Source organism: Ixodes scapularis, unplaced genomic scaffold (assembly GCF_016920785.2).
Source record: "Ixodes scapularis isolate PalLabHiFi unplaced genomic scaffold, ASM1692078v2 PGA_scaffold9__187_contigs__length_104089568, whole genome shotgun sequence".
Taxonomy (NCBI): domain Eukaryota; kingdom Metazoa; phylum Arthropoda; class Arachnida; order Ixodida; family Ixodidae; genus Ixodes; species Ixodes scapularis.
The window spans coordinates 100,773,427-100,845,515 of NW_024609884.1; the positions used below are offsets into that span (position 1 = coordinate 100,773,427).

Sequence of the window (72,089 nt, forward strand, 5' to 3'; positions counted from 1 at the left end):
CGGCGCTCTCTTGTCGTGCGCTCTTCAGTCGCGGCGCTCTCCTGTCGCGCGCTTTGCCCTCGGCGCTCTCTTGTCGTGCGCTCTTCAGTCGTGGCGCTCTCCTGTAGCGCGCTTTGCCCTCGGCGCTCTCTTGTCGTGCGCTCTTCAGTCGCGGCGCTCTCCTGTCGCGCGCTTTGCCCTCGGCGCTCTCTTGTCGTGCGCTCTTCAGTCGTGGCGCTCTCCTGTAGCGCGCTTTGCCCTCGGCGCTCTCTTGTCGTGCGCTCTTCAGTCGCGGCGCTCTCCTGTCGCGCGCTTTGCCCTCGGCGCTCTCTTGTCGTGCGCTCTTCAGTCGTGGCGCTCTCCTGTCGCGCGCTTTGCCTCGGCGCTCTCTTGCCGTGCGCTCTTCAGTCGCGGCGCTCTCCTGTCGCGCGCTTTGCCCTCGGCGCTCTCTTGTCGTGCGCTCTTCAGTCGTGGCGCTCTCCTGTAGCGCGCTTTGCCCTCGGCGCTCTCTTGTCGTGCGCTCTTCAGTCGCGGCGCTCTCCTGTCGCGCGCTTTGCCCTCGGCGCTCTCCTCTCGCGCGCTTCAACTTTGGCGCTCTGTTGTCGTGCGCTCTGCGGTCGTGGCGCTCTCCTGTAGCGCGCTTTGCCCTCGGCGCTCTCTTGTCGTGCGCTCTTCAGTCGCGGCGCTCTCCTGTCGCGCGCTTTGCCCTCGGCGCTCTCTTGTCGTGCGCTCTTCAGTCGCGGCGCTCTCCTGTCGCGCGCTTTGCCCTCGGCACTCTCTTGTCGTGCGCTCTTCAGTCGCGGCGCTCTCCTGTAGCGCGCTTTGCCCTCGGCGCTCTCTTGTCGTGCGCTCTTCAGTCGCGGCGCTCTCCTGTAGCGCGCTTTGCCCTCGGCGCTCTCCTCTCGCGCGCTTCAACTTTGGCGCTCTGTTGTCGTGCGCTCTGCGGTCGTGGCGCTCTCCTGTAGCGCGCTTTGCCCTCGGCGCTCTCTTGTCGTGCGCTCTTCAGTCGCGGCGCTCTCCTGTCGCGCGCTTTGCCCTCGGCGCTCTCCTGTCGTGCGCTCTTCAGTCGCGGCGCTCTCCTGTAGCGCGCTTTGCCCTCGGCGCTCTCTTGTCGTGCGCTCTTCAGTCGTGGCGCTCTCCTGTAGCGCGCTTTGCCCTCGGCGCTCTCTTGTCGTGCGCTCTTCAGTCGCGGCGCTCTCCTGTCGCGCGCTTTGCCCTCGGCGCTCTCTTGTCGTGCGCTCTTCAGTCGCGGCGCTCTCCTGTCGCGCGCTTTGCCCTCGGCGCTCTCTTGTCGTGCGCTCTTCAGTCGTGGCGCTCTCCTATAGCGCGCTTTGCCCTCGGCGCTCCCTTGTCGTGCGCTCTTCAGTCGCGGCGCTCTCCTGTCGCGCGCTTTGCCCTCGGCGCTCTCTTGTCGTGCGCTCTTCAGTCGCGGCGCTCTCCTGTCGCGCGCTTTGCCCTCGGCGCTCTCTTGTCGTGCGCTCTTCAGTCGTGGCGCTCTCCTGTAGCGCGCTTTGCCCTCGGCGCTCTCTTGTCGTGCGCTCTTCAGTCGTGGCGCTCTCCTGTAGCGCGCTTTGCCCTCGGCGCTCTCTTGTCGTGCGCTCTTCAGTCGCGGCGCTCTCCTGTCGCGCGCTTTGCCCTCGGCGCTCTCCTCTCGCGCGCTTCAACTTTGGCGCTCTGTTGTCGTGCGCTCTGCGGTCGTGGCGCTCTCCTGTAGCGCGCTTTGCCCTCGGCGCTCTCTTGTCGTGCGCTCTTCAGTCGCGGCGCTCTCCTGTCGCGCGCTTTGCCCTCGGCGCTCTCTTGTCGTGCGCTCTTCAGTCGCGGCGCTCTCCTGTCGCGCGCTTTGCCCTCGGCACTCTCTTGTCGTGCGCTCTTCAGTCGCGGCGCTCTCCTGTAGCGCGCTTTGCCCTCGGCGCTCTCTTGTCGTGCGCTCTTCAGTCGCGGCGCTCTCCTGTCGCGCGCTTTGCCCTCGGCGCTCTCTTGTCGTGCGCTCTTCAGTCGCGGCGCTCTCCTGTCGCGCGCTTTGCCCTCGGCGCTCTCTTGTCGTGCGCTCTTCAGTCGCGGCGCTCTCCTGTAGCGCGCTTTGCCCTCGGCGCTCTCTTGTCGTGCGCTCTTCAGTCGCGGCGCTCTCCTGTCGCGCGCTTTGCCCTCGGCGCTCTCTTGTCGTGCGCTCTTCAGTCGCGGCGCTCTCCTGTCGCGCGCTTTGCCCTCGGCGCTCTCTTGTCGTGCGCTCTTCAGTCGCGGCGCTCTCCTGTAGCGCGCTTTGCCCTCGGCGCTCTCTTGTCGTGCGCTCTTCAGTCGCGGCGCTCTCCTGTAGCGCGCTTTGCCCTCGGCGCTCTCTTGTCGTGCGCTCTTCAGTCGCGGCGCTCTCCTGTAGCGCGCTTTGCCCTCGGCGCTCTCTTGTCGTGCGCTCTTCAGTCGCGGCGCTCTCCTGTAGCGCGCTTTGCCCTCGGCGCTCTCTTGTCGTGCGCTCTTCAGTCGCGGCGCTCTCCTGTAGCGCGCTTTGCCCTCGGCGCTCTCTTGTCGTGCGCTCTTCAGTCGCGGCGCTCTCCTGTAGCGCGCTTTGCCCTCGGCGCTCTCTTGTCGTGCGCTCTTCAGTCGCGGCGCTCTCCTGTAGCGCGCTTTGCCCTCGGCGCTCTCTTGTCGTGCGCTCTTCAGTCGAGGCGCTCTCCTGTAGCGCGCTTTGCCCTCGGCGCTCTCTTGTCGTGCGCTCTTCAGTCGCGGCGCTCTCCTGTCGCGCGCTTTGCCCTCGGCGCTCTCTTGTCGTGCGCTCTTCAGTCGCGGCGCTCTCCTGTAGCGCGCTTTGCCCTCGGCGCTCTCTTGTCGTGCGCTCTTCAGTCGCGGCGCTCTCCTGTAGCGCGCTTTGCCCTCGGCGCTCTCTTGTCGTGCGCTCTTCAGTCGCGGCGCTCTCCTGTAGCGCGCTTAGCCCTCGGCGCTCTCTTGTCGTGCGCTCTTCAGTCGCGGCGCTCTCCTGTAGCGCGCTTTGCCCTCGGCGCTCTCTTGTCGTGCGCTCTTCAGTCGCGGCGCTCTCCTGTAGCGCGCTTTGCCCTCGGCGCTCTCTTGTCGTGCGCTCTTCAGTCGCGGCGCTCTCCTGTCGCGCGCTTTGCCCTCGGCGCTCTCTTGTCGTGCGCTCTTCAGTCGCGGCGCTCTCCTGTCGCGCGCTTTGCCCTCGGCGCTCTCTTGTCGTGCGCTCTTCAGTCGCGGCGCTCTCCTGTAGCGCGCTTTGCCCTCGGCGCTCTCTTGTCGTGCGCTCTTCAGTCGCGGCGCTCTCCTGTCGCGCGCTTTGCCCTCGGCGCTCTCTTGTCGTGCGCTCTTCAGTCGCGGCGCTCTCCTGTCGCGCGCTTTGCCCTCGGCGCTCTCTTGCCGCGCGCTCTTCAGTCGCGGCGCTCTCCTGTCGCGCGCTTTGCCCTCGGCGCTCTCTTGTCGTGCGCTCTTCAGTCGCGGCGCTCTCCTGTCGCGCGCTTTGCCCTCGGCGCTCTCTTGTCGTGCGCTCTTCAGTCGCGGCGCTCTCCTGTCGCGCGCTTTGCCCTCGGCGCTCTCTTGTCGTGCGCTCTTCAGTCGCGGCGCTCTCCTGTCGCGCGCTTTGCCCTCGGCGCTCTCTTGTCGTGCGCTCTTCAGTCGCGGCGCTCTCCTGTTGCGCGCTTTGCCCTCGGCGCTCTCTTGTCGTGCGCTCTTCAGTCGCGGCGCTCTCCTGTCGCGCGCTTTGCCCTCGGCGCTCTCCTCTCGCGCGCTTCAACTTTGGCGCTCTGTTGTCGTGCCCTCTGCGGTCGTGGCGCTCTCCTGTAGCGCGCTTTGCCCTCGGCGCTCTCTTGTCGTGCGCTCTTCAGTCGCGGCGCTCTCCTGTCGCGCGCTTTGCCCTCGGCGCTCTCTTGTCGTGCGCTCTTCAGTCGCGGCGCTCTCCTGTCGCGCGCTTTGCCCTCGGCGCTCTCTTGTCGTGCGCTCTTCAGTCGCGGCGCTCTCCTGTCGCGCGCTTTGCCCTCGGCGCTCTCTTGTCGTGCGCTCTTCAGTCGCGGCGCTCTCCTGTCGCGCGCTTTGCCCTCGGCGCTCTCTTGTCGTGCGCTCTTCAGTCGCGGCGCTCTCCTGTTGCGCGCTTTGCCCTCGGCGCTCTCTTGTCGTGCGCTCTTCAGTCGCGGCGCTCTCCTGTCGCGCGCTTTGCCCTCGGCGCTCTCTTGTCGTGCGCTCTTCAGTCGCGGCGCTCTCCTGTCGCACGCTTTGCCCTCGGCGCTCTCTTGTCGTGCGCTCTTCAGTCGCGGCGCTCTCCTGTCGCGCGCTTTGCCCTCGGCGCTCTCTTGTCGTGCGCTCTTCAGTCGCGGCGCTCTCCTGTCGCGCGATTGGCCCTCGGCGCTCTCTTGTCGTGCGCTCTTCAGTCGCGGCGCTCTCCTGTTGCGCGCTTTGCCCTCGGCGCTCTCTTGTCGTGCGCTCTTCAGTCGCGGCGCTCTCCTGTCGCGCGCTTTGCCCTCGGCGCTCTCTTGTCGTGCGCTCTTCAGTCGCGGCGCTCTCCTTTCGCGCGCTTTGCCCTCGGCGCTCTCTTGTCGTGCGCTCTTCAGTCGCGGCGCTCTCCTGTCGCGCGCTTTGCCCTCGGCGCTCTCTTGTCGTGCGCTCTTCAGTCGCGGCGCTCTCCTGTCGCGCGCTTTGCCCTCGGCGCTCTCTTGTCGTGCGCTCTTCAGTCGCGGCGCTCTCCTGTCGCGCGCTTTGCCCTCGGCGCTCTCTTGTCGAGCGCTCTGCGGTCGCGGTGGTCTCCTGTTGCGCGTTCTGCCCTCGGCGCTCTCTTGTCGTGCGCTCTGCGGTCGTGGCGCTCTCCTGTTGCGCGCTATGCCCTCGGCGCTCTCTTGTCGTTCGCTCTGCAGTCGCGGTGGTCTCCTGTCGCGCGCTTTGCCCTCGGCGCTCTCTTGTCGAGCGCTCTGCGGTCGCGGTGGTCTCCTGTTGCGCGTTCTGCCCTCGGCGCTCTCTTGTTGTGCGCTCTGCGGTCGTGGCGCTCTCCTGTCTCGCGCTCAGCCCTCGGCGCTCTCTTGTCGTGCGCTCTGCGGTCGCGGTGGTCTCCTCTCGCGCGCTCTGCCCTCGGCGCTCTCTTGTCGTGCGCTCTGCTGTCGCGGCGCTCTTCCGTCGCGCGCATTGCCCTCGGCGCTCTCTTGTCGAGCGCTCTGCGGTCGCGGTGGTCTCGTGTTGCGCGCTCTGCCCTCGGCGCTCTCTTGTGCGTTCTGCTATCGCGGAGCTCTTCCGTCGCGCGCTCTGCCATCGGCGCTCTCTTGTCGTGCGCTCTGCGGTCGCGGTGGTCTCCTGTCGCACGCTCTACCGTCCGCGCTCTCTTGTCGTGCGCTCTGCAGTCGCGGTGGTCTCCTGTCGCGCGCTTTGCCCTCGGCGCTCTCTTGTCGAGCGCTCTGCGGTCGCGGAGGTCTCCTGTTGCACGCTCTGCCCCCGGCGCTCTCTTGTGCGTTCTGCTATCGCGGAGCTCTTCTGTCGCGCGCTCGACCGACGGCGCTCTCTTGTCGAGCGCTCTGCGGTCGCGGAGGTCTCCTGTTGCGCGATCTACCATCAGCGCTCTCTTGTAGTGCGCTCTGCGGTCGTGGCGCTCTCCTGTTGCGCGCTCTGCCGTCGGCGCTCTCTTGTCGTGCGCTCTGCGGTCGCGGTGGTCTCCTGTCTCGCGCTCTGCCCTCGGCGCTCTCTTGTCGTGCGCTCTGCGGTCGCGGTGGTCTCCTCTCGCGCGCTCTGCCCTCGGCGCTCTCTTGTCGTGTGCTCTGCAGTCGCGGTGGTCTCCTGTCGCGCGCTTTGCCCTCGGCGCTCTCTTGTCGAGCGCTCTGCGGTCGCGGTGGTCTCCTCTCGCGCGCTCTGCCCTCGGCGCTCTCTTGTCGTGTGCTCTGCAGTCGCGGTGGTCTCCTGTCGCGCGCTTTGCCCTCGGCGCTCTCTTGTGTGTTCTGCTATCGCGGAGCTCTTCTGTCGCGCGCTCGACCGACGGCGCCCTCTTGTTGTGCGCTCTGCTGTTGCGGCTCTCTCCTGTTGCGCGATCTACCATCAGCGCTCTCTTGTAGTGCGCTCTGCGGTCGTGGCGCTCTCCTGTTGCGCGCTCTGCCCTCGGCGCTTTCTTGTCGTGCGCTCTGCGGTCGTGGCGCTCTCCTGTCGCGCGCTCTGCCGTCGGCGCTCTCTTGTCGTGCGCTCTGCAGTCGCGGTGGTCTCCTGTCGCGCGCTTTGCCCTCGGCGCTCTCTTGTCGTGCGCTCTGCGGTCGTGGCGCTCTCCTGTCTCGCGCTCTGCCCTCGGCGCTTTCTTGTCGTGCGCTCTGCGGTCGTGGCGCTCTCCTGTCGCGCGCTCTGCCCTCGGCGCTCTCTTGTCATGCGCTCTGCGGTCACGGCGCTCTCCTGTCGCACGCTTTACCGTCCGCGCTCTCTTGTCGTGCGCTCTGCGGTCGCGGTGGTCTCCTCTCGCGCGCTCTGCCCTCGGCGCTCTCTTGTCGTGTGCTCTGCAGTCGCGGTGGTCTCCTGTCGCGCGCTTTGCCCTCGGCGCTCTCTTGTCGAGCGCTCTGCGGTCGCGGTGGTCTCCTGTTGCGCGCTCTGCCCTCGGCGCTCTCTTGTGTGTTCTGCTATCGCGGAGCTCTTCTGTCGCGCGCTCGACCGACGGCGCCCTCTTGTTGTGCGCTCTGCTGTTGCGGCTCTCTCCTGTTGCGCGATCTACCATCAGCGCTCTCTTGTAGTGCGCTCTGCGGTCGTGGCGCTCTCCTGTTGCGCGCTCTGCCCTCGGCGCTTTCTTGTCGTGCGCTCTGCGGTCGTGGCGCTCTCCTGTCGCGCGCTCTGCCGTCGGCGCTCTCTTGTCGTGCGCTCTGCAGTCGCGGTGGTCTCCTGTCGCGCGCTCTGCCCTCGGCGCTCTCTTGTCGAGCGCTCTGCGGTCGCGGTGGTCTCCTGTTGCGCGCTCTGCCCTCGGCGCTCTCTTGTGTGTTCTGCTATCGCGGAGCTCTTCTGTCGCGCGCTCGACCGACGGCGCCCTCTTGTTGTGCGCTCTGCTGTTGCGGCTCTCTCCTGTTGCGCGATCTACCATCAGCGCTCTCTTGTAGTGCGCTCTGCGGTCGTGGCGCTCTCCTGTTGCGCGCTCTGCCCTCGGCGCTTTCTTGTCGTGCGCTCTGCGGTCGTGGCGCTCTCCTGTCGCGCGCTCTGCCGTCGGCGCTCTCTTGTCGTGCGCTCTGCAGTCGCGGTGGTCTCCTGTCGCGCGCTTTGCCCTCGGCGCTCTCTTGTCGTGCGCTCTGCGGTCGTGGCGCTCTCCTGTCTCGCGCTCTGCCCTCGGCGCTTTCTTGTCGTGCGCTCTGCGGTCGTGGCGCTCTCCTGTCGCGCGCTCTGCCCTCGGCGCTCTCTTGTCATGCGCTCTGCGGTCACGGCGCTCTCCTGTCGCACGCTTTACCGTCCGCGCTCTCTTGTCGTGCGCTCTGCGGTCGCGGTGGTCTCCTCTCGCGCGCTCTGCCCTCGGCGCTCTCTTGTCGTGTGCTCTGCAGTCGCGGTGGTCTCCTGTCGCGCGCTTTGCCCTCGGCGCTCTCTTGTCGAGCGCTCTGCGGTCGCGGTGGTCTCCTGTTGCGCGCTCTGCCCTCGGCGCTCTCTTGTGTGTTCTGCTATCGCGGAGCTCTTCTGTTGCGCGCTCGACCGACGGCGCCCTCTTGTTGTGCGCTCTGCTGTTGCGGCTCTCTCCTGTTGCGCGATCTACCATCAGCGCTCTCTTGTAGTGCGCTCTGCGGTCGTGGCGCTCTCCTGTTGCGCGCTCTGCCCTCGGCGCTTTCTTGTCGTGCGCTCTGCGGTCGTGGCGCTCTCCTGTCGCGCGCTCTGCCGTCGGCGCTCTCTTGTCGTGCGCTCTGCAGTCGCGGTGGTCTCCTGTCGCGCGCTTTGCCCTCGGCGCTCTCTTGTCGTGCGCTCTGCGGTCGTGGCGCTCTCCTGTCTCGCGCTCTGCCCTCGGCGCTTTCTTGTCGTGCGCTCTGCGGTCGTGGCGCTCTCCTGTCGCGCGCTCTGCCCTCGGCGCTCTCTTGTCATGCGCTCTGCGGTCACGGCGCTCTCCTGTCGCACGCTTTACCGTCCGCGCTCTCTTGTCGTGCGCTCTGCTGCCGCGGCGCTCTTCCGTCACGCGCTCTACCATCGGCGCTCTCTTGTCGTGCGCTCTGCGGTCGCGGTGGTCTCCTCTCGCGCGCTCTGTCCTCGGCGCTCTGTTGTCGTGCGCTCTGCGGTCGTGGCGTTCTTCTGTTGCGCGCTCTGCCCTCGCCGCTCTCTTGTCGTACGCTCTGCAGTCGCGGCGCTCTCCAGTCGCGCGCTTTGCCCTCGGCGCTCTCTTGTCGTGCGCACTGCGGTCGCCTCGCTCTCCTGTCTCGCGCTCTGCCCTCGGCGCTATCTTATCCTGCGCTCTGCTGTCGCGGCGCTCTCCTGTTGCGCGCTCTCCCGTCGGCGCTCTCTTGTCGTGCGCTCTGCTGTCGCGGCGCTCTCCTATCATGCGCTCTCCCGTCGGCGCTCTCTTGTCGTGCGCTCTGCTGTCGCGGCGCTCTCCTATCATGCGCTCTACCATTGGCGCTCTCTTGTCGTGCGCTCTGCGGTCGCGGCGCTCTCCTGTCGCGCGCTCTGCCATCGGCGCTGTCTTGTCGTGCGCTCTGCGGTCGCGGCGATCTCCTGTCGCGTACTCTGCCCTCGGTTCTCTCTTGTCGTGCGCTCTGGAGTCGCGGCGCTCTCCTGTCGGGTGCTTTGCCCTCGGCGCTCTCTTGTCGTGCGCTCTGCCGTCGGCGCTCTCTTGTCGTGCGCGCTCCTGTCACGGCTCTGTGCTCTCTGCACTCTCATGTCGCGGCGCTCTCCACTCGTGCGCTCTGCCGTGGCCGCTCTGTGCGCTCTGCTGCTGCGGCACTCGGCTGTCGTGCACTCCCTTGTCGCGCGTTCTACCGTCGGCACTTTCTTGTCATGCGCTCTGCTGTCGCGGCGCTCTCCTGTCGCGCGCTCTGCCCTCGGCGCTCTCCTGTCGTGCGCTGTGCTGTCGCTGCGCTCTCCTGTCACGCGCTCTGCCGTCAGCGCTCTCCTGTCGCGCGCTCTGCCCTCGGCGCTCTCCTGTCGTGCGCTGTGCTGTCGCTGCGCTCTCCTGTCACGCGCTCTGCCGTCAGCGCTCTCCTGTCGCGCGCGCTCCTGTCGCGGCTTTTTTTTTGTCGTGCGCTCTCATGTCGCGGTGCTCTCCTCTCGTGTGCTCGGCCGTGGCCGCTCTGCGCTCTGCTGCTGCGGCACTCAGCTCTCGTGCGAACGGAAGCAGACGGAATGCTGGAGAGGAGAGGAGGAAGCCTCCTCCTCTCTTCAGCATTTTTTCTGCTTCCTCTTCCTCAGCCATAAAACTTTTTTTAACCTATCACTGACTATAGTAACCGATCTTTATGGAAATGTTCATTCATTTGAGCAGACTGATATAATATTTTCAAACCTCTTCAAAGCCTTTGACTGTCTGGCCACAAGCCATTAATACATAAACTTGAATGTCTTAATATTGACCAGTCACGGTCCACGAGGCTCTGTGTCAGGACCTCTTATTTTTTTATATATATAAATAACCTCCCCGCGAATATTTTTTCTTCGATGAAACTCTTCGCAGATGATTGCGCGTTGTATAGAAAGATAGCTAAAACTGACGACATTCGTACTTTGCAAGACGATTTTAACTCTATTTTTTATGGTGTAACAAGTGGCAGATGCGTATCAACATAGATCAAACCAAATTTATGACTATCTCAACAAAGAAAACTATAATCAATTACCACTACACAATCAATCGTGTCACTATCGTAAACGTAAATAAATATAAGTACCTGGGCTTTTCTATTTTCCATATTCTTTCTTGGCAGGATCATATTAACTATGTTATGGGCAAGGCAAGTCGTTTCTTGCGGTTTATTAGACGCGAACTGTTTTAGCACCTTCTCAAACTCGTCTGCTATCTTTTAAGCAACTGGAGTATGTTAGCATCATATGGGTTGCTCAACAGGGATGGTCTAAAAACTAAATTTGAGAGAATTCAAAAGAAAGGGACGCGCTTCATATTCCATTACTGTTCACCTAACACGAGCTTTTTAGAACTAAAAGAAGGATCACATTTACCTCTATTAGAAACCAGGCGTAGGGTCTCCCGTCGCAGGCTTCTCCACGACATTTATTACTATTGAAGTTAAAGCAAGTAGGCAGGTGAGCTGGTTAAAGGTTGTGCCCCCGCTCCAGGGTTACTATATCCATGTACTACCATGTTTCTCTCAAAGAACGTGTATTACTTTCAGTCCATTGCATTTTGATACACATGATCATGCTCACAAACTTCACTCACCTTATTGTAGTACTAACGAATTTCGCACAACTCGTTAAATTTTGCCATTTCAGAGTGGAATTCTTTGCTTCGGTGTATAGTTGAAATCGCAGATAGAGGAAATTTCAGATCTTCCTGTGAAATATTATTCCACATTGTCCTGAAATGATTATTTTGTGCGAAGTATTTTTTTTATTTATTTATTTTATTTATTTCTTATTTGGTGATACTGCTAGCATTCTGTAGAACGCCCAGGCAGGAGGTGTAAAAAAACAATATTCAAGAACAAACGAAAGCAGTACAAACAAACAGACAGAGCCACTACTCAACAAAGTGCGAAAGTAGGGCTTCACTAAAAGTATCCAATGATCTCAAATTTACAACGCTTTTAGGAAGCTTTTCCGCTCACACGTGGTTTTAGGAAAAAAGGATGCTTTAAACAAAGTGGTTCGACACAACGGTTAGACAAGTGTTAATTGGTGTTTGCCTCTCGTGGGCCTTGTTTCGTTAAATGAAGTGTAATCAGAGAGACGCAGTTGCAAATTACCTTGTATCATATTATAAAGAAAATTCAGCCGTTCTGTTTTTCTCCGGGTTGCTAAATCACTCAATCCCGATCTTACATACAAATCTGAAACGGATGACATAAAACCATAACGGTTGTACACAAACCACAAGGCCTTTTTTTTTCTTTTTTTTTTTTTGCACAGTCTCTAACATATTAATTGACAGCTTTGTATGAGGGTTCCATAGAATACATGCATAATCTAGCATTGGTCTTATAAACAGTCAGTTTAGCTTCAGGTGAACAGAGGTTAATATTTCGTTTCTAAAATCAGAGCTTCCACATTGCTTTACGAGCTATAAACTCAATGTGTGCACTCCATGACCAATCAGAGGTAATTAAAACTCCGAGGTATTGATATTGTTTAACAGTCTCGAGCGGTACTCCATTGTTTGTTGTTTTTTTTGTGTGTTTTTTATCCCTAGACATGTTTATACTATTGTAATAATTATTCAAGGTATATTTTTGTTGATTTCTTACGACTTAGGTATCATACGTCATTTTGTATTGCATTGTCTCCACCTTTGTAACCCCCCTTCCATGCAATGCCTGAAAGGGCACTTTCAGGTTTATTTAATAATAAATATATAAATAAATAAATTGATGGCGATTAGAGAGATGTTCACTCTTGACCGCCGCCGTGGAAGTGCCGCTCGTGCTCAGTTCTTTCGCACGGACTTTTGGTCTCGGGTTTTGGTCACTTCTTGTCTTCTTCTCTTGGCTGCTACTTCGAAAATTACCTTTAGGGCGTCGTCTGACAGGGGTATAAGGCGCGAGACAAGGTGGGCCAACCGCCACAGCTACCAGTATACGGATGGCACCCGCGTGTTCACCTTCATTTGCGTCGCGAATTTACAGCGCTGTCAAAGTTCCTGGAGCGGAATGTGGCTTTATCTTGTCTTTCATTTGCACGAGCTCTTGGGCACTGTGAGATAAAAATGCCATGCTCTCGCACCTGTAGCTTTGGCAGTGTTATATGCTATGTATGAAACGGAGTATATTCATCAAGCATACGGTAGAATAAGTCAAGCCGTTGTAAATAATGAATTCTCGAGTTATCGGTCTCACTTCTCATTGCTTGGAGCCGGGATATCCAATGACCTCACAGACCAGGAGGAGCATCTATGACGACGGTCTTTTTGCAATTGTATTTTGCATAGGTGGCCGCCGCATGGTTCTTTTCTTTTGATATAAACTGCGTTTAAATTTACGATGAACCAGAGAGACCTCTGCGATACATCGGAGCCAATCCAATGCAATGTGAGTGTCTCACGCACTTACAAAAAACGCTGCGACGAAATCAGCGTGAGGTACCGTTCTACGTGTACAACGCTCAATTAACTCATGACATCAACCGTGAGGTGAAAAGGACTTCAATAGCGTAACCAAGACTATGGCGTATAAAGAACGCGCTAATAAAATATTTACGGAGTATTATTTTACGTTATGTCTTATAATTCCATATGGACATGCGTATATAGTATAAAAAAACGAACCCTAATATTGGATGTCTCGAATATTTTGAGCATTATTTCGTCTTAAACCTACTGCCTAAGTAGCAAAATACGTACTGTCACAAGAGCCCTACACGACTTTTGCGGCCCTGAACGGTAAAAGGAGAAAGTTTATAACTTGAAGATTGCTTTAAAAAAAAAGGAACACGGAGGAACAACAGCCGTTTCTTGTTGAGATGTAACCACATTTCGTTACACATAATCGCGTTCAGCTGCCTTCCTTTGATCGTCGTTTACATTAACTTGGGAATATGTTGTATGTTTTTGTTTTTGTTTTTTAAATATAGCAATGAAGTACCACGTTTTATGAATAAAACGAAAACGCAAGTTTTTCTCCAGGAGAAATCTCTCACCGGCGACGATGTTTTGCAACTCACGCTAAGTTTGTGTTTACATAATAGTGAGCATGAACTTTTAGAGCGCAGCTCTTAGGGGTCCGTTCCCGGCTTGAGCGGCGTCGGCGTCGGCGTCGGCGTCGCCGTCGGCGTAACCGCAACCCTCGTAACCCTCGTGAGGGTTACGAGGGTTAATCTCATGAGGGTTACCCTCACGAGGATCACGAGGGCCACGAGGGTTACTTACCCTCGTAACCCTCACGAGGGTTACGAGGGTTAGTTACCCTCAAAAGGGTTACCTTCACGACGGTTACCCTCACGAGGGTCACAAGGATTATGAGAGTTACCCTCACGAGGGTCACGAGAGTTGCCCTCACGAGGGTTACTAGGGTTACCCTCACGAGGGTCACGATGGTTACCCAGGTCACGTGACCCCCCGTTGACGTCATAGCCACTGATGACGTCATCAGTGACGTCACTGATGACGTCACCGGCATCCGCATCGTCATCGTCATCATCACTGATGACGTCATCAGTGACGTCACTGATGGCGTCACCGGCATCCGCATCGTCATCAACATCATCACTGAATGCGTCGTCAGTGACGTCACTGATGACGTCATCGGCATCGTCACGTGCCCCGACGTCACGTGACGCCCCAAGGTCACGTGACTCCCACAAGGTCACGTGACCCCCAAGGTCACGTGACCCCCCGCCCCCCGAGGTCACTTGACCCACCCCCCCAGTACCCTTCCCTCCTCCTCCTCAAGAGCTGCGCTCTAATTCGGCGTTACAGGGAGTTGTAAACGGCTTTCATTTTTTCTTTCTGACGTCAAGCACATCTGCGGGAATATTACGAGAACCCGTTCAATTTCAGCCATTCTGCATACCAATAGTACTACGGGCATGGACGACTAGAAGTGTTTTTGATATGTTTACGGTAAGTAGAAAACAGTTCAATTTGATTCTCAATCCCCCCCCCCCCCAAAAAAAAAAAAAATCAACTAAGAAAAGGGACAAAAACTCGGTGATTCAATTCCCAACCTCGCAAAGGGGCATTTCAAAGCGGCGATGGGACGGTGCTAGCTCCTTCACCGCTGTTCCTTGGAGGTCGTCGCGGAACTCGTTTTGAAGTGTTTGTCGCATTGGTCGAGCACGTCTTGGCCCGCTGGCCCAACAGATAGATCTGAGCAATCGTTTTTCTAGAAAAATCTAAATTCAAGTAGTCTCTGCGCTTTGCCACGTTTAATATTTTTGCTCGGAACGAGAAAGCGGATTACGACTGCGGTACGACCCTCAGCTGGAACGATGGCGAACACAAAACAGGGAATACGGCTGCCCCTAAGTTAATTTGGCTTCCTTCTTTTGGGCAGCTCCAAGTAAAAGAAAAAAAGGGGACGAAGTGCGAAAGCAACGTGGGAAACGTCAACAAAAAGAAGGAAATACAGAAAAAAACAGTGTGAGAAGAGGAAAGAGGGAAAGAGCCAAGTGTAACCAACGTGGAAATGAGATCAGGAATGCAAGTCTCGACGGCACGATGGAAAAGGCCGGTGCCTTGGGGTAATTGTCGGTCCTTCCGGATTTTATACCTGTCCAAAGGACTTCTGCCATAAACGTGGCCTAAGCTCGCTCCGGCTCTTGCACAGCGGGCCGTGAGGAAGACTGCGCGCGTATTTTAGGGAGGCTGGAAAAGACCAGAGAAGGGCCGACTTATTCAGCTCGTGTATAACGCTACGAAGGTTTAGACCCTCTGGCGAGATGAACGCCGCCACGCCCAAGCCATTGCGCCCTTTTAAAGTGGGGAGTCGTGTCAAGAATCGTCCAGTTAAAGATTGGCGATTGGATTTTGTCGGACTCGTTTCAGCTGTGATATTTGTGTACGTCGCCATACGAAGGTTGCATCGTTAGATAACATGGGTGTTGCCGGACCGAGCGCAGGCGAGCGCAGGGCAGGACCGAGCGCAGGCGAGACTTTCCTGTACGGCGCGGGGTAGTTTGTTTCAAGCCTTCCCTGGGCACCTAGAATGTTGTTCCTGGATGCTTCTCGAACTATACATTCTGAACATGAAAGGCCTAGACGGTTCTCCAACCTTCTTGAATATTCTACTTGCAAACAGAAAGGTAACGGTCATTCAGTGCCGTGAATTGAACCCGAGCCACCTGCGTGTGAGCCCAGCGTGCTGCCGACTCGGCTACATAAGCTCGCTGCATTACTCCGCCCTTTAAAAAGCGGATCGCAACCATGCCACAGGAAACAAAACAAGGCAAATTCATAAAACTATAAATTAACAAGTCTTCTGGAACAGAAGAAATCCACAGTCCTAACGAGTGTAGAATGGCTTCAGTCAAACGCCGTGAACCACCTCAGGTCGTGGTCGGCGTCGTGATGACGCTTCCATTCCGACAGGCACCACTTTGTAGTTGTGTTCCCCAAGGCGACGAAGTAGCTTGTACGTTCCGAAGTACCTTTTCAACAGTTTCTCGCTGAGGCAACGGTGACAAATGGGTTACACCGACACCTGCCTCCGGGCTAAAAATGAACGTCCAAACGACGCAGGCTATAGTGGCCAGCTTCGACACGTTGCTGGTCTTGAAATCGGAGTCGGGAGAGCTGGCGGACTTCTTCGGTTCGTTGAGCGACCACCGGGGCATCGTCGCTCTTATCGTAAGATGGTTCGCGTGGCAGTATCGCGTCGAGCATCGCCGTTACCTTCCAACCATGTACCATGTGGAAATGTGCAGTTCCAGTGGTCTCTTGAACCGCAGTGTTGTAGGTGAATGTGACGTAGGGCAACACCTCGTCCCACGTCTTGTGCTCTACGTCGACGTAGATGGAGATCATGTCGGCGATTGTCTTGTTAAGTCGCTCCGTCAGCCAGTTGGTCTGCGGGTGGCACGACGTGGTACGCCGATGGCTGGTGTAGTTGGTTTTAAGAATTTCTTGTGTCAGCTGCGCCATAAACGACGGCCCGCGATATGTAATTAGCAGGTCGGGAGCGCCGCGCCTGAGGACGATGAACTCGAAGAAAAACTTGGCGACTTCAACCGCAGTTCCCGAAGGAAGGGCATTGATTGATGATTGACACCGCTGTAGTACGTGAGTCAAAGAGCCGTTGGGTGTTTCCTGTGGTCCTCGCTCCGAAAAAAATATAGAACAGCCAGACTTTGTGTAGACTACAGCCGCCGTAACGACCTGTCTGCACGGGACGGTTACATGTTTTCCCTAGTATTTTCTCTGTAATCTACGCGTTTGGCAGCGCGACCTTGTTCACAACGCTCGACTCCAGCCGCGGGTTCCTTCAGATGAAGGTTCACTCGATGGACGTGTAGAATGGCGTTCATCTGTCACTGAGGACTATTTGAGTTCACGCCCTTGCCATTCGGTTTGTCAAACTCGCCAGCGAACTTTCAACGTTTGATGGACGTTGCACTTGGCGAGCAAAGTACAATTTTGCGATGGAATACATAAATGACGTGGTTGTCTTCTCGCACAAGTTTGAATAACACTTTGAGCACTTGAACATAATACTCAAGCGAATGCGTAGTGCGAATCTGACAGTTCACCCTGGAAAAGTTCTTTTGGCCGCGCCATATATCTTACTTGGTTTCGTGGTTGGCAATGGCATACTCCTTACTAACGAAGAGCAGGTGCGCGCTCTAACGAAGTATCCGTGCCCTTATGACGTAAAAAGCCTGCAGAGGTATCTTTGCGTGATTGCATACTACTGGGATTTTAGTCCCTACTGTTCCGAAATTTCTCAATCACTCTTTTAAAAGGGCAACAAGTGGCATTAGAATATTGAACAACTGATTGCATTCATTGTCCTCTCGAAGATAGTGACCGAAAATGATTTCTCCATCTGCCATATTTAAACCAATCTTTCATTTTGCAGACAGACACAAGCGATTGCGGCGTGGGTACCGTTCTACTGCAGGAGCGTGACTGTGTGCTTTGGCCAATTGCCTTCGCAAGTCAGAAACTTACCCCTGCACAGCGTAACTACACTGTTGCGAAAAGGGAATGTTTGTCTCTAGTTCAGTCGTTAAAGCGGTTTGATATGTACCTAGATGACACAGCATTCCAGATTCAGTGTGACCACTTAGCACTTTCAAGGCTGAAAAGATTTCAGAACCCTGCCGGTCGGCTTGCTCGTTGGGCGCTTGCGCTAGAAAAATACGACTCCACTATAGTGTACACGCCTGGTGCAACAAACAAAAATTACACCATCTTCCCGAGGGGAACCATGGGGTGATGCGGAGCATCGCGGATCGTTATTAACGGCGTTATTAACGGTGTTAGTAACGTTGTTAGTAACGTTGTTAACTTGCGTGTTATTACGTTGTTAACTTGCGTTGGTTACCACACATCGCGTGAACGTTGTTGGAAACTCCGCGATGCTCCGCATCACCCCATGGTTCCCCTCGGGAACATGGTGTAATTTTTTTGCTTCCATCACACTTCATCGGGAGAACGGAGTGAAGTGGAGTCAACAGCGGTGAACTGAACGCGCGCAGCGCGCCTACCGCTGCTTATATTCACACTTGAAGGAGAGGAGACTAGAGGAGGAGAGTTGCGCATGAGCGCGCGGTGTGAGTAGAAGCGAACGCACGCGAAGTGCACGCAGCTGGTAGACAGAGAGAGCGGAGAAAGTAACGCGCAGCTGTTGGAGAGAGGGAAGGAGGAGAGTTGCGCATGCGTAGTGTGATTGCGGACTACGACGCCGACGCCGCGGGACATAGACTCGAGCAAGAGATGCTCCGCATCAAAAATTGCTGATGCGCTTTCCCACGGCTCTTCCACGAGGAGCACACGCAAAGAGGTCCACACGTGGTCGCTGTCGTCAATAGAACGCAGGGGTCACCTGAATCATGGTAGGGAGCATGAATCACAAGAGAATAACTTCTCAAGGCCCAGCAGGACGACGGGCTGTGTCCGCAAGTGACCACCTGGCTGGCAGTAATGGGCCCTATTGATTCCGAGAGTGACGAGAAGTTCACCTCCTACTTGCTGTGCAGCGACGGGCTCTTGCTGCCCTACATCCTTCAGGCCCGTGACGACTCGAGCAGTTCGGCGTTTTGAACCAAAATTTCTCGAAAGCTACGCAGGTTTTTCACCACATACATGCACAACTCTGCCCTAGCAGGACACAGCAGTAAGAGCAAAACTTATGACAAGCTGTCCCAGGCTTTAACCTGTCCGGGTATGCGGCAAGATGTTCTTAGGCATGCACGTAGTTGCTCAGAGCATATTAGTATCCAGGTGGTGTTGCATCGAGCGCCTCATACGCTTGCCGTTCGTGGGCTCGCCTGAAAGACTGTGGATGCCGTTGGCACTGGGCTTTTATTGATGCAATTGTATCAATTGAGATCCAATATGCCGTCCGTCTTTATCGTTCTGATACCCTACGGGCCGCTCACATTTATTTCCTAGAAGTGGGGGCTACCCATAAGGCATCACGAATGGCAGTGAGGTGTAAAACTGCCGCACCCACCTCAGCCCTACCAAAAATGATCTGCTGAAATTGCGAGACAAGAACGCCGCAGCAAGATGCAATGACCCTCAAAACTCTAGATGCCCAGCCAGCAGGTGCTCAAGCTGGTACACCCAGGAAAATTACTTCAGCTTACTCAGTACTTTAACCTAAACCAATCAATCTCCAAAGCGCCATGAGCAGGGCTTCTGCGGCTGGTTCTTGTAAACCGCAGACGAATCTGAGGGAGACCTCGGCCGCGGCAGAGTCGTCAACAGTGAATATTTCCGAGCTCTCCAACATCTCGTCGAGCCTGACATCTGTCGGACGTTTTTGTCAACTTAAAACGTCTTATCTCTCCTAGGCGCCGAGGTTTCGGAGGAAGATGTAGACGTATGGCATCGAGTGCAGTAAAAGGAGAAAGCGAAGCCGAATGTGGTGGTAAAGTTTTCCTCGCGCACAGTACGTGAAAAGTTGCTGTGTGCGGCCAGGAAGACGAAACTCAACATCTGTCTTCTAGGCTTCGAGGCAAACGAACCACTGTACGTAAATGAGAACCGTTGTATTGAGAATAAGATTTTGCTAAGTAAGGCTCGCCAGGAAAGGCGAGAAAAGAACTGGAAATTTGTTTGGGTAAGACAGTGCAAGATTTTCATCCGGAAGTGTGAAAACTCGCCCGTGCTACATGTGACGTATGAAGGGGACCTCGCGAGAGTTGTGTAATCGTTATAATGCTAGCGCCTTGGTCTGTGATGTCAACCTGTTGGACTTTCCAACAGGTTGACAATTTAATGCTGAACCATGATTCTTTTTCTTTGTTTCATAGCAATGTACACAGTATAAGAAAAAATATAAATCAACAGCTTCATGTATTTTACGGCACCAAGAAGCATATGATATAATCAGAGGTCGGCATTTTAAGTCGCCCTCACTCACCCTCACCCTCACAGCCACACTAACTTAAGCCCCTCACTCACCCTCACCCTCACAGCTACACTCACCTTCAGCCCCTCACTCACCCTCACCCTCACAGTCACACTCACCTTCAGCCCTTCACTCACCCTCACTGAACCTCACGGCCCTCACGCACTCACCGCCCTCACGGCCCTCACGGCCCTCACGGCCCTCACGCCCCTCACGGCCCTCACGGTCCTCACGCCCCTCACTCACTCATGGCCCTCACGCCACTCACCGCCCTCACGCCACTCACCGCCCACACCGCCCTCACGGCCCTCACCGCCCTCACGCACTCATAGCCCTCACGCCACTCACCGCCCTCACGGCCCTCACCGCCCTCACGGCCCTCACGCCACTCACCGCCCTCACGCCACTCACTGCCCTTACGCCACTCACCGCCCTCACGCCCTTCACCGCCCTTGCGGCCCTCACACCCCTCACGCCCCTCACGCACTCATGGCCCTCACGCCACTCAGGCCAGCTTCAGATGGGGCAATTTCGCCCAGAAACTTTGCGTCGCAACACCATGGCAACACGGGCCGCCCGCGATCACACGCAGCAACCAATTGCTGCAATTTGCCATCGTCATCATAAAATTTTATTTTTATTTTTCTTGCACTATTTAGACACAATTACGCGTTATAAACGAGTTTTTATGCATTTAAATCTCGTTAAGAGTACTAATGCACCTTTCTGAAACAGTTTATTTCCAAAAAACGATCGATTTCAAACCAGAACCAAGTCTTTCGGTGTCATCATCACCGGCACGAGGTATCACGTGAAAATTTTGCGTCCCTGATTGGATGCAGCCACTTCAAACGTATTCGAATTGCTCCGAGTTGCTTGCTTATTTCGAGCCGGACCCGATCTCAGCAATTCGTGTCGATCTAGGGAAAGCTAGAGGACAACCCGCCATTAACACCAAAATTGCTGAGAAAGATGCTCGATCTGAAGGGGGCCTCACGCACTCACCGCCCTCATGCACTCATGGCCCTCACACATCTCACGCACTCACCGCCGTCACGGCCCTCACAGCCCTCACGCCTCTCATGCCACTCACTGCCCTCACGCACTCATGGCCCTCATACCCCTTACCGTTCTCACCGCCCTCATGGCCCTCATGGCCCTCATGGCCCTCACGGCCCTCACCGCCCTCACGGCCCTCGTGGCCCTCACCGCTCTCTCAGCCCTCACCGCCCTCCCAGCCCTCACGGCCCTCACCACCCTCACAGCCCTCACGGCCCTCACCGCCCTCACAGCCCTCACGGCCCTCACTCACCCTCACACTCATGAATTTTCCTGGTTCAGAAACTCACTCACCCTCACCTCACCTGTGAAGATGAGGGTGAGTGAGGGTGAGTGAGGGCCCTCATGAGTGAGGTTTGCCGAGGTATGGATATAATAGCTGTAAGTGAAACATGACGTCAAAATAATAAAACGGCTCTTATTACTTAGGTACACATTTTCCTCCCTTCCAAGGGTTACACGTACAAGAAAAGGTGGCGTTGCATTCTTAGTGAAAGGGGACATAGTCTTTGAAGTTGTACATACTGCCTCTATCAGTGATGAACATATTGAAACACTTTTTATTAAATTTCCTTGTAGTCTAATAATTGGAGTGGTGTACCGTCCTCCAAGCACCACAATGACATCTTTCTGAGAGAAATTTGAATCGTTTCTTGTAAAAATATCTCATAAGCATACCGGCCGCATTGTAATCCTTGGAGATCGTAATATTGACTTGGCATGGGATACAGGCAATGATTATGCTCTACTGCTTCAGCTTACACAATATTAAACTGAAATCATTCGCATTACCAGTACTTCGAGTACGCTGATTTATCACGCGCTTTGTAACATCGATAGCGGTGTGTGCCGGAGTTTACTCTGATTCAATAGCGGACCATCTGCCTATTTTTGTTGTCTTGCAAAACAAGTTGTCTCTAAATGCTAATCTTTGTCCTAAAATACGCACCAAGGTAAACTATGTCGCACTACGAAGTATATTAGAACAAACAAATTTTCATGATACGTATAATCATGACGTCAACAAAGAATATCAAAACTTTGTTCATACTCTTAAAAACGCAGCAGAGCAGAGGGCTGAAAGTAGGGCAAACAACAGAAATGGAGAGCCGGTCTGCCCTTGGATGACGAGTCAAATTTTAGGCGTAGTGAAAGACAAAGACAGCTGGTATCGTAAATGGAAGAAAAAAAAGAAACAATTATTATTTACACCAATTTAAGCGATTAAGAAACGTATTTGTTTCTCTTATGCGGAAAAAAAAAACGGGAATATTACTCCTCGCTTCTCGAACAAGCCGACGGGAATGCACAGAAGATTTGGGATATAGTTAATCACACAACCGGCCTTCGCTCAAATCGACATGTGCAACCCAAACTAGCCGACCAGGAAATGGTAGACAATTTTAATGACTACTTCACAAACATAGGTCTCTTTCTAGTAGCACAGTTGCCACATGTGATTGATTCAACGAGGTTAATGGCTTCGGTTGCTTATACCTTTTTCATACAGTAAATTCAGATAGCTGAAATTATGTCACCAATTAGAAGTCTTCGAGTAAACCAATCGGCCGGGCTCAATACCGTTCCAGTAAAATTAATAAAAGATAAAATAGACATTTTAGGCATTCATTTTCTAGACTTGTTTATTCATTCATTGGAAAGCGCAGTATACCCTGATGAGCTCAAAATAGCAAAGGTTGTGCCATTTTTAAAGAGGGAGGTACTTCCGAGCCGTTTAGTTATCGACCAATATCAGTATTAAGTGTAATTAATAAAAGTTTTGAAAAAATGCTTTGTAAACACGTTCAGGAATTTATAAGTACAATATTCTCTGACCTAGTCAGCACGGATTTAGGCCGAACAGATCTACCTCTTTCTCTGTACTTGTGTTAACCCAGCTTCCTAACAAGGCTCTTCATGACAATAAAATTGTTGTGGTTGTTTATTTGGATATAAGCAAGGCTTTCAATGCAGTTAATCACACTATATTATAGAACAAGCTTCATGAGTACGGTTTTAGGGGAACGAGATCAGAGTTATTTAAAAGTTGTTTTTCTTAATGAACGCAATGTGTAATGCTTAACCATTTTATTTCTACACCACAAGCAGTGCTCACAGGGGTACCGCAAGGCTCTGTTTTGGGGCCCATTCTTTTGTCTCTCTACGTCAATGATTTTCCTTCTGTTGTATGTCACTCTGAAGCACTCATGTATGCCTATGATACAGCATTATCTTTTGTAGGGGAGAAAATGAGTGAACTCCAAGGTAAAGTAAATGAAGAACTTACTATGGTCTTAACGTGGTTCACCAGTAACAAATTCACACTTAACATTAAAAAAAAACTAAGTAGACTTGGTTTCACTCTAGGAGAAAGCAAAGGAATTCTGAAGAACTAGCTATATACTTAGATAACGCGCAGTTGCTGCATGTTTCCTGTTACAAATATGTAGGTGTCTTGCTTGAAACGAACATGCACTGGAAGAATCAAATTAAAAACATTGGTACAAAACTTGCACACGGTTGCTACACACTGCCAAAGGCTCGAGAGTTCTTTAATTCGTCTATACTGCGCATTCTATACTTTGCATTTCTACATAGTAATTTGAGCTACTGCATAGAGTCATGGGGCGGAACATATGCCACGTATCTAGAGCCACTCAATCGATTTCAGAAAAGGGCTCTGAGACTCCTTACTTATTCTAGGTGTACTTAACCAAGTAGTCCTCTATTTCGATCAGTTGACGTGCTGCCACGAAACTTTCTATACAAATTGAAAATAGCTGGAACAGTCTTTAAAATAATAAAACTGACAACCCACTTCCATTACATCTATTTAAATTTCCATTATGGAATACGAGGGCTGCAACAAATAATCTGTTTAATTTGCCACCTTGTAGAAATGTTTATCGAGAAAGGTTTATTGGGGGAACTCAACGGTGCCCTAGAGTGTAATGATATCCCTACCGACATCAAATGTAAACCAAATTTTTTTCCATGCTTAAGGAAGTATCTAATTAATTTGCGAGCCAATGAATAAGTTCAATTTCATATGTCCTGCCGATAATTTTCAATTTGTATGTATATTGATTTGTATATACTTTGAAATGTGCGTACATTTGTTTTGTTTGCCTGCCGCAATGTAAAGGTTATTTCTAATGCTGGACCCACGACTAGCCTTCGCGGCTATGGGTCCAAGCAAAAATTGGGTATTTAAATAGAATAACAAAGAAAAAATGAAGAAAAGAAAGAAAGAATACCGTCCCCGAGCGGGAGTTAGTCGACACCGCAGCGACAAACTCATTTGTTCACCCCACAGTCTTCAATAAGTTACATCTTTTAATCAGGCCATTTGGGTCTGATTCTAACCTTTAAAGTTCCAAAGGCTTAAAGGAATACTGAACCGAAATCTGGACTCCAGAAAACAAGGCAGCAGAAGCGTGCAGCGGGACGCTACGAACACCAAATAGTCACTCATACAGCGACATCTAGAACGGATGACGGTATTTTTCTAAAAAAAAAGGAGGCGCATTTGACAGATATGTTGACGTCTTGTTTTTCCGAGAAAAGCCGAGACGAAGAGGAATCGGCCTCGCGTCTTCTCCGTCTTGCGGCCTTGAGCCGGCGAAGTGGGGAGGAGGAAAAGAGATATCTAGACTTCATGTGCCTCGTCGGCCTCGTTCAATCACTACCACCTTTTTCGAAAATACGGCCGTCCATTCGAGATATTCCGTTATGGGTGGTTTTGTAGGGATTCTAGCGTCCCGCCTACCGCTGCTGCATTGTTTTTTGAAATCCGAATTTCGGATCACTATCCCTTTAAGCTGAACGAGTTGGTTCATACTTCAGTTAAGGCCAGCTGAACTAGAATAAACGTACACATAAAGAAATAGACGTACACACCCATATGCTCCAGCGGTGGGTATGGTCTTTTTTTATGTGTTTGCTTATTCTAGTTCAGATGGCCTTACCTGAACTTTAAAGTGCAACTGGCGCTACTCCTCTCACCTTGTTCACTTACACGACATCTTTGTCCTTGGGAAGACGTTCACCCAACATCTGACAAATCTTTGGTTGGTTCTCATGAAGCTTCAAGACGCAAATTTAAAGTTTACCCTTAAAAAATGCACTCTTTTTTTTTTTTTTTTGCTCAGGAAGCTTGATATTGCGGACATTCTGTTGCAGCCAATGGCAACTCTTCTCATCCAGACAAGTCATCAATCACCGACTGGCCAACTCCAACATCGGGTCGTGACGTTCTGAGCTCCCTCGGCCTGGCGACGTACTACCGGCGCCTTGTCGCAGCTTTCTCACGAGTCGCCAAGCCTCTGTAAGCCATGACCAGGATATTCAACTCTCCCAAATGCCAAGACTCTTTTTATACACTAAAGAGTGCGCCAATATCGTCTGCAGCCCTGGCTTACCCAAGAGACAACGTGCTGTTTATTATTAACACAGACGCCAGCAATACTTCGGCATGTTGCGTACTGTCTCAACTACAGGATGGCCAAAAACGAGTATTTGGCTACTACAGTAAAGCCTTCACAAAGCCAGAATGAAAATACTGCGCAACAAGGCGGAGACATCTCGCTATATTCAAGGCTCTTTTCCATTTCGATCACTACTTACGCGGCAGGAGGTTTATCATCCGTACAGTCCACGGTGCATTTACATGGCTCCTTGGCTTTAAAGAACCACAAGGTCAAGTCGCACGCCGCTGGAACATCTCCGGCAGTACAACGTTCAGATCAAGCACCATGTCCGATCCAACCACAGCAACGCTGATGCCCCCTCTAGGAGCCCATCTAATGAGGGCTCCTGTCGACAGTGTATGAGCGTGGTTCGCTGCAATTCGGCCCTGAGTCACACCCTCTGCCCTGTCACCATCTCTAACAGCATGTGGCCATCGCGAGAAATTCAGAAAGCCCAGTCGCGCCATCCTGCTGTCAGCTTGTGTGTCCAGTGGAAACAAAACGCCCGCCGACCACCACGTGCCGAGATTTCATGCCTATCTCCAGCAGCCTTGAGCTATGGGCTCGGTGGGACACACTAGAGTTACGTGACGCAATTTCATATCGACGCTGGGAATCACTCACTGGTAACCGAATAGTGTGGCAACTAGTTTCCCCACCTGAATTCTGCACTAAGAAATTCCTTCAGCTCCATAGCAGCTCCGAAGAAGGCCATTTTTGCGTCAATCGTACCCTTCAGAAGATACGGGATCGTTTCTACTGGTCACAGTTCCACAAGGCCGTCAAGTGAAGTGCCGTCAATGCGACCTGTGCACTTCGCGTAAGGGCGCCCATAGAAAAAATTAAAGCTGTTTACAGCTCACTGTAATGCCCATTTACAACGCAGCTCTTGAGAAGGAGGAGGGGAGGGTATGGAAAAAAGGGTATGCCCCTCCTCCTCATTCGTACCATCTCCTTTCCCGCTCCCCCTCCTCCTCTCCGCCTCCCTCCTACTTTCCGTTTCCTCCTCCCCTCCTTCGGCAGCTTAACGTACTGGTCACGTCGTGACCTGCACGTGACCTTCACGACCTTTAAATTGAAGGTTGTAACCTTCGTCGTGACCTTCACGAGTGACCTTAATGACGTCACTCGTGACCCCAGTGACCCTCATGACGTCACACGTGATGTCAAGTGTGACGTCATTATGAGAAACGTCCCATAATGCAATGAGCGGTTACGCCGACGCCGACGGCGACGTTACTCAAGCCGGAAACGGGCGCCTAAGAGCTGCGCTCTAAGAGCACACACGACATTGCAAGAATCTGTCAGTGGAGCACCATTTCAACGGGTCGACATAGATGTTCTGGTCCGCTACCGCGAACACAAACAGGCAACAGGTTTCTGCGTGTCTCAGTAGACTATTTTTCATAATTGCCAGAAGTCACCAAGATTCCTGACCAGATTGCGTCTATTGTGGCAGACACTCTTGTTACCCACTGGTCTTGTGACCATAAAGGTACGGTGAGACTTCGTGGCTCCATAGACCAGGGACGCACCTTTTGGGTCACAGATCCTTCAAAATGTCTATGATCCTGGGTCCTATTCCCACCCCTTCACGCTTCGATCTGGATGAGCATCGTACCGGCGTGCGGTCGTGTCACTACTGCGCGATGCTCGAGCGTTAAAAACCCCAGGTAAGCAATCGTACTGCACGGGCTAAATTTCTCATTTGCAGTGAAGTGTCGCCATACCTCATAGGCAGAGCGACCAGTACGCTGTCAAACACTTATGTCAAAGGCTGCAGCCAAAACTACAAGCACGACGCGATCTCATGCTCTCGCACTGTTTGCTGCAGTCTATTGTAAAATATCACAGAAGTCGCAGACGGATACAAAAAACGTCGCCACATAAAGCTAGAACCCCATCCTCAGGTGTGAGTGAAACCATCAAAATGATCTGTTATGTGCACATTAAACACCATGGCGCGATTCCTGTAGGCCATTTTTACAATAATTAAAGGATTGAGACCTTTTAGATTTTTTGATGCACACTAACACTAGGAACCACATTGATTGTTAGCTACCATTATAAATAAATAGTAAAAAGATTGATTGTGTTGCAAAGTATTAAAATGAGCAAAAACATTTGACTCTCATACGCGGAGCTCCGCAATTTTTCTAAGCGATTAAATTAATTGTATTACTTTCTCAAAGTAATGCATAATAGTAATACATTACTTCCTGTGGTGTCATGCTAAGCGCGCTATGACGTCACTATCGCGATGACTGCTTATCAGCTATAAAAGCGCTGGGAGCACGAAGCTCCCTGTTCTTGGTACAGCCACGCTAGGTAGCCAAATGAATCACTTCACGCTAGTCGCTCTGCCTCCTGCCTCGCCCACCGCGGCTACAGCGTATAGGCAACCTGCAATGCTGTTTAGTTTGGCGCCATCTAGCGACTGAAACAAGAAATATTAGGTACCCCTGGGAGTGGCGGCTACATTGTTCAAACGTGAGCTTTTACTCTGGTGGCGCCGCTTAGTCTAGTGTCTGAAGCAAGAAATACTGGGTATCCCAGGAAGCCGTGATCGCGTAACGTGCCAGTGCAGCGGAAGCTACGGCCCTCGTGGGCCAATCGGAACTTGACTGCCTATCACCGGAGCGCGCCTCAACTCCGGAGAAGTGTCAGGCTTTTCGCTGCGTCATGCTCCAATATGTGTGCGTTGCGCTCGTATAGACAACCTGCAGTGCTGTTTGGTTTGGCGCCATCTAGCGACTGAAACAAGAAATATTGGGTACCCTGGGAGTGGCGGCTACATTGTTCAAACGTGAGCTTTTACTCTGGTGGCGCCGCTTAGCCTAGTGTCTGAAGCAAGAAATACTGGGTATCCCAGGAAGCCGTGTCGCGTAACGCGCCAGTAGAGCGGAAGCTACGGCCCTGGTGGGCCAATCGGAACGTGACTGCCTATCACGGGAGCGCGCCTCAACTCCGGAGGAGTATCAGGCTTTTCGCTGCCTCATGCTCCAATATGTGTGCGTTGCGCTCGTATATGTCGCGCATTTCAAAGCCTTCGGCACGAAATGTGGGGCTTATCGTTTACCCTTTGCCAAGTTACAACGAGACAGGGTATGACCGTGCGCTCTCACCCTACTGGCGCCGCCTGGCCGTTGCCGGTTGGCTATACGTCGCGCATTTCGAAGCCTCGGACGCAATGTGGGGCTTATCGTTCACCCTTTGCCAAGTTACAAGGAGACAGGGTATAACCGTGCTCTCTCACTCTGCTGGCGCCGCCTGGCCGTTGCCGGTTGGCTATGGCGACGAAGATGGGATGCTGCTGGGTCGTTACGAGCCCCTAGCAGAGTTTCTTGAGCGTGCCGCGGCGAGACACTGCAGGATGGCGACGCTTGGAAGGTTCGACCAGTTCGTCGAGGACGGCGACGAAGACTTCGATTCTTACGTGGAGCGGTTCGAACAATTCCTGAAAGGCCTCCAAGGTGAGCGACGATCTCAAAGTATCAACGTTTGTAACGGCAATAGACCTACAAGACCTTGAAAACGTTGCTCGAGCCCGAAAAGCCCGAAAGACAGACTTACCCTCAGCTGGTGCAAGCGTTGCGGGGACACTATTCGCCGAAGCCCCTGGTCATACCTGAGCGGGTCAAGTTTAACCGTCGTTTTCAGCAAGAACGTGAATCGATTGCAGCGTTCGCGGTAGAGCTGAAAGCGATTGGCTGCGTCGTGCGACTTCAAAACATTTTCGGACGATGCTCTTAGGAACCATTTTGTTGCCGGGCTCAGCAACAAAGAAACTCAAGCACAGTTGCTGAAAAAGAGCACGTTGACGTTTAAGCATGCCTGCGATATCGCGAAGAATATCGAGCTGGCTCGCAAGGAAAGCAAAGAATTTCAGCCCAGTCATGCCTAAGGCACAGTCAGCGCGCTCCGCCTAAGCCCGACAGGGGGAAACGCCCCCAGCATCGACGGGGGGAATCGTCTGCTCCTGCGGTGCCAACGAGAGAAAGAGCGTCGAAATCGTCGGACTGTTTCCGGTGCGGCTCAACGCACGAGGCGGCGACCTGCGAATTTCTCAAGTATCGCTGTCGTTCTTGCAAACGTTACAGACACTTAGCAAAAATGTGCAGGTTGGGGGCTAGATACACTGCTAACGTGGTAGCAGAGAACAGTGACATTGACGAGGTTGTGCTGCACAATGTCTATTCTTGTGACGGGAGTTCTGGACGTTACGACATTTCTTGGAAGATAGCCCAAAAGAATGTTCGCATGCTGATAGAGAAGGGCGCGTCTGTCTCAATCATACCGGAACACTGTACAAACAGTACTGGCCCACTCTACATTTAGAGTCATGCCATTTAAAGTTGAAAACGTACGGCGGAGCGTCGCTGACAGTGACCGGGAAGCTTTCTGTTTCCGTAGAACATAGCGGTCAGCACAAGCAGCTCCCGCTGATTGTCGTGAAGATACGCGACAATAACCACACTGCGTTGATAGGACTTAACTGGCTGGCGGCTCTTCAGTTGGACTGGTCGAGTGTGCATGATGTCTGTCTACACAAGATTGCAGCGCTGATTGAAATGTATGCTAAGGTGTTTGAGCCCACGCTAGGCCAAATCACGGGCAGCCCAATCAAACGAGTTCTCAAAGAAGGTAGCACAACGGTATTTTGCAAAGCACGGCAAGTGCCGTTTCCGTTGAGGCAAGCCGTGTAACTTGAGCTGCAGTCTCGTAAAAACGGGAGTCCTTGTTGCTGTGCAGCAAGGTGACTGAGCTACGCCTCTAATAGTTGTGCCGAAACCGAAAAACCAAGTCAGGGTGTGTGGTGACTTTAAAGTCACATTGAATCTGTGCCTATGAACGCATCATTACCCCCTTCCTGTTATGGAAGATTTTTTCGCAATGATGTCTGTGTGCAAGTATTTTACGGTACTCGACCTTTCTACTTCCTATCAGCAGCTCGCATTGCATCCAGAGGCACAGTCACTGGTCGTAGTCAACACACACCTTGGACTGTTCAAGTACACTCGATTGCCATACAGCATCACGAGTGCCCTTTCCATCTTTCAAGTAGTGATGGATGACGTGTTAAAGGGACAAGATCGAGTCCTGTGCTATTTAGATGGCGTCCTGATAGCAGGGTCTACACTTGACGAGTGTTCACAAAAAGTGAAAAGTGTGTAGTCACTGTTCCAGGAGAGGGGGAGGCATAGGATTGAAGAAAGAAAAATGTAAGTTTTTTTTTTAAACGTCTGTTTTATCTGGGGCACATTCTTGACGAGAAAGGCGTAAGGCCGTCAAACAGTAAGGTAAAAGCAATAAAAGAGGCACCTACACAGAAGAACGAAGCACAGTGGCGAGCTTACCTTGTATTCATTAACTTTTATGAAAATTTTGTTCCTAACATGGTTGATAGGCTTAAACCTCTGTACAATGTGCTGAATCACGAAAAAGTGTTTCAGTGGTCGAGTGCGGCAAAGGAAGCATTCCAGCAAAGTAAAACATGGCTCACGCAGAAAAATGTCTTAAGGGGGCCCTGCAATCACATTTAAGAGTCTATCCTTTTTGCGGTTTCCACGTCTCTTGCGGTTCGGGCAAGCCAGCGCACACGGAGAGAGTAACTAAATATCAGTGCGTCATATTTTAACCGGACTACGTGACATACACGACACCAAGCGGCGGAAAAAAAAAGGCGCATACTGGAAAGGGCTAATGGGATGAGGCGCCGACGAACGGCGAGAGTAGAAAGGTCCCGGATGTACGCGGCTGCGCTGCGGTCGTATACCGACTCGAGGATCCGACCGGTTCTGAGCGTTCCGAAGGCTTTCGGCGCGGGTTTGGATGGCGATTTTGCAACTTGGCGGTATGGCAGCGCGAAGTGGCTCCCGTTCTGAACTGATATTTACCCGTGTTTGCTGTCGTTTGTCGCCAATGATGTGTAATGCCGAATTAGTCTTTGATCGCGCAGCAAATGCAATGCGAGCCGCCCTGGCCGCCCGCTTCATACAGCATATCCAAAACGTGCTTTAGTAGCGCCCTCTCGAGCCGTCGACACGGAGTGCGGCAGCCGTGAGCGCTTGATATAAGCTCACTACCCCTCCTCTAGTTCACGGCCACTCAAGCCAGGACCTACGAGGTCATGAAGGATGTTATTTTTTGCTTGTTTTTGTAATTTTAATTTGCCTGTAACTTTTAAAATAAAGCGAAATTTGAGAAAAGTTTCATTACGTTACTACGTTCAGTGCACTCAGGTTCGGTGCAAATTAAAAACAAGTCAAAAAGTTGTTGCAGGGGCCCTTTAACGTACTACGATCCAATGAACAAGACTGGACTTGTTCGTGATGCGTCAGCTTATGGCGTGGGTGCCTTTCTTTTTCATAAGATCGGATGAAAAGCCAATCGCTTACGCGTCCAGGGCATTGAGCAAAGCAGAGCAGGGTTATGCTCGCATAGAAAATAAGGCTCTTACCATCGTATTTTACCTGAAGAAGTTCCAAAAGTACCTGTTTAGGCGCAGCTTTGTCATCTATTCCGATCACCAACCACTAGCTGGTCTTTTGGGTCATGGCAAGCCCGTTCCAGTGATGTCAGCTGTTCGCAAGCAAGGCTGGGCTTTACTGCTAGCGGCGTACGATTACCGATGGGTGTATCGCAAAGGCAGCGATGTTGAAAATGTTGGCCCCCGCATGTAACGGACAGTGTCCGCTTACTTTGTTAGACAGCATGAACTGTCGGTAGACCAGGAATGTGTCACTTGTGGTAATAGTGTAATTATTCAGCAGAAATTGCGTGAGCAAGTGCTGCACCTTTTGCACGAAGGTCACCCGGGCATGACGCGCATGAAAATGCTCGCCCATGGATATCTCTGGCAGCCTCAGCTAACGCAAGACATTGAAAGTGCCGTTAAAAGCTGCAGCACCTGTCAGTTGAGGCGAAATGCTTCACCCAGTGTGCCACTACAGACGGGAGTTGGCCGACTCGCAGAGGCCAGCGAATTCATCTGGATTTTGCATTCATGAACAACCAGTGGTTTCTGGTGCCCTTTGACGCACACTCTAAATGGGTTGAAGTGTTCGGGGCGAAGCTCCTTAGGGTTTAGCCTTATCCGTCCGTCCATCCGTCCGTCCGTCCGTGCTCACATAAAAAGAAAAATGTTTGCGCAGTCGACAGGTTCCGCAACTGTGCGGGGAGACCCGATGGATTTCTAGTCCATCGCCTTAACCACTCGGCCACGACTGCGGGACGAGTAGGGGGCTCTGAGATGGGGTAGTAACTCAAGAGCTGGGGTTTCTGTCGTGGATGAAACGTTGCATGTAGCCGCTCAACGTCTATACAGGAGAGGACGCTGCGGTCAAATGCGTATATAATCGCGTTAAACTTTGCATGCATTGCCTCAACGTTTATAGACGAGAGAGCGCTGCGGTTAAATGCTCAAATGCTCAAATGCGTATATAACCACGTTCCATACCACACATTCTCTTTCTGACATAGACCGTTGACTTGAGTGGTGGAGATGCGTTGAGATAGCCAATTGTGTACAGTGTACTCAACTGTTAAACATAACGCGGGAGCGATGGCCGGAGAGACTGCATGCGCCATCTACCGGCTCACTCTGGAAGCTTATGCCGCTGTTGTTTTCTGGAGTTACACTCCCAGCTCCGAAGCAACCACCAATGCGTGACTAGGCGATAAAAAAAAAAAAATTACTTTTTGATTGTTTTTGTTGTTGTTTAAAGAAGGTGGGCCTTTATTAGAGAAACTGCAAGATCACCGAGATATGGTAGCCCGGCATGGTAAATGAGTAGATGTTACTAAACAGATTGGAAAAACAACAAAACAAACAAGTAAAAATTTAAAGCGTGGGTGATAAAGAAAGGAACGAGGAGGTCGTGCGATAATTGTATCGGGGACTGGCGACAATCCCAAGAGCCGGCTTATTCTCTGCCGCATCATTGATTTAATCGCTAGACAGCTCTGCTATCAGTTTCGGCCACCGCTCCCGCGTTATGTTTAACAGTTGAGCACACTGCACATGCACAGGGCGCATTTGTGACTGTGCAAGCGTGTCTTTTCTTGTCTGCTGGCCTTCTCGTTCGCTCGCTTGAACGTGGTGTACTCCTGACCGATTAAAACCGCGATAAATGCCACTCCGGGGCTCAGGCAGTTGTGATCACACCAGCCGCCTATCGCTCTGAACGAGTGGCCAAGCTCGCACGGGCCGTTCTTGCATTTCGTTGCACTGGGCTAGAAAAAGAAAGAACGGTTTTCTTACTTTCGTTATTTGAACACAGTCGTTGTTCTATGTATATATATATGATTATATACATAATCATATATATATATATATATATATATATAACGGGCATGGTGGCGGGAGGCCGAAGGCGTGGGTATAAAACTGAGAAGAAAAAAACCCTTAGTGAAAAACAGCAACAACGGACGATTTAATCTTCGACGTTTCGGCCGGAGTCCGGCCTTCGTCAGTGACGAAGGCCGGACTCCGGCCGAAACGTCGAAGATTAAATCGTCCGTTGTTGCTGTTTTTCACTAAGGGTTTTTTTCTTCTCAGTTTTATATATATATATATATATATATATATATATATATATATATATATGATTATATGTATTTGTAACAAACTTGAGAATGGAAAATATCAATCTCAAGTGAAAAACAAAAACTACTGTAAAAAACATTTCTTACAGACTAACTTTTACCCCAAACAAGAACGGAATCCAAGAAAAAGACAACCAAAAGTCGTCTTTAAACCCTGAACTGCTAATATGCACACTGTCGATGGCCTTGGAAGACCCAAAAGTGGTGGATAGGGGGGTTTGAACCAGTTCCATTCTCCGGGCTTCCTTAGCTTCTTAGAAAAAAAAAAACGCCATCCCCATGAGAAGACTCCATCTTTGGTTAGGAGAGCCGTAGACTAGTTCCTGGTTCGGAGCTTCTCTTAGCTTTCCATCCTGAACCAACACCAGAATCAATGGTAATTGGAAGGCCCACAACATGATCAGGGGGAGTGAGCCCGTTTCCTTCCCTGGGATTCCACTAACCACCCGCGACAAACAGCCATCCACAGAGAAGACCCCAAACAACAGGTTGCGAGGACCTACGACCAGTTCCAGGTTCTGGGCTTCTCACCAAGAGTAACGAGAGTATCTACAATAAAACTGGAACGAAAAGTCATCTACTCTCAAAGCAACAGTGTTCAGGAACGGACAACCAAGACAGACAGTGAAAAAGAAGAGGTTGATCTCTTATTGCAGCCCCTCAAGACCGATCACCAACGACTAACAACGTACGAAAAGAAAAGTAATGCTGATGAAAACGACTAAATATTTAGTGTCTGTTTCAAGACATAACCTCATTTCTTCCAATCTCAAAAAAAAAAAAAAAAAGATTAATAGCAACAGATGATAAGAATACAGGATGCAAACATGAAGTTTTATAAGTGTGATCCCTCTCCTTCGGGGGAAAATGCAAATATGTAAATAGGTAAATACCAGGGTATGTATAGCTATAATAATAATCTCTTGCTGTAAAATAAAATCGATAAAAAAAATCAAAAACAACGAAAATTTACAATGCTCTCTGCTCCCTCCTCCCCCCCCCCCCCCTTAAAAAACATAATTAAGGCGACAGACAAATAATAAATAAAATGAAAACATGCATGAGAACGCCAAGATACGTTGAAATACATAACTAATTTTAAAAAAGAAAATCATTAAAAAAGAATAAAATTTTAAAATTGTTTCCAGTTCATTTTCTTATATATTCCAGTACGAAAGTGCTAGATTAGAAGACAACTTCCTCGTCGTCAAGAACGCAGAAGGCAAGAGGCAGGACCAAGCGGGACAACAATTAATAACTTAATACTAAAGGAAAAAAACGAAACACAAATACTCATAATTGCTCGCAAGATTCTCCAAGTTCGTTCCAATGCCAACGTTCAGCTGTCTCCGTTTTTCTTTTTAGTTGGCTTTAAGGACTAAAGAAACGTTTGGTCAATTACGGCCCTCATTTTCTATATTATATTGGATCAAACCTGTTATACCGTCAGGTGGTGCAGGTAGAGAGAAACAGTTTATTTCCTTTTTTTATCTCTCACTTAGAAATTGAGTAATTGAGATTGTTCTAGCTTGAATAAATGTCTTATGCTTATCCGGTATTATTTTCTCCGCTTATCATTCCGAACTTTACTGCACATGCACCTTAACGCTTAATCACTTGGAAGGAAACGGTCATCAAGTGATCTAGTTTTAGTACACTGCGGTTTGCATTGCAGCCTCAGCTTATAGACAGATTTCACCCACTGTTCGGCACATGTGGGTCGCAGCCATAACTGTAGTCCACAGGAGGCGTGTGGCGGCTCAGGAGACCGATACCTACGTTTCGTGCTCTACTCGCAAACAGCAGGGCTTGCCCACCTGCTAAAACTCGAAGCAATGGCCCATAGCAGCTGCGGCAGCATAGCGGAACTGGCTGGTAAAGTCAGATATATTGCAAACCAAAAGCGTTAAAAATTAAAAAAAATAAAAAGCAAAATATCATTTCTACCGTGTTGCCAAGTTAGTCGCATAAAAAAAGTTGCAAGAATGTTATCATTATAATGCAATTAAATGAAAAGGTGTAAACGAGCTCGGCTAGAATGGCGAAAATAATTTCTGGAGAAGGGGAACAAAGGACAAACACAAATCTCCAAACACAGCTTGGTGACTGGTGCGCGACGAAAAAATTCCACCTGGTCCTGGTGTTGAACCAGGGACCTCTTCATTTCCAGTGGAGCGCTCTACCAACTGAGCTATTTAGGAGTTGGACGTCAGTAAAGCGAACAGGTTTTATCAGCTGCCACCAGTCTAACACCAACAAGGGGTTGGACTGGTGGCAGGACCAGGCGGATTTTTTCGTTCGCGCACCAGTGACCTGCTGTGTTTGGAGATTTGTTCTTGTCCTTTGTCCCTCTTGTTCCCCTTCTACGGGGATTATTTTCGTTATTCTTGTCCAGCTCGCTTGCACCTTTGCATTTAATTGCATTATAATCATAACCTTAAAAATACAAGCCGTTCAGCCTTGTTGGTGTTAGACTGCTGGCAGCTGATAAAACCCGTTTGTTCTACTGACGTCTAACTCAGCTAGCTCAGTTGGTAGAGCGCTCTATTAGAAATAGAGAGGTCTCTGGTTTGATACCAGGACAACGCGGATTTTTTCAGTGGCGCTCAAGTCACCTAGCTGTGTTTAGAGATTTGTGTTTGTCCTTTGTTCTCCCTTGTTCCCCGTCTCCAGGGATTACTTTCGTCGTGTTGCAAGAACGGCCCAGGCCCAAAAGCACGTGGGCTCGGCTACTGGCCCGAGCGCTGAGGAAAGTCGTGTAATCACGACTGTCGGAGCGGCATCTATCGCTATTTTAATCGATTACAAGCCCATCGCATTAAAGCGAGTGAACGAGCAGTCCAGGAGGTAAGAAAGGACAAGCATGTACATTGCGCGTGTCTTGGCAGCTGGCGCCTTACCGTCAGGGAGCGCGGCGCCTGATAACACGGCGGTCCCGTGCTCTTAGCCGTATAATTTGCTTGAGAGGTGACCAAGCATCGAGGTTAGAGTCCAAACAATATGTTTTAGTTACATTGGAAGTTTCAGGAGGTGGCAAATGTCAACACTAATGCACATTTTCCAATAAAGTTTTCAGTCAGATGAGAGTGCCTTCCTAGCCAAGGACATTGCCAGAGGCAGAAACACAGTCTTGAAGAGCGATTCCCCGTTGAATGAGACGAGACGTTTTTCGTCGTGCAGGTCGAGACCTGAAGTGAGCTCGACGAAATGGTCGGAGTTTTGCATGAACGTGTTGGTCTTCTCCGTGAGCGTTGCCAGCAGTCGGTAACAGGTTTAGAAATCAGGGGACAATCCTCCCATCCTTTTCAGCTTTAGCAGAGAAAACGCCGGAGAGGAGGCAACCACCCCTCCAGCTTTCAATCTGCTAAAGGGGAAGGAGGTGGAAGCAGCTTTAACTGAATTCTTAAACTGTCACTGACTATAGTTTAACAGTGTATGGAATAGAGACGTAGTTAAATTCACAATAAAACAAAGGGGGGGGGGGGCACAAAGGATTGTGATCAAGAGGTTTACCTGAAACCGAAATGTCGAGATTTTTATTTTTCGTGATTTAAGCTTGGTTAGAGTCGCACGGTTCGAGGGCTGTCGGGCCTTAGTTTATTTTTTCCTAACCCGGCGGAAATCTGTTGAAATGTACATTTTTTTTTTTTATCTGAAGTATAGATGTCTCCCCTTTCTCTTATTTCAGACCCTAAAGGCTAATGTAGCTCAGGTCAAGGTTACCAAATGAAGTGAGACGTTCTCAAAGCCCAAAAAAAGAGGTTATAAAAAGTCCGATCTTTCCAGGTGCACAACTGCCCGACCAAGCTGGGGCATCTGCCAATGAGGTAATGACATGCAATAGTAGCGCTACCCCAGGCATGAAACAGCTATACCCCTCTACTATTTTCGAATGGGCGGACCTGTAGTCAAGTATTGGCTTCCTAGACCGCGGGCGTAAAAACCAGCAAACATGTTTTTTTCTTTGAAGGACAGCGAAAGATCAAGAAATGACCCCGTCGCTAGGTTCCTCAAACGTAAATTTAAGCCCCCCCCCCCCCCCCCCAGAATTTTCGAAAACCGCCATAGCATCAGTCCTAGTGTTAGCTTCATCCGTGCGCTCGTACACGACCAGAAAATTATCCACGTAGCGAAACACCTTCCTCGCAGAAGTAGCTTCACGAGCACCAGCAACGGCAAAATCCACCAATCCAAAAAAAGTCACTTAGAATCGGAGCTACGCACGACCCTATACACACGCCTGTTTTTTTGCAAGTAAAACCCATCACAGCAGCCCACCACCATCGAGTCAGTGTTCAAAAGCACAGTTCCAAAATCTTTCAACGGACAAACCGCTTGCGTTCCAGAACTCAAGTTCACCATTGTCCTGGATACAAGACCTTACCGAGGTCAGCAACTGGTTGTGCGGTATGGAGTAAAACATGTCCTCAACGTCCCCACTGAACCGTTGTCCTGTCGCATTCTTTACCCGTTCTTCGTCCCTGTTTATCTGAGGCTGTTTTTCATCATATCCCATATATCATTATCAACCGGTGCAGCTCCCGCAGGTGCACGTCCCAGTCGTTTACGAGGAACGCTATTTGTCGTTTTAGCAGCATGATTTATATTTATACGAGTGAATAGCAGGTCGTTTTAGCAGCATGATTTATATTTATACGAGTGAATAGCAGGGGAAGGGGGGAAGGTCCCAATCTAAGTCATTGCGAATATTTTCTGTGCGTGCTTGCGCGTGAGTGCACGGAGGCAACCTTCACCGCCCGAAGAGATTAAGCGCCCCAATTGTTTGTATCTAACAAAACAAACCCTAAAGAATTGTAGACCATTTAATTAAGTTGCATGACCGTAGACCATTTAATTAAGTTGCATGACCGCGCTCTCCCCCCAACTCAGACATCACGTGGATATATGAAGAAGCCTATCAGTCGTTAGAAGTGGGGTAATTTAAACATCGAAGCTAAAATAACTTGTGCTTACACCAGTAGGTGTAAGCACAAGTTACACCAGTAGGTGTAAGCACTAGCGCAAAATTCATTAAAATTTTTTAGGACAAAAATAAAAATTACCATCTATCAAAAACTAATAAATTATTTAAATAGAAAACACAACGTTGTACAGAAGGTTTGTAAATATTTGTATTCAACATATTGGCAAGTTTGAACCCTTCTATGGTTTCCTTACTAGTTACCTGACTAAGGATCTCCAAGTCTTTATACGCAATATCACGGCTGATTTAAAGGGAAGTGCAGCTAGGTCTGGACCAATACAGCCTCGAATGCAAGGCTGGCAAATTTACACATAAATATTATTACTACTGGATTCACAGTGTCACCTAGCTTATGCCATGCGTCACCACCACTTAGAGTATCTTACAATGAGTATGATGAAAGACGTCACAAGTATTACCCTCGTGAGGGTTACGAGGGCTACCCTCACGAGGGTCATGAAGGTTACCCTCACGAAGGTAACGTCTTGACGTTACCCTCAAACGTCATACGAGACGTCCTGTGTGACGTCATGATAGGAAACACATGACGTATGACGTCACACGCATCAAACATTGGCAATATTATAATAATAACTTTTATTTACCACATCGGATATGGTGGGAGCTGGAGAAGAAAAGCTGACAAAGCAGCTTGACGGGTCTCCAGCCCCCTCAACAGGTACACAGCGGGGGCCAAGTTTCATACAAACCAAGACAAAGGTAACAGCAAAATAACCGGAAACAACCACGAAACGCTATTGTGGTAAAACAAAACGATCACTAACAGGTCATCAACTATACATGAAATAAGCAATGACAAAAATATGCTCAAAAAATTCCCGCTACAGTTAGCGGGAAAATGTTTCCGCTAAATTTGACAGAAAAATATTCCCGCTAAATTCATCTTCGTGACGTCACGTGACACGACACGTGTGACGTTGCACGTGACATCACGTGTGACATCACGATGGTAAAAGTTTCGTGCTAAATTTAGCGAAAACATTTCCCCGCTAAGTTTAGTGGAGAAGGAAGAGGGGCATACCCTCCCCTCCGTACCCTCATCTCCTCCTCCTAAAGAGCTGCGTTCTTATTGGGCCTGACAGAAAATTGTGAAGGTCTTTAATTTTTTCATTAGGCTCTTAATCGTTTTTCCCATTCGTTTTATCGCCCGTTTAGCCTGCGGGTACCTCAGGCTTGACGTGGCATGCTGGAACCTGTAGTCGTGTGAAAAACACTTGAATTCCGCGGACACAAATTGAGTTCCAGTGTCCGAGAAAACACTCTCGGAAATTACATGCCGTGAAAAGATAAGTTTCACGGCATGTAATCGTCGGATAATACATATCCTGTACGACTACGGAAAAATCGCACACCAGCACTAGCTGCAGTAATTCTTTTTTATCGTTCAAATGACAGATTTCAATAAAATGGTGACGAACAAATCCCGACATAGAAAAAGAACGGCGGTTTATATGCCTTGGTAGCGGCGATCGACGATCGTTCAGGTGCATCGCGTGCCCTTGGTTGCAGGTCTTCTTCGAGCTACGCTGGTAGCGCGCGGCCGTGCTTCGCCGGAATAGACGATGGCGATTGTCTCACTCTGTTCGGTGATGTATTGGTATACACCATTGTTGGAATTTCTTAATGTAACGCAAAACAGCTCACTTCAATGCTGGGAATCAACCACCGGCAAGACACCTTTGTCCTGAATTCGTTTTCTTGAACAAGGAATCCAACGCACCATGGTTTCACGAACCGTTTGCCCAAAGCGTTAACCGACCAAAGTCAGCTCTGGTACAGTTTATGAGAGATGTGAAAGATATGCAACTACACTTGCTACACATTTATATATTAAGTAATACTGCAGTGCTAATTATAGTGAGATAGTGTCTTTATAAGGACGACAGATTTGAAAGGATGCCTGTTCAATAGGGGCGGTAAGAGCGGAGGATGTACACAATTATTTATTACTTTACTTCATTATCGTCGCCTTTTTCATTTTATTTTTCTCCTCATTTTAATATTAATCTTATGCGCTTTCTTTAGATCTACAGAAGTATAGGAGTGACCCTGCGCAGTACCAGGTGTACCTCAAGTGGCCCACCTTCAACTACGGCCTCAGTCGTACCAGAAGCCTCATTGAAAATTCCCTCGGGATCATGGCCAACAGGTGGCGAATTTTCAGACGAGCGTTTAAGGCATCGGAAGAGATCACAGAAAGCGTTGTGAAGTCGTGTGTGACACTGCATAACTTTCTTTTGAAAGACTCTGCACACTCCAGATCTGCGTACAGCCCTCCAGGCTTCATAGATCATGAAGACTGGGAAGGAAACCTCATAGATGGACAGTGGAAGAATGACAGGAGTGGGTAGCCAGGGTTGAGAGATCTAGCCGGGTCGGACTTGGCCCTGCAAGGTAATTATTTGCATCAAAATAGACCGAAGAAAAGTAGTTAGCAACATTGGGATGTGAAATTTTCCACTTCAATACTTGAAACAGAGCTAATTTTCTAAACATGCTCAAATATTGTACAATGTTGTATTGCAGAACTGCTTTGGCTGTGCGGGACCAGCTGACTTAATACTTCATGAATGACGGGAAGGTGGGATGGCAAGAAAACAAATTGTGACTCGTGCGGGATGCCAACAGGCATTTTACCCAGTATAAATATGGTCAGATGAGTGTAAGTGAGGGTAGTAACTATTTCGACGTCCACTCTCAAAATAATTCATAGTATTATGTTGACGTCTGTGACGCCACCTCTTGAAGATGTGAACATATTTTTAAAAACATTTCGACATTCCCGCCAAAAAAAGTGTGTCATTATTTTAATGTCTCAAACTTAAAACTTTGGACTTTCCAAGTCCGGACTAAAAAACGATCGATACAAATCTTGCCTGCAGGCAGCGTCGCGGTTCGACGTATCTTTTTTCAAAAACAAATGTCATGCAGTTGGCTGCTGTTTTTTTATGAACTTTTAAGCAGTGTGGAATGTAAAAAAAAAAAAAAAATTCTTAAAATACATTAGCTATCAGGCCGCACGTAGCGTTTGCTTGGTTCTGCCCAACATTACAGAATGCGACACCGCTGCTTTTTATGCTCTATTTTTCAAGTTTTATATAGACGAAGGAGCTGTATGCAGTGTCCTAAAATTTGCAGTTATTGAAAAATGCGTGTATCTTGTACAAGAAGGCCACACGCTTTGTTCGTTTGCACTAGTCAAGAAACACCGAGGAGGCAATGTTTGCATTCACAGCCTTTTATTTAACATTCCGATCATTTCATAGTTAACCCAGTTCACCGGACCGGTATACACAAACCAGACAGAAAATGTAAACTAAACAACGAACTCGGGGAAACCCGGTTAAAACAGGACGGAAGCCAGGTGCAAAGCGAGACTACAACCATACGAAGACGCGCTCGCACGATACGGAGGAACAAAAAGCGTGCGAATTTCTCAGTGTTACGTAGTGCATGCACTTACATTTGTTACGTGCAGGGAAGACGGAGGGATATTCAGCTCTCCTTTGTTGTAGATTCAAAATTTAAGTGAGACGTGTGCCGAAATGGCATGCCAGCTCAGAACATTACCGCCGGCCGTGTCAGGTCTGAAAGGATCAACTGCCGAGCCAGTCCCACACACAGGCTGAATAAGACATTTTCACTGCCGACTACGACTGAAACTTCTTAGGCACGAAACACATTGATTCGTCAAAATGTCAGCACAGCACAATCAGAAACTAAACAGAACAAAGCCACGAAACAGCTTCCACCCTACCATTGCGACTGCGGCATTGAAGGCGCGCGTCGAATAATAAAGCCACTAGTTTGCCGTTTTATGGAAGTGACGTTACAGACGTCGAAATACTTTGTGAGGTATTTTGACGGTAGACGTCGAATTAGTTGCTGCCATAAGTTATTGTGCCCTTTTAGGAACGAAACCCAAAATCAAACGAGGAGTTGGAGAGTTAGATGGCCTGGGTGTCACTTTGCAAGATAATTTTATAATGACTTGTAGAAGAGAGCTGGCTACTTTTGGGGAAATGAATCTCAATTTTCACTTCAGAACGATGTGAAGGCTATATGACCTCCATTTTCTGCACGTGCAGAGACCATAAAATTCTCCCATGTCACAGGAAGCACCTACCCAGTAACTTTAAAACATTTGTGAAATAACCAAAGCACCTATCAAGCACGCAACCCAAAAATAAAAACCCACCAAGCTAACCAAGATGCTCGTCCGCATCAGCTGCTTCTCCCAGCACACCGCTGCAGAGCGGTGAAGCCCGCCTTATGTCGTGCCCCTTCTGCATTTTTCTTTTATTAGCTGGGCACTTGCTTGGTATTTTATGATGGAGAATGCTGTATTGCAGCACCGCGTTGATAGTGTGTATTGGTTGGCACCATGCGTTATGATGGGTTCTATTGCCGAAAGAACTGTAAACCCTTGCAGGACATCAACAAGTCGAGAGAGAGAAGAAAAAAACATTTTAACAACTCGATCAACAGGTATCTAGCCATTAGAAAGACCAGTATGGCTAAAGTAACATTTAAGTCGGTTCCGAAAAGAAAGCCAAAATTGAGCAAACAGTATACTTTTGTAATTTACATCTAACTTTATTATTTTCGTCTAACAAGTCACAGAAATATAAAAGGAACGCAAAGTTTTATTTAACACGTATATTTAAAATGCTCCATTTCAGCTTATCGTGAAAATGAATAGAAACTATACTTTTTAAAGAAATACTAAAGGTACCACATTATTGCCCATACTTCTCTGAAGCTATTTGTTCCACTCAAACCCACATTAGGTTTTGAAACTGGCTTCGTATTGTCCCTTTCAACTTTATAACAATAATAATAAAGCGTTTTGTTTTTCAAGTTCCGGAACCAAGTGGTTGCAGTGGGGCGACACCTATCAAGTGAATAACAAAATACTACCACAGAATTCAAAACAATAGACCCTTTTACAAATTCAGCGCCATCTACCGGAACGGTTGCAAAGCTTCGCTGTGCGTCCGCCTTAAGCATGTATGGTCGCATCGGCGCTTGCTCAACGTGCGCTACACCACTGTCACCACTGCGGCCACAGAAGGTGTTGCGCGGCTGATACTTCGCCACACGCTGCTTCTGCGATGCCTTTTCATTGCTGTGTGCCGCTGTGTAATCAAAAAGGACTCAAGGATGCCTCTGGCTCGCGGTTGGGCGGTGCACGCACGCGACCGCTGCGGCAATCGAAACGGAAGAGATCCCGCCAGATTAGTAGCATGGAATTATATAAGCCTTCTTGTGCTGCTTCTCAAGCGCTAGCCTGACGGAAGGGAGCATGCACCTGCACCTTTTTCTTTTAGATGCGGAGCATCTCTTACTCGGTTCTATGTCGCGCGGCGTCGTAATCCGCACTCACACTACGCATGCGCAACTCTCCTCCTTCCCTCTCTCTAACAGCTGCGCGTTACTCTCTCCGCTCTCTCTCTCTCTAGTGCACTTCGCGTGCGTTCGCTTCTACTCACACCGCGCGCGCATGCGCAACTCTCCTCCTCTAGTGCGCGCTGCGCGCGTTCAGTTCACCGCTGTTGACTCCACTTCACTCCGTTCTTCCGATGAAGTGTGATGGAAGCAACAGTCCCGTCAGTTAGTCTGTTGGCGCAAGCAACCGTCAGCACCACCCCACAAACTAACAGCAACGCTACGTCCACTGAAGACAAAGCTGCGCAGCGAAGGGCACGCGACGCTGAGCGCAAACGCTTGAAGCGAGCGGCAGATTCTGAACTACGGCAACGAGAAGCGGCGTCCATTCGTCAACGTCCAGCGGCGGATGCTGAACTACGACAACGTGAAGCAGCGGCGGTTCGTGAACGTCGAGCAGCAGAACCTGAGGTTCGGGACCGTGAAGTTCAACGTTACTAACACCGTTACTAACACCGTTACTAACACCGTTACTAACACCGTTACTAACACCGTTACTAACACCGTTACTAACACCGTTACTAACACCGTTACTAACACCGTTACTAACACCGTTACTAACACCGTTACTAACACCGTTACTAACGATCCGCGATGCTCCGCATCACCCCATGGTTCCCCTCGAGAAAATGGTATAATTTTTGTAAACAGAAGCGATGTTGCTGGGCTTGGGGTATCGAGATTACGTTAACATTCGGCCATTTCGTGTGACCTCTCGCGAATTTGTATACTTTTTTTCTTTACAGGTATCTTTGTTCGCCATCCCATCCGAACCCGCTCTCCGAAAAAAATGGGTTGTTGCGATAAAACGTGACGAAGGCAAGCACTTCTCCATTACGAATTACACTAAGATTTGTTCAGGACACTTTTGAGAGGGTGACTACATTCCGAACGTCGCTAGTAAACGTCGCTACCTCAGACAGGAAGCAGTGCCGAGAATCTTCACTTTCAACGTCGCGAAAAGGCTGCCCAGAAAGAAACCACGAGTACGACAGGCGCCGCCGTCAACGCCGAAGTTTTCCGCCGCTGATGCCGGAGTGACGAATGACGCAATCGCCGATCCGAGCAATCAAGACGCGGTGAGCGAACCCGCTAGTGAAGAGGCAAGCTACGCATTCGCCGATCTGACCGGTGGACACGCAACACCTGGGGCGTCGAGCCAGAAGAATGCAAGCGGCGAAATCGTCACTTTCAACGCTATGGAAGACTTCACCGCTGACTTCATGTGCCACGCAGTCGCAACTGAAGACAGCGTAGTGAACGATTGTAACATCGATGACTGCGTTAATGTTACCACAGGCGCAGTCCTCGACCGGGCTGAAAGTCTGAAATGGCCGACAAACGTCTGGTCCACGAGACTGTTAGACTGCCAGCAGCAGCAGAGCTCGTACTCGCGATGCAGTACATGCTCATGGCGGCGTTGGCGGCGTCTCCCTCGTACAATGTGGCCAGCCGCACTTTTGAGCACCGTCAAGATGACGGTGACGATAGCCATTGAAGTGGCCAGACTGAATTTCGGAAAGGGTCTATAACTTCTTACATAGAAAAATGTAGGAGGATCAGAGACTAAAACTTTATACACCTAGTTTTCAGTTAAACAAGAGAAAAATTATAAAAAAATATCAGCATTATGTGGCAATACATTTAAACAAATTTTCCTTTGCACTAGTGGTGATAAGTTCACTTGAATAGAATGCGAAACATATGTGAGCCTCTGACAGTACGAGCCAGCATGTAAAAATGCAATTATGAAACCACGTTGCTTGAAAAACAAAAAATCCATATAAATGCAAGAAACAAGTAATATTTATTGTATTTAATTGTTTAAAGCTTTCCATTTCAGCATTATGGAGAAGTGTGTTAATTTCGTACATCACCTTGCACCGTTTTTGTGGTGTGATCACTCTCAGCTTTGCTACAATCCAATTCGCACCCTCCACGTAGTTGTCGCCAGGTGGCACTTGTTCCTGTTTCTTTCTCCTTGTGAATGTTGTTGAGCGTTGATGAGCACGTCTCAAATACATCCTGGATGGCTTGATCAAAGTTCTCCTCGCACCGTTGCTTCTTTCTACTGGGGCGTATCAGAAAATTATGCTGTTATATACTGACAGTTTGATTTGTATGTTTTCCTTTTTACAGGAACTGGGAAATATGCCAGTACCGAGAAGGCGGTGCTCTATGGGCTGCTTCCTTGGCTGGCTTTCGGAAAGATGTTGGAAGCACATAAGGCTGTGCAATAATACTGTACATACAAAAACCTTTCATTTTCTAACCTTAGAGTAGCTGTGGGAGTGCCGGATGCTGGGTTCGCCTGTGTGCTTTGCCTAAAGAAAATGTCGCATCTCAAAGACAATTTAGATTCATGCCATAGTAACCCCTCTGCCGGTCTACACTATTGTGCATTGGCCAATAAACAATATCGAACCAAAGGAAGCACAAGCATGAATAAAAGTGTAGCATGGGACTGTTTTATTCTACCTTGGTGGAGCTGCAGAAGTGCCTGATGGCAGGTTTATATTCATAGTCTGCTTATCGAAAGAGCTACATAGCAAACGCATAATTAAAATTCATACCACAATATCTATGAAACTACAAATAGAGCACAAATTAGGGCGAAGACGAGATAAGAAGCAAACAGGACGACCGCTTCTTTCCTCTTGTCTTTAGCCTATTTGGTGCGCGATTTATATTATATTTCATCGTACCATGAACTCACCTACATGGCTACTTTCACACAATATCTGAAATAAATTGTCCATGTCAGCAGGCAGTGTTGTGCATTGCCTTGCAATGATATGGAATCGAAGGAAGCACATGAATATTAAATTCTGCACAGCAGAACATTTAAGATAAGGTAATATTGCAGGCGAGCTGGTAAATAATTTTCGTAATAAAACAACGACGGGCAAAACACGAAATTTTTAAACTGAACTACTAGTTAATTTTTCACAGACACTCTTTTCCCCTCTCAGCTATATAATAGCAACTGAAAAATAAACTAGAACCTGAATTCGTGTTTTTGCCTGTTTTGTATCGTCCCTGAAAGGCTCACTACAGTCGAACGTAGTGCAGGTGCGCACCCGCTATCACAGCCCATGAAGATGTTTATTTGTTGCATATCTCAACCTGTAGGTGTATGTCAATTAAATCCATGCGCAGTGCTCTATGCTACATTACAAAGACCGACACTACAACCCACTTACCCAACACGCCGTCGCTGAAGCAGAGGAAGATCGACCGTTGGCATCAAGCTCCCGTTTCTCAAGAAGTGTTCGAGAATCTTGTGGAGACGTTTTGTGGTTGAGACTGCATAGTCATATACCAACAGCTGTCATACACTAACAGTGAAACACAAAGTAACGACAAACTATCGTAAAAGTAACGTCCATTAGTCATGGCAAGTAACGACACCGGTATTTCGTTACATTTGCAAAATGGTAACGAAGCTCTGTAACGCGTTAGCTTGTTTCCAAGCAGGCGAGTAAAGCTATTTCATTACTTATTTTCGGTAACGGGCGCCACACCATGTACACAACGGTTACCATTGCAGCCGTCCGACGCGTCGAGCGAAGAGTCGTGGTGAGTGAAATGGGGGCGGGGGGGTTCTGCTCGTGCAAGCAGCGTCTATGAGCAGTTCCGTAACTGAGCCAATCTAATAGCGTTGGTCGACGATGTAGCGCCAAGCGCCCATACGTTTTCCCTACGTTCCGCCGGCACCTCAGGCGCCTGCTTCGAGGCTTCCATCGTCTGCTACGGCCGTCTGCTACGGCCGTCTGCTACAATTCAAGGGACAAAGCGGAAGAGGCCGGGCAGCGTATAAGCAAACCATATCCCGTACGGCACCTGGCCACGCCCCCTTGTCACGTGACATGACGTCACTACCGCCAAAGCAATTTGTCATGTCACGCGACATGACGTCACTTCCGCTCCCAAACAAAACCAGTTTTTTTATTGGTTTGTGAATCGTCACGGTGACATGACGTCACTTCCGCTCCCAAATGAAACCAATTTTTTTTATTGGTTTGTGAATCGTCACGGTGACATGACGTCACTTCCGCTCCCAAACAAAACCAGTTTTTTTATTGGTTTGTGAATCGTCACGGTAACATGACGTCACTTCCGCTCCCAAACAAAACCAGTTTTTTTTATTGGTTTGTGAATCGCCACGGGGACATGTCACTTCCGCTCCCAAACGAAACCAGTTTTTTATTGGTTTGTGAATCGTCACGGTGACATGACGTCCCTTCCGCTCCCAAACGAAACCAGTTTTTTTATTGGTTTGTGAATCGTGACGGTGACATGACGTCACTTCCGTTCCCAAACGAAACCGGTTTTTTTATTGGTTTGTGAATCGGCACGGTGACATGACGTCACTTCCGCTCCCAAACGAAACCAGTTTTTTTATTGGTTTGTGAATCGTCACGTAACATGACGTCACTTCCGCTCCCAAACGAAACCTAGGGCCGCTTGCTAGAAAGTCTTGACTCAAGTCTTGGCTCAAGTCTTGACTCAGGCGCCTGGCGGTCTCGGCTGAGACCGTGACTGAGACCAAGACGGATCCAGCGCGGTCTCCGGCGTGGTCTTGACTCAAGTCCGGACTTGAGTCTGGCACCCAGACCGCCAAGAACGGAGTGAGCAGTACCTAGAGAGGGAATCTATACTTCGTTTCAGCTTCGGTCCGAGCGCGGCCGATGTTATGAGCCGAAGGGCTAATCAAAGAGCGCAAAAAGCGGCGCGTCATGACGTGCTCTCTGCGCTTGATACGACTAGCCGGCGGAGGAGCACGCACAGAGAGACGGCGTATACCGGCTGGTCCTATCAACTGCAGAGAGCACGCCATGACGTTGTGCCTCTTTCGCTGTTTGGTTGGCCCTTCGAGTCATAACTTCGGCCGCGCTCCGACCGAAGCTGAAACGAAGTATAGGGAAACCTGAAGAAATAGCGGAGGAAACAGACGGTGCGTTCCAAATCTACTCAAATGGATCCGAGTTACCCTGGCAGATCATGTCACGTGACAAAAAATCGAGTAATGCCGGACGCGGGTAGGTTTTCGATCGCAAAGGTACAAAACCTTTACCCTAGAGTGAGACCGAGTAAATTTTGGGACACGGCCGAAGATTCCGGACGTGGAAGTGACGAGTTGTGACCTCCTGTCCAATAAGAAAGCGCCGGCGACGCGAGGCGGCAAGCGAGAGATTGTCTGCTTCTGCCACGCTGCGATCGGTTTGGGCAAAGAGAAACGACGACAGTCGCAAAACTGCGGCACAGGTCTCGTACATACCGTGGTTCCGTGCAAAATAGAAGAAAGAAAAAAAAAAGAGTCAGCGATGCTCGGTTTTGGGTAGAGTTTAGTGCGCACCAACGCTGTCATATTGCTTCGTATCGCGATCGTGTCACCACCGTCGTTGACGTCCCGTGCGTACGCCGAATAAAGTTGTCAACAGAATTGCCTGCGTGTCCTTAGACGCCCAAATTTTAAAGAAAAAAAATTTCGCTGGATGTATTTTCTTGGAAGCATTTGTAATAAAAGTTGATAATTATGTTTCGATCATTAAGTTAGCAGACGACCGTCTGCGTTCGCTGCACGCAGGCATGGATGTCGCCGGTCCATCACGGATGCCTCACAAGGTAAAGAAATCAAATTGGCCCGAAGATGATAAGTTTCAATTGGTTTACGAAATTGAGAAACGCAAACGTGTAATTAAGAACAAATTTAACAGCAATATTACAAAAGCTACTAAAAGAAAAGCATGGCAGGAGATCGCATCCGTGATGAATTCGCGGCATCCATCGACGCTGCGCACTGTGCCGCAGCTCAAAAAGCAGTGGCAAAACTTGAAATCTCGTAGCCGCGCTGAACTGACCCTCTCGAAGAAGCCACACTCCAAGACCGGTGAGTTTACTATACATGTTTTTACTGCACATAAAAATGAAGCTCACATTGTGTGCTAAAGAAATTTTTTTTCACTTTCTCATTTTCTTGGCTAAATTATAGAAGCAATTAAGATCCCAACCTATTAATTCAATCAAACCAAAGCAATGAATGTGCTTGCTGCAATCAGACAAAATTTAATGCCCAAACAAAGTATAAAGAGAACCTTGTCTTCCACAGGCGCAGGGCGCAACAGCTACCAACTGACACCGCTGGCTGAAGCTGTGCTGGCGGTCATCGGTACCACTAGCCCCAACCTTCTGGGTATTGAAGGAGACATTGACACCGACCAGTGAGCTGTCATGTTACTGCTATTTGTGCGAAGTCTGGCCTTTTGAGATTCCCACGATTGGGGGTTCTACTAGCAAAGCTAATATTGTATTCATAATCATATCTGGGGTTCGCAAGTACTAAATACTGGACCACTCAAAGAAACGTTCAGGTGTGTTCTCTCCAGAGCAAGAAAGAACCGTGCACATCCAAGAACTTTAAAACTTTGAGCCATGTTACTTGAAGTTAAAGTCGAGCTAGGCATGTCAATGAAAGGCCACTGTACTCATCAATGATGATAATAATAAGAATATAAATGATAATAATAATAGTAATTATTGGATCAGGAGAGCCACAGCACTGCAGAAAGGCAACAGCCCGTACAAGGTACGCCCGCAATGCCACATCTAGCGATGGTGATTATGTGATGATGCAAGATCACGACCTAATCTTGTAAGATGCAAGATTAAAATGATGGTGATTATGAGCAGACATGTACAAGGGGAGGACGACCCAGTCTTCTGAACATCGCAAGCGCCGTTGGCCGAGTCTGGAAGGTTTGGGAAAGAAAAATGATAGCAGACTTAGGCTGGTACACTGCTGAAATGGTAGAAGGTATATCTTAAAAAGGTGTCGTGCAATGCGAACAAGACAAAGGTGATTGTGTTTCTACTACACCACCATTACAAAATACATTATACTCTCATGATCTCAAACTACTCCAGGAAGCCATGAATTTTGTTTGATTTATCATAAATTTATCTAAATAATGATGCAAGATAAAAATATGATTCACCGTATGAATGGCTTCACATACACAGAAGATATTTCATGCTTTCCTTTACATAGGCCTACTGATCATAACCAGGTATGCTACACATGAAACAATCATGAAATGTAAGACAAATGTTTATTAATCCCTCAAAAATGTTCATTGTTGTGGGCTGTTCAAACAGCACATGACAACTCAAAAACAAAATTCAGTTTGTTCATCGGGTCAAGAAGTTGTCCAGTGTGAACTATTAAACGGGGGACACGTGAACAATAAAAGCGGGCACTGTGCCACAGTTTTCATAGCAACTTGTGAGGACGTTGTGACTTGCCCATGCTATGCCTGTGCCACTTAAATTCAATGCCGTTGTCCTGTAATTCATATTTTTTGTTCTTGCAGACCTTTTGTTTAGTACGCTTCTTTCCGAGCATCGGTGCACTGCAGAGGGAACACGCATGGATCTGTTGCTTCTCCGCAATGTGCCGGTTCTCAGTGTATGCCAAGCTACCAGATCACAGCGTCTGCGCAAGTTGCTGTAGAAATTTTCGCATGAGTCCCATTGAGTGCGCTTATCACCGAGCGCCGGTGCATTGCGGAGAAGCAACAGCTCCATGGGCGTTCCCTCTGCAGTGCACCGGTGCTCGGAAAGAAGCACACTCAACAAAAGGGCTGCAAGAACAAAAAATATGAATTACAGGAAAACACGGCATTCGGTTTAAGTGGCATATGGATACACTAAGAACATAGCGAGACAACCAAACTTAGGAAATTTGTTTGAATTAACCAGAAGTATAATATCAGAGTTTGAATTATCGCAAGACTACAGTATACAGGCTACACTTTTATGAAGACAAGCCAAACTATGACAAACAGCAAAACAAATATATTGTTTTATGTTGAAAACTCTACAGCTACGTAGACCCAAAGGTCACAAACACAAAGCTTGGACCTCATTTGCTTCAGGTCCGTTGTATTGAGATTGCAAGTCATATGAATGAAGGCACAAAGCTCAGACAGTCTATTACATAAACATATTTGTGCGAGATTAGTGCTCTGAAATCTCGCTCATTTTGTAGGTAGCATTCACTGTCACAGCTGAGTTCGCTGCTGCTAAGCATATGCTGACGTCAAGCTTTTGCAACACTTCCAACATGCACAGTGCATACCATGAGGAATGTCTTTTCTGGAATAAAACCACCCTGAAAGGGTGAACAGTATTGATAAATAAAAGAAATCAGAAGTAATCCTGAGCAGTCAGTTCAAATATGGTGTACAGTAAGTACAATTTATTAAGCACCGACCAGTAGACACTACCACTAAATTTGGAATGACCCTGAGCACATCTGCTGCTCAACATGGTAGTCTTTTTGACATAAAACAGAATTGTAGGGACAAACAACCAGAAATATGTGGCCGGCATCAACACTGCACACTGGATCTGCATGAAGCCAGCTGCTTTCACAACTAATAGCCGCAACAGTCAAGATCGGGCTTGACCTGCACACTGTAGACTGGCTCTACTAAAGCCCACATACTTTCACAACTAATAGCAGCAATGGCCGAGAGCTGAGGAGTCGAGCTTGATCCACATGCACACAAAAATCATGAATGAAATACAAATAAGAGTGTTCTCAAATTATGTACAAGGGGGATAAGACTGACATTCTTGTGTATTTTCCTTAGGGCCAGCACAGCACCAGTCAGCGTGCAGCCAACCGCCAACGAGGTGGGAGGAAGGGACCTCATCTATGAGGTCGACGTGAACCCCGGGGGCGCCCTGCTCGAGCTGCTGCAATCCGATGACACCCAAGACTACGAGCCTCCGGACTGGCCGCTGGACGAGGATGAGGCACCCGAGGAGCCTGTTGCAGCAGCTGCGCTGCTACGTCGGGAGGGGCCTCCTCCTGTGGCAGGGGGACCGCCTGAGGCAGCAGCTGCTGCTGAAGGGCGACCGGCACCACTGCGCTGGCGGGGACCACCTCGTCCACGACCGGTCTGGAGGCCCAGCACACCACCCGCAGGCTCGGCAGCCAGCACACGGGCTGCAGACAAACAGTTTTTTAGAGACATCCTGGAGCAACAACACGAGAACATAAAGTTAGAACGGCAGTGCCTCCTTGCCAAACTGAAGGCGACGGAAGGGCAGGCAAGGGCATCGGAAGAGCAGGCAAGGGCAGCCTGTGAGGCTGCCGAAATTATGAAAAAGGCAGCAAACTTCTATATTGAACAGGGAGAAAAAAAAAACAAGGCCTTTAAAGGGGAGGAGGGGCCTTCAGTTTGGCAAAGAGGCACTGCCGTTTTAGCTTTACTTTGTAAATACAATAAACAGTTTTTTTTTGGTTAGTTCTCTTCAATGTCTTTTTGGTTCCAAGTATGCAAAAAAATTCCACTGCATTATGTATTTCATTTAGCAACATGCAAAACTAGAGAAATGATGGCATCATAAAAAAAATGCAACGACTTTTACACACTCAGCTAAGTAAAAGTGAAAGTCATTACTGTAATAAACATGTGTAAGGACCGCACCCGCAAAAAAAGTGTTTGCCTTGCGCACCATTGCATTTGTACAGGCCTGAGCGATGTCACCGCCGACGTGGCATGCAGTCAGCATCAAAGCTTTTTTTTTCCTTTGCAGTCCTTACAATCATCTCCCTTCTTGTTGCCTTTTGTCGAAGTTACTTAAGGCACATTCAGCCAAGACACCTAACAATTCATCTCCCTTTTTATGTTTGAGCAAACCTTCATCTATGATCCACTGACATCAAAGCCGAGTGGGAACGACAACGAAAGAAAGTACAAACTGCAGGTCCAAAATGGAAGCGCAGCGGCGTAAAGGCCCATACACACAGTTTCGTTTCAGTGCGTTTGACTGCACTGTATCGAAAAGTATCCACAACTCCTTGGGCTGCCTGTGGTTCATATAAAACGAAGCAACTAACTTGCTTATCAGACGGCAAACGAACGGGGGCCCCGCACCATGCTGGTGATTGACTTCCCACCACATGGAAGCACTTACCAAGGCATAGGATGCCACGAATTGCCCGGACATGCACTGATGTGCACCATATTTTCTACAAAACTACCTGGTTTTTGGCTTGTGAACTTGAAAAACTGTGCCAAACTTACGATGACGACATTCAACCAGCACGTACGGGTTATTTCGGCGTTGGTAAAGTGTGCTACGAGCAGAAAGTTCCAATATGCCACCGACAAAGTTTTGATGCGAAAGGCCATTGTGTCGGAAGAACAAATTTAAATATGCGGTTCAAGGCGTAACTGGAATCCCACAATTATTTGACCAGCGGCTCTAGACACCACTGATAGTAAAGTTATGAGTTAGTGAAGTACTGGTAAACAACGCAAGGATTCATATGTCATGGACCGCAAAGGCCGATGTCTCGGTGGCAGCGTTTCAGCAAACATGCATTTGGGGGCCACTGCCGACTGATCATTGCCTGGCCGAGCTCGCGGCGAGGCATGCTTCACATATTCGGCGAGGAGGCCCCGAAGGTGCCCTCAAAACATGGAAACTACATCATGAAGATAAAGGCAAAGGGCATCGTTATCACGAACGGGCAAGGCTGATGCAAAGAGTATGTGAACATAAATGTTAAAAAGTGACGTCAATGCACCGCCACGAAGAGTCCTGCCAACTGTGCAGCCGCAGCCCTCCTCTGCCACTCGGGCTTTCTTTTCTTTGACAGTTACTCTGTTGCGGGGCGACTCAATGAAACTATTGCCGCGATACATAGCAAGTGCTACAGCTGAATCAGGCGCATTTTACCATAGCTCTCGCTGCAAATGGCCGTCGCCTCAACCACCAGTATACAGTGGACTGCAGACACGATGGTTGTAATCACATTCTGCTGGTACAGTGGCGTCGAAAAGAAATAGGGGGGCGGGGAGGAGAGACTGCCCCCCCCCCCCCCCCGACAGGTCAAAAATTTAATGGAAAAGATATGGGGGAGGGGCGCAAAATCGCCCTTCCCCCCCCCCCCCCCCCCAATCTGCTGAATGGTTCTGACGTCTCTGTGCTTGTAATCACCCATTTTTTCTGACAAAAATTTTTACTTCAGTGTCCTATTGGAAAGTTTCTGGCAATAGCCACAGTTTCAATAGATCGTTCATGGTGACTGTTGTGTGTAGAGTGGTGGCACCATCTGGGACACGGATCGCAATTCTAGAAGATTACGCCACACCGCGGAAAAAATGCGAAGCACGCAGTCAACGGCCAATGCCAGCCAGTAAACCTATCATTTCTTCATTACGTAGCCTTTGTATCTTGAGTCAATGAATAGTTCATGTTATCCGGTCATCATCTACTGGCCAGGATCTATCATGTGGTGATGAGGATAAGATTGCATAGAGACTGCCGCACTCTACGGCCCCACATCGGAACGTACAGGTGAAGCACAAGGTTTGTGAACATCGCCCTTTGTTCGGGTACCCTCCTTGTACCCTCGACAAGAAATGGCGACCCTGGGACAGATAGAAGAATTCAACCCTGCGTTTCCTGAGAAGTGGGACGCCTACGAGGCAAGATTGAACTTTCACCTCGAGGCAAACGATATCACCAACCCAACCAGAAAACATGCCGTTTTTGTTTTTTTTAGCGTTTGCAGAGCTGCCACTTTTGACTTAGTACAGTCACTACTCGCGTTGGCAACTCCCAAAACAAAGACCTTCAGCCAACCGTCGGAGATTGTATGCCAGAATGCCTTTACCGGCGGAATCAGGGTCCCGAGAAGTCTGTGGCCTTGTTCATTGTGGAACTACGGCGGTTGTCACAAAACTGCAACTTTCCAAATCTCACGGAAACACTGTGAGATCGACTCGTGTGTGACCTGAGGGATGAAACTCTTGAAGCTCGACTCTTCGCAAAAAAGAAAAAACTCTCGTTCAAGATCGCTCAGGAAGAAGTGCTGGCAGCTGAAGCGGCGGCTCAAAGCACCCACGATGTGAGGGGAGGAGAACCAGCTGTGGTAACCGATATACGTCAGGACTAAGAGGAAGGAGAAAACACGCTTAAGCAACCGACAAGGGAACAGTATACCACGGGAAAACAAAGCCTTGCAATTGGTGCGGAGGAGCTCACGCACGGGAGTATTGTCAATTTAAGGATGCCCAGTGTCACTTATGCAGAAAAATCGGCCGCATCGACTGTTTGTGTCGCAGAGCGGGCCATGGGAACAAGAGGATCCAAAACAACGGCGAACGTTCTCAACTTGGACACACAATCTGGTGATGTGTACGATACTAACCAACTGGCCCCGCCACAGGCATCGCAGACACGTAAACACCGGACGTCGGCAATGATGGAAGTTCATTCGGGGTCAGAGTTATCGATCGTCCCAGAACAAACAAATAAGGTCATGAAGAAGATGCTGTACCGGGTGAGCCATTTCAATCGCAAGCAGATTTCCATTGCAATACGGTGCAGATCAAGGGGGTGTATAAGGTCCATGTCAAGCACGGCAGTTTCGAAGGAGACCTGAAACTGCTAGTAGCACAGGGACAGTGGACAACCCTCCTTGGCATAAACTGGTTTAATCCATTGGGAATCAGGCTGCTATGGGTAAATAAGGTCACAGGGCGGTCTATTGAAGGTGTGCTTGCAAAGTATGATGGCGTTTTTGGGTAAAAGATTGGGAAGTTTGAGGGACCCCCAGTATCGCTGCACCTTGACTTTACAATGATGCCAATCCGCATGAAACCCTGGCAAATGCCCTTCGCACTCACGCTTAAAATTGACGCTGAACATGATTGCCTTATTGAACAAGGCATTTTGGAGCTGGTCACGCAACCAAAGTGGGAGACCCCGATTGTGACGCCCATGAAGGCAACTGGAGACATCAGAATATGCGGCGCATACAAGTGCACTTTCAACAAGGCACTGGCTCAACACCCGTAACCGATTCCCATGGTACAGCACCTCCTGGCATCACTCTCGGGGGGGAGGCTGTTTGCAAAACTGGATTTGGCAGAAGCTTATAAGCAGCTGGTGGTTAATGAAGAAGCGGCGGAGGCACAAACGATCACAACCCATCGAGGAGCATTTCGAATGTTGCTCTTATATCCCAAGAGCAAATGTTGCTCTTGGGATATTTCAGAGCTTCATGGACGACCTCCTGAAGGGGATCACCGGGGTTGTGTCATAATTTGATCATTTTCTAATTGCTGTAAGCACCAAAGAAGAGTTGGCAGGCCACCTCGAGGAAGTCCTGCACCGTCTTGCTGATGCTGGACTCAGGGTAAAAAGTGAAAAGTGCCATTTTGAAGTGTCGCAGCTCGAGTTCCTGGGATTTCTTATTGACGAGACGCGTGTGCACCCAACAAAAGAAAAGGTGAAGGCGATTCACGAGGCACCAGTACCAACAAGCAAACAGGAGCTACAGGCTTTCCTAAGACTGCTAAACTTCTATCGCATCTTTCTACGAAAAAGGCAGCGATGGCCGAGCCACTACGTCAGCTACTTGACAAAGAGGCACGGTGGGAGTGGACGCCTCTTCATGAACAAGTTTTCAACAAACGCAAGCAGCTGCTGTCCTCAGCAAGTGTGCTGCACCATTATGATGAAACAAAGCCCTTTATGCTCACTTCTGATGCCTCGCCATAAGACATACATTAAAGCTGTATTTGGCCGTCGACCGCAAGATGGCAAAGAGGTTTCCGTCGCATTTTACTCCTGCACATTGACATCTACCAAGCCAAACTATGCTCAAATCAACAAAGAAGCCTTTGCAGTGCTCGCAAGCTTAAAGAAGTTCCATGACTACGCGTATTGCCTTCGAGATCATAACACCACAAACCACCTTTGGGACTGTTCACACCTGCAAAGCGAATGCCATACATCTTGTCTCCACGAATGTTGCGTTGGACGATCCTACAGAATGCTTATAACTACAGTTTGGATCATTGACCTGGGAAGGACATACAACATGCCGATGCATTTAGTCGCCTCTCACTTACCGTTCTCCTCTAGAAGTTTTGTTCCTGGAGAACACATCCAATCCACCGCTCCACGCCAAGGACTTCGCACAAATGACAGCAAAGAACACCGTTTGAAGGGTTCTCAACTCCGCTCTGAAGGGTTAGCTGCCAGGAGGCCTGAAAGCAAATTTCCAGCCATTCAAGATTCGACAACATGAGCTGCCGGTTCACAAAGGATGTATACTTTGGGGGAACAGGGTCGTAATTCCCCCAGAAGGCAGGAAGGTGTGGCTGGAGGCCCTCCATGTCGGACATCCTGGCATCGTCCAAATAAAGGCTCTGGCTCGCAGCTATGTGTGGTGGCCCAAGATGGACAGAAGCATAGAAGAGCATGTGATCAAGTGCATGGCATGCCAAGAGTAACGACCTGCACCTCCTCGTGCCTCAGTAGACGCATGGAATGCAACTCCAGCGCCGTGGTTTCGGATGACGGGGCTCAGTTCACCTCCGAAGAATTCCACATATTCTTGAAAGCCGGTCTAATCAGACAAATCACGTCAGCACCCTTCCACCCGTCAACTAACGGACAAGCAGAGCGCATGGTGCACACAACGAAAGATTCGCTACAGCGTATTGTAAAAGGGAACATGAGGGCAGCACCTGGCCAGTTTTCTGCTACAGCAGCAAGTCACACCATGCATGATGACAGGCAAGAGCCTAGTGCATATGCTGATGAACAGGAGGTTGAAGACGATACTTGACCGACTGCACCCGGACCTGACTGAGAGCATGAGGAAGGGAGCTGATGAGAATTCCAGTGAAGGAGCCCAACCGAAGTCATGAATGTTTCGACCAGAAGACCCAGTATTCATATGCAGCTACAGCAGTGGCCCTTCATGGATACTGGCGACAGTGGTTGAAATGACGGGTCCAGTTTCCTACAATACCCGCACCCAGGAGGGCATTATCATGCGACGTTCTGTCGACGAGGTGTGTAGGAGCGGTGCATTGAGAGCTGCAACAGACAGCATCAGCCACGGAGAGCGGCAAGCTGCTCGTCCTGAACCACGTGGGCACCCGGATACAAGCAGCGCAGTGCACACGTCGGTGATGGGCCCAGTGCAAGATGTGGATGTGGCCAGGCAGAAGAGATCAGACGGGGCTCGAGCTCTTCGAGAAGGAGTTCACTTAGGGGGAAGGAGTGTTGTGTATTGAGTGGTGGTACCATCTGGAAACAGATGCCAAACCTAGAAGACCATGCCACACCGCGAGAACATTGTAAAGCATGCAGTCAACGGCCTACACCACCCAGCAAACCTGTCACGTCGTCATGTAGCCTTTGTATCTTGAGTTAATAAATAGTTAATGTTATCTTGTCGTCATCTACCGGCCAGGATCTAACAGTGACTATACTTGAAGTGTACTGAAAACATTTTGTTAGTTACGGCCTCATTATTTCAAGCACAGTATGATCAGACCGTTTAAAAAAAGTTAGCCCCGAGATATTCGTAGACAGCATGATTAGTACTTATACCTAACTAATTCAAAAAGAACCCTTACCTCTAACCCTTACTTTTTTTCAGTTTTCTGTGCACCTGGTTGTATGCGCACTCCGCTGGCGTCTACCCATCGGAAGGGCACGATCAATCACGGCCATCGTAGCCGATCGCCATCCGCCATGACGAGCCCGTTTGAAGTTCCTCCTCCGAAGTTGTCTCTGATACAGCTCTGCGATAGCATGTGGAGGTCATAGGTGCTTCCTTGCCCCTTGGCGACCACCTCACGATCTGTGAGCATATGCCGACCACCAAGAGGACTACCTACTTGTCCGGCGTTGGTTCCGAGGAGCTCCGCTGCTGGTGACCACCTTAAGTGGAGAAATATGTCTGAGATTCGTTCACGACAGACAATAAAAATGCTAGCGCAGTTTCGATTCAAATATATATAGCCACGCCATAACAATTCCTAGCGAAGGTTCATAAACACTGTTATAAAGTATCAAGCTACTCGCTATCTTCCAATATGTTTTGGAACATGACGTCCTTCGGGAGTTGACGCTGACATTTTGAGAAACTGTTTGTTTTTCCGACTGTTTTTAAACACGAAACACATCATTTTACAAAGAAAGGATCGCCTCGGAACTGTACCTCGGCCAACTCCGCGATCCTCGGGTTGAAAATCGTCTGAACAATAAGACTACGTACTACGTCTTGCTTTCCGTTCATTCTTGAATGGATGGCGCTGCATTTTTGTTAGGAACTGAACCGCAAAAGTAAGTTATAATTATGCCAAACTTATTCACATTTGCCTTTACGAAACAACACAACTAAACAGTGGTGTTATTGATATTATTTCTTACCTGAGCACTTGCATCAGGACATGGGTGACCAGTCAAGCTCACAGGAAAACAAGCGATTGCGAAACCACCAAACCGAAAACGAAACAGTCGTGGCAGGCTTTCCTGTCGAAGACGTCGATGGCGTTGAAGCAGTCCAAACTCGCTTTAACGAAAGCATTCACCCGGTAAAAATGACTTGTAGCCGGTGCGTAGTGGCTGTGGTAGCCACGTCCGACATTTTGTTTTCTCGTGTGGTCTCATCTTGGGTCTCAGCTGAGACCCAGCGTAAGACGCCGGTTGAGCCGCTTGCTCGAAACGAAATAGGAACCGTCTCAGCCAAGTCAGGACTTGAGTCCGGTACCTACAACCGAGTGAGCGGTGCCTCGAGAGGGAATCTAGGGAAAACGAAGAAAAACGAGGAATCCGGACGTGGATGTGACACGGGGTGGTCTGCTTCTGCTACGCCGCGGTCGTTTTGGGCAGCGACAAACGACGACAGTCTCATAACTGCGTCGTGTTTTTCGTGCAAACCGTGGTTACACGTGAAAAGCGACAGCAAGCCGCGGTTCTGGACGTGTCTGTCACCACCATCGTCAACGTTGAGTGCGTACGCCGAATAAAGGTGTCCTCAGAAATGTCCGTTCGTGCCGATGCATTTTTTAAGAAAAAGGAACAGCACAGTACGTCCCTTCAAAGGTAAAGGCGAATGTAATTTGGTGCAAAGATAAAAAGTATCAATTGGTGTACGAAATGCAGAAACGAAAACGCGTAATTCGAGAGAAATTGAACAAGATTACAAAAGTTGCTAAAAAGAAAGCACGGCATCCGGTCCATAGAGATCATTCATACTATCCGTACTGAACTCGCGGCACCAACTGATGCTACGCACAAGACAAAAAAAAAGAAGTTGAAGAACGTAAAACTTTTTAGCTGCAGAGTTGACGCTTTCCACAACGGCGAGTTTATTATACATTTTTCTTTAGTGCACATAAAAATGAAGCACACGTTCTATGTGCTCAATCAATTTTTTTCACTTCTTATTTTCCTGGCTGAATTATAGTAGTAGTCAAGAGCTCTGGATTTTAACATTTTAATACAATCAAAAACACCTTTTATGAGCTCAAGGAATTTCGTTCACTTCTAATTTTCCTGGCTAAATTATAGAAGTTGTCAAGAGTTCTGGATTGAAAACTTTTATTACAAACAAATCAAAACAATGAATGCACTTGCTGTAATCAGACAAAATCTAATGACCCAAGAAAATGTAAAGAGCTGTCTTCCACAGGCATAGGACCAGTGAGCTGTCATGTTACTGCTGTTTCTACAAATATCTAGAATGCAGTATGTGCCATTTGATGCAGTCAAGTCTAGCCTTTTGAGGTTGACATGATTGGGGGTTCTACTAACAAAGCTAACATTGATTTCATTACTGTATCTTGTGTATGCAAATACTAAATACTGGGCCCACTCTAGGAAACATTCCAGCAAGTTCTCTCCAAAGCAAGAAGGATCTGTGCACATTCAAGAACACTGAAACTTTGAGCCATGTCATTTCAGTTAAAAGTTAAGGTCGGTATTCCAATGAAAGGACACTGCACTTATCGATAGCAGAATTAATCTTGTACACTGCTCAAATGCTAGAAGGTACATTTTAAAAAGGAGTTAGGCAATGCAAACAATACAAAGGTTATTGTATTTCCATTGCGCCATCACCACAAAATACACAGGCTAGAAGCTTATGAGGTAAAGCCAAAACATGGCAAGCAGTAACATGAATTTGATTGAGCATAGTTGTAACCCGAGACTGGGGATACGGACAAGGGACAAAACACAGAACGACAGGGACCATTGCTTCATGAATTTGATGTTTTATACCGAAAAATCTACATCTCCGTAGGTCCAAAGGCAAGGAACACAACACTTGAACCTCATTTCCTTTGGAACCCATTTTCTTTGGGTCCACTATACTGAGATGCCAAGTCAAACGAATGCACACACAAAGCTGAGAGTCTGTTACATAAATATGTATGTGCAGCTGCTTTTACATCTAGCTCATTTTACAGGTAGTATTCACTCGCGGCCATAGCTGAGCTCGCAGCTGCGGAGCACATGTACTGCGGCAAGCTTCCACAACACCTGCAAGATGCGCATTGCCCACATGAAGAATGTCTTTTAGAGTGCAGCTCTTAGGCGCCCATCTCCGGAGTGAGCGGCGTCGGTGTTGGCTTAACTGTGTTACATTGGGACGTTTCCCATAATGACATCACATGTGACGTCACTAGGGTCACGAGTGACGTCACGAAGGTCACTCGTGAAGGTCACAAGGGAGGAGGGAGGGAAGGGGTGGAGGGAGGATGGAGGGGAGGGTACAGAGGAGGAGGAGGGGCATACCTGTTGGTAGTGTAATGGACCGTTATCAGATGGCGCCATGAATCCAGCGCTAAGGTCGTGCAGCCGTTACCCTATTGTTTGTATTTTTCCCCCTCTCTTCCCGCTTGATAAACAAGATGGCAGCTTGACAGCTGTATGTCGTTTCTTCATCCCCAAATCCACTCGATCCGCGTCCCAGAAATGTGGTATAAACAAACAATACCCTCCTCTCCGTACCCTCCTAAGAGCTGCATTCTTATTCGGCATTACAGGGAATTGTAAACGTCTCATTTTTTTGGAACACAATTAATAAGAAGTTATCCTGTGCTTGCACATATTGAGCAGTAAGCTAGTACCATCTGTTAAGCACCGACTGGCATACACTCACTAAATTTGGTATTACCCTAGCACACCTGCTACTTAGCATGGTATTCTTTTATTCACTGGAAACAAGCACAGGGACAAGCAACCAGAAAATCGGGTGGCCTGCATCAACACTGCACACTGGCCCGAATCGAAGCAAGCTATTTTCACAAAAATTAGATGCAACCGCTAAGATTGCGCTTGACGTGCACACCGTAGACTGGCTCTACTCGAGCCCAGCTACTTTCACAACTAATAGCCGCAACAGCTACGATCGGGCTTGACATGCACACTGCAGACTGGCTCTACACGAACCCAGCTACTTTTAAGAAATAATAGTTGCAACAGCTACAATTGAGTTTGATTTTTACACCATAGACTGGCTCTGCTCAAGCCTAGCTACTTTGAAAACTAATAGCCACAACGATTGAGAGCTGAGGGATCGAGCTTGATCCACATGCACACAAAACGATTTCCTGAGAAACAAATAAGAGTGCGCTCGAACTATGTACAGGGGTGACATTAAAAACATTCTTCAAACCCTGAAAAACATTCAGGGTTAGCAAAGCACCAGTCAATGTGCAGCCAGCAACTAACATGGTTGGCCCGGAAGGTTGGGTCTTCAGCCACAAGGTCTTTGTGGCCCCCGGGGTCATTTTCCTCAAGATGCCGAAGTCCGGGGAACGAAAGATTACCAGCCTTTGGACTGGCAGCTGGACGAGGATGAGGCGCCCCTTCAGCCTGAGGCAGCACTGCTGCCGTTGGAAGGGCGACCTTCACCACCAGGCCTACGCTGACCGGGACCGTGTTATCCACAATCAGTTTGGAGGCCCAGCATTCCACCTGCAGGCTGCAGACAGGCGGTATTATAGATACCTGTTTGCGCCACAAGCGGAAAACATGCCACTCAAATGAAAATGTGTCCTTCCGTGGCTAAATACAGCCTTCGAGGAGCTCAGAACGGCACAGGCGCAGTGCACAAAGCAACAAGGGAGACGCAGATTGTGGCTATTTTTTATAGAGAACAGTGCAAAAAAGTCTTTGCCCTGCTTGGGCAGGCTGCTCAACAAGAAGGCCTATAAAAAAGAGGGGGAGGGGGAGGGGGGGAATCGTAAACATATTAAATTTTTTTTTTTCTGTTTAGACTTCTTTAATGTCCCCACCTTTAGTTTCTAGCTTGCACAAACCTCCACTTCATTATTTTGTTTGGCAGCATGCAAAACTAAAGAAATTATGGCATCATAGAAAGGTTGCAACAACTCTTAGACACTCAGCCAATTAAAAGCGAACGTCAAAACCACAAAAACGCCTGCCACGGCCGCACCTCAAGAAAAAGGTTTGCCTTCCGCACCACCGCATTTGTACAGGCTGTTTGAGACTTCACCGCCAAGTGGCATTCAGGCAGCGTCAATGCGTTTAGTATTTGTGTCGTGCCGTGAATGCCGTGAAGTTCAACGCCGTTAAGTTCACCGGCACTGCAGTTTTGAGGTTATTGATATAACTCTTCTGGTGCTGGAAAATCATAGCGTCTGCGCAATACACCAAAATAGGAACATCCACAAGCTGCAGCACAAAGCGAAATCCTATTTGGATCGCATTCAATTACTGTTAGCTCTAGGTAGAGTCAGTGGCGTACCACAGCTCTGAAATTGTATAGCAAAAACTCGCAATGCAGAACCCAGGGACCCTCGGCTCAAAGCTTGTAGCTCAATCCACACCCCCCCCCCCCCCAATTGAACAAGAAATAGACGCCATGTTTGTTCAACAGGAAACTAAACTCTGTCTCACCGTCACTTGGCAAAGAGCAAGTGCTACGGTCCCCTCCATTCAATCAGTGACAGAGGCAAAGCAGTTGAAGAAGTGGGAAAGGAGGAACTTGGAAGTTGCTTTCTCTCCCCTGAAACTTAACCTGTAACTCAAAATTTTCACAAAAGCGGCATTCTTCTCTTTTTCGCCCATGTCTTTGACAGCACTGCACGCACCTGGTGAGTCAAGTGTCTTCCCAACCTGCTGATTGGTTTGCTTAGACTGTAGCCTTCGCCGTTTCCCAACCCAGTTTTGATGTAATGGAGTACAGAAAACCTGCGGCAAACAAACGAAGGAAACCCAAGGGAGTTAAAAAAGAAAAAACATGTTTAACACATTCTGACTAATATCATAGCAATGTTGCGGAAACAAGGCTAAAAAGAACAATAAGAGTTTTTTTTTAAAGTGGTGAAGTTATACCCAGCAAATTGTTTTGGTTGAACTATATTTAGCTACGCGGCGAAATGGCATGCTTTCGCTCTGTATCTGTATTTCCGCAGAAAGTTGACCCCTCATTGGCATCAGAAAAATTAACGTGCCTCATTATCGTGTCTGACAGCGTAAGAAACGCAGAGTGTATTTTAATATGGTCACGCTTCTAGGTTTGCAATTATTTCTTACTGGACAAAGTCGAAAGCTCATTGGCGGTGGCGCGAAATTAAGATACTCAGAACGTACCGCACCCTTTACAACAGAAAACAGCGTGATGTACCCAAAAGCCATAAATCTAGCGAACTGAGGTAATAGGGCCGGTGAGGATCATGGGCACAGAGAAGTCAGGATCGGGTGTTTCAGCTCATTGTCTGTGGGGTTACAGCAACAAACAGAACTCTGGACTCCACTCATTGTGATGCTCGATACAACTGAACTCAGCAGTTCTTTTGCCAGGCCCCATGATACTGCTGCTGTTTGCCATTCGGTGCAGTCTGGCTACAATCAAATTTTATCTACAACCTGGCATGGTGGCTATCGTAGGATACGATGTGCACATAAACCAGTTTGTTCATAGCCTGGCTATTCAATGCGCACTGTGCCCTTAGCGCTTTAGAAAAAGGTAGCTCCGAGACATCTCACAGGCACACTCTTTCTCTGAAAGCAGCTCTCCATAACACCTACCTTTCGATTAGAAACCGTGTTGTTCCGTAAGCCTGGTTGTACGTACTAGTACACTCCACTGGCGCGGTGGACGATCGGAAAGGCGCTATCACCCACGCTCTGCACGGGTAGCTGCAACGGCCTAGGAGGAGGCCGCCGTACGCGCCCGTCGCGACGTTCTCCCCGTCACTGCTCTGCGACAGCACGTAGGAATCGTGGATGCTTCCGGGTCACATGGCACCACATTCAGGTTCCTCGAGCGCGCGTCCACAATCAGCTGCACGTTGATGGAGTGACCGTAGTGCTTGTTCACGAACAGTTCCTCGTGCACGGCGGCCCTTGGATCCGAACGTGGGTGCCGTCGATGACTCCCACGACACCCGGAAAGCCGCCCATGGCGTAAAACTTCTGCTGCAGTTCGGGGAGTTCCGCTGCTGTTGACCACCCGAAGGAGGAAACGTGGTTTACTCCGTCAGTTGAATACTATAGCAGTTTCCATTGCCAACATAGTCCTCAAAAGAACGAAGCTTGCCGCGAGATATGATCAATACATGTCATTCGCTACCGTTTTGAAGAGTCTGCTCCTTTTCAAAACTCACTCAAGTATCCACCAGCTGTTTCCACTGACAAGTTGTGAAACTCGTTATTTCAAAACTGTTTTCGTAATGAGAAACTCACCGTGATACAAAGACCGTGCCACACCAAAGACAATACAAAATAGAGAGAGCTTGGGGAAGGACCACTGCGCAACCACGCAACGTTTTGAGGACGCAATGACGGCGCTGCATGTTGATCAGAAGAGCTGAACTGACGAACTGACGAAAACAGAACTGACGAAAACAAAAGTCGCGATTGCTCCAAAATTACTTCGCAGCTGGCCGCTTAATAAATGTAACATATAGTTGAAGAGGAACGTTAGAAATAAGACTGTTTTCTTACCTCCAAGACTCCGGTGATGCGCATGTTGCCATCGTGGCGAAACCGAAACCTCGTCAGAAACGTCGAAGGGGCGAAATCGGTCCTGGAAAACACGGTCCGACCGGTCCGACGGTGCCGCGGAGTGCATTCATGCGGCAAAGATTGTTTGGAGCCGGTGTCTTGTGGCCACGTCCGACATTTTGTTTACTCTGAGACCGCCAGTGAGCCTCCTCCGTGGCTGTCTCACGATCTGAGACTAGAGTTGAGTCAGAGACTCGGTTTTGGTCTCAAGTCCAGACTAAGTTTCGTTTCGAGCAAGTGGCTAACCTCTGAGACTGTCTCAGTTTGGGTCTCCGTTTGGGTCTCAGTTTGGGTCCTAAATCGGCCGCCAGCTAATTTGCTACCGGGCTGTCTCACGGCTGGAGACACAAGTTGAGTCAGAGACTCGGCTTCAGTCTCAAGTCCAGACTTAGTTTCGTTTCGAGCAAGTGGCTCACGTTCGGTCTCGGCTGAGACTGTCTCAAGTTGTGTCTCAACTCTTTCGAGCAAGCGGCCCCAGTTTTTTTTATTGGTTTGTGAATCGTCACGTGACATGACGTCACTTCGGCTCCCAAACGAAACCAGTTTTTTTTTATTGGTTTGTGAATCGCCACGGTGACATGACGTCACTTCCGCTCCCAAACGAAACCAGTTTTTTTATTGGTTTGTGAATCGTCACGGTGACATGACGTCACTTCCGCTCCCAAACGAAACCAGTTTTTTATTGGTTTGTGAATCGTCACGTGACATGACGTCACTTTCGCTCCCAAACGAAACCAGTTTTTTATTGGTTTGTGAATCGTCACGGTGACATGACGTCACTTCCGCTCCCAAACGAAACCAGTTTTTTTTATTGGTTTGTGAATCGTCACGGTGACATGACGTCACTCGCGCCGCTGTGGTAAGGTAAACATGGCGCCCGCCGCCGCCTGAAACACGAAGCCTACGCCGTCGATCATCGATGCAGTCGCGGCTGAAGCCAGAAACGATGGAAACGGGAAGCCTACGCAGTCGACGCAGTCGCGACCGAGACGCTGTGAACGATGTGACGCGAGGGACTCAACACTTGGTGACGCAACTACGCGACGCCCGCAGTATGCGACGTCTCGCATCGTGCTTCTGCAGGAGTGCGTAAAAGGCTCAAGTACTTCTCTTAGCGTTCCGAGCTCGTCGCTTGATAAGAGCGAAGCAGGGACCAACGCCTACCGCTGGTTTCCGAAGTCGAGCCTTCTCTCGATGTCGCCGTTGGTGTATACTTTATTCTTGCTGAGCAGGTTCGTCGCCGACGCGGCAGATGTGAACCATGTCATGCATGAACGCTTGCCTTTTTCGATACGAAAATATGCCCTGTCGTCACGAACCCTTAGGCTGACCCACAAGCTCAATTTGACTTATGCCAGCATTTTTATTTCGCCTGTACGTTGTCATCGCATCGCCGTTACTCGCGGCGACGCAGATCTTCGTGCTTGCCTTCCAGCGGTGCCGTGGCTCTCCCGACCCAAAATAAATGCGGCTATATCTACTGCTGCTCGACGCTCGAACCGCAAATTCGGGAAATGGTAAAGAGATTACCTTAGTACAGTCACAAACACTCGTATGGCGATAGGCATGCCCAGTGGAACTATGAAGAGAAAAAACAAGAGTGCATTTTCTGAACTCGAGAAGTTTTTACTTCACCACATTAAATATATTGCTGCAATGCAGTGCTGGTTTCAAAAAATGCTATTTCCTCAGTCCCTTCGAAACAATCGAGGCCTTTATATGATGCACATACATGCAAAAATCAACAGAGTGAAGACATGGGAACGATATGGCTATGAGCTGTAAAGCACAATGGCAAGTTCACACTGAAAAAGCAACAGCTTACATAAACATTAAAAGAAGTTGACAAATGGAAATAATAGTTTCTCTCAAGAACTAGGGTAAGGCAAACGGGCATGTGGCCTCAAACGTATAGGCACATGAAAGTTGTCGTAACTTTGGAAGCTAAAATAGCTTAGTCATGTAATAGCGGCTTCACACACTAGCAACAGCTTGTGGCCGACCTGTCAGTCACAAGAGACTTAAAATCGGTTTCAAGCCATTCCTTTCGTAAGCAGTTGCAGGTGAGTGAAACAGCCTTAACTTGTGACGCCTTCTGCTGTAAACACCAATTGTAAACAATGAATAAACCTCTTCTGTTCTTACTTAATGTGCACCATGTCGGAATTTCACATCACATTTGTGTGCATGTGAAAAAATGTGAAATAGTGAAATGGAGTCCGAAACTGACACGGCTGCAAAATAAGGACCATCTTCAAACTGTATTCAGCAAAATAAGGACAGCACTGTACAAGTACGGGTCTGTCCAAGCCAAGGGAAGCTCGTGGGACAGTACCCGACAAGTCAGACAATCACAGCTCTTAAGAATGAAAAAAGCAAAACAAAGAACACTTCGTAAAACGAAACAGTACAGAGTGAATACGAAATGCTAGCGTCTAGAATTCATCAACATTTTTTTCAACTTTCTTTTTGGAGTACACAGTAATAATCTATCTATCTATCTATCTATCTATCTGTCTATCTATCTATCTGTCTATCTGTCTATCTATCTATCTATCTATCTATCTGTCTATCTGTCTATATGTCTGTCTATCTGTCTGTCGGTCTGTCTGTCTGTCTAATCTAATCTAATCTAATCTAAAGCCCAGAGGGGGCAAGCCTCCGGGCTTGATGCAGTCGGTGGAGAGTCACTACCCGTGGGAGATCGTCGCTTGCGACATTATCGGCCCACTGCCGAGAAGTCCACGGGGAAACCAGTATCTCTTGGTTATTACCGATCATTTCTCAAAGTGGGCAGAGCTGTACCCACTGAGGAAGCTGGTTTCAGAGCGGATCTGGGAAAAGTTACTAGATACTTTCCTGCGCTTCGGCACACCCAGGTGTCTCATTAGTGATAACGCTAGTTATTTTACTAGTAAAGTGTTCGTGGACTCCTGCTTGGCGCTGAACATAAAGCACAAGAGGACAACACCGTATCATCCCCAAGCCAATATCACTGAGCGAGTGAATCGGAATATCAAAAGCATGCTGATCGCGCTAACGGCGAGACACCGAGACTGGGATGAGCACATCGCTGAGATGGGTTTGGCCATTCGGAATACCGTGAACAGATCAACTGGTTTCACGCCACCGTTTCTGAACCTGGGTAAGGAGCTACCGTCTCCGCTGGAGAACGAGTTACGGAGCAACCAAGGAACACCAGGACGCCCGCTCTCTGGGTACGCGGAACAGCTAACGAACCGCTTCTCTAGGGCGCTGCACTATGCTAGAGAGAATCTTGATGCCGCAAGGATCGAGCAAGCGGCGCAGTATGACAGGAGCCGTAGGCACTTGGAATTCAAGATTGGTGACTTGGTCCTCAGAAGAATCCACCCTCTGAGTAACGCAGCTAGCGGTTTCGCCGCATCGCTTGCTCACAGATGGGAAGGGCCCTATGAGGTAAAGACGCGAATGACACGGCTTACTTATAAACTTACTCGGTGTGATACAAATGAGGAGTCGGGTCCAGTTCACATCGCGAACTTGAAGGGGTATTACCGTCGCGATGGCGAACATAGTGAATGAAAACTACCGCCGCCGCCACATTCGGCCACAGAAAGTGATGATTTTCCGGTGTCTGACAGTGTTCTTTCTACACAGGATGCCTCCTTGGAGAAACCGCCCCAGGGGGCCATACCCAGGAGGCCCACCGGACGGGCCAGGCCCCGGGGTGGCTGGACCCCAGTGGTCCGGCCGACCAAACCCTCGGGGCGGCCGCCCAGGGAGGCGTCAACACCGAGGATGGCCGAACGGCGGAGCGGGCCAGCGCCGCCTGGGCTCCGCAGGTACCGCGAGCCCGGCAGCCGGCAGGCCTGCGCGGCATGGGGCAGGGCCCTCCGCAGCAACATCGCGGTACCAGCCCATACAAAAATGGTCTATGGTCGGCTATAGAAAATCCTTTGTATGGCCGGCTATAGAAAATTGGCCCAATTAGCTATAGCCGCTTCTATGGCTGTCTATAGCTTTTCCTATGGTCTACCCTATGGTTGTCTATAGCTTTTTCAATAGAAATTTGGCTATCGAATTTTGTATGGTTTAATCTATGGGTCTCTTTAGAAAATATGCTATAGCCGCCTATGGCTTTTCTTTTGGTTTCTTTGGCCGTCTATAGCTTATTGTAAGGTCTTCTATAGAGATCTCTATGGCTTACTTTATGGTTCGCTTTAGACACCATGCTATAGCTGCCTATGGCTTTTCTTTTGGTTCCTTTGGCCGTCTATAGCTTCTTGTAAGGTCTTCTATAGAGATCTCTATGGCTTACTTTATGGTTCGCTTTACACACCGTGCTATAGCTGCCTATGGCTTTTCTTTTGGTTCCTTTGGCCGTCTATAGCTTCTTGTAAGGTCTTCTATAGAGATCTCTATGGCTTACTTTATGGTTCGCTTTAGACACCGTGCTATAGCTGCCTATGGCTTTTCCTGTGGTTTCTTTAGCCGCCTATTGCTCTTTGTATGGTTCGCTATAGCTCATTCTATAGTTCGTCCTATGGTTCTTTCTACCCATCGTGCTACGGCCGCCTATAGCTTCTTGTATGGTCTGCTATAGAGATCTCTATGGCTTACTTTATGGATCTTTTTAGACACCGTGCTATAGCTGCTTATGGCTTTTCCTATAGTTTCTTTAGCCGCCTATGGCTCTTTGCATGGTCCGCTATAGCTCATTCTATAGCTCGTCTTATGAGTCTCTTTACCATCGTGCCATAGCTGCCTGTAGTTTTTCTTTTTACCGCAATCGTATGAAACGTGAAACAAATTATTTGTTGTCACTGGACATCTTTAAAAAAAAAACCTTGTGAGACGTGCCGAACTTCATAGCCCCATTTAAAACAAAGACCTGACAGTTCAACAAAACAACAACAAAAAACAAATGCACTCACTCAGGTGTTTGCAAAAGCACAGGTAAACAGACACAAGGTATTGTTTTCAAATCTCCTAGAAGTTTATTACACACAGCCCATTCTGTAGACAAGCACACACTAAGAAATCTCTACTATGTGAAGAGGTACTACTGAGCTGTTATACAACTGAGAATATTGGAAAGCAAACAAGAACCAAAGGCAATTCCTGGGTAGTGTCTAGTCCCCCGGCAGCCGGCCGAATTCTCCCCCCCCCCCCCCTTCCCCCCGAAATTTTAATGCCAGTCGGCACTCATTGGCGCTGCAATCAGTTTATCAAAAGACGTTTCATCGAGATCGTTTCATCAACACGTGACGTTTATAAACAACTCAAAATATGTTGTTTTTCTTGTAATAATTTCCAAGAAGTGGCGTGAACGGGTGGGCTGAGTCGGTGAGTACGCGCTTCAGGAATACAGGCGCGACGAAATGTCCCTGCAGCGTGCAATTCGCGTAACGAGTGCCGACTAAACGTGTGTCCATGAAACGTCTTTCCACGTAAAGGTGTCCATGAAACGTCTTTTCACAAAACGCTGGGAGAATAAGAATGTCAGTATTCTAACTACAATTTTCACATGATTTCAGAGAGCTAATGGCAGGCGACTGCGTTAGAATTACGGGGAAATTA

The 72,089-nt window shown here is 49.1% G+C and overlaps 1 long non-coding RNA gene and 1 pseudogene across 1 annotated transcript; one reads left to right on the forward strand and one right to left on the reverse strand.

The window, feature by feature from the left end:
- Positions 1-27,965: 27,965 nt before the first annotated feature.
- LOC120841990 lies at positions 27,966-45,892 on the forward strand (annotated as a pseudogene).
- A 13,301-nt stretch (positions 45,893-59,193) lies between these two features.
- Positions 59,194-59,717, reverse strand: LOC115326274. The gene is made up of 3 exons (XR_003919598.1): positions 59,704-59,717; positions 59,381-59,423; positions 59,194-59,284 (listed from the first exon to the last, which is right to left on the reverse strand). It is a non-coding gene; the product is annotated as an uncharacterized LOC115326274 (long non-coding RNA).
- Between the last annotated feature and the right edge of the window lie 12,372 nt (positions 59,718-72,089).